This window comes from Aedes aegypti, chromosome 2 (genome assembly GCF_002204515.2).
Source record: "Aedes aegypti strain LVP_AGWG chromosome 2, AaegL5.0 Primary Assembly, whole genome shotgun sequence".
Lineage (NCBI taxonomy): Eukaryota > Metazoa > Arthropoda > Insecta > Diptera > Culicidae > Aedes > Aedes aegypti.
Genome location: NC_035108.1, coordinates 467099339 through 467171427, shown reverse-complemented (window position 1 = coordinate 467171427; position 72089 = coordinate 467099339).

Here is a 72089-nt window from a genome sequence, read left to right as displayed (position 1 = left end):
TTCGCTTCCGATTCGGCAGGTACAAGAAGGCGAGGAGCATAGCGGGCACGGTGAGCTAACCAGGTGCTGCAAGATCTGGCGAGTGTGGGCCACAGCCGAGGATGGAGGCCTCCCAGCTGCGAAGCGAGTTGTATTGCGTAGAAAAATTGACGCGGTTTTATTGTAATAACAATGTAATACCATTAAATGAACAAATGAGCAAGATGAAATTATCTCTTTATTTTCTGAATTCAATTACCTTGTTGTACCTTAATTGCTTTCAATCGGTTGTACACTCGGAAAGTGCGTCAGCCTATTAATGATAAGAGATCAACATTAGCCAAATATATGTTATTTGCCTTTTTGACAAACATTTAGATCCTCTGACGTGTTTTAATGTAGTGCAGTAATAAATTTGAATATACCTTCGTCAGTCTTATTCAGAGTTTGTTCTTGATCCAAGCTCTCCTCCCCCAATCAAGCTCATACAAGCTAGAAATATCCACCCAAGCAACAAATCAAAAAGTGGCTTTTCAAGACATAAAATCCTGCAACGAGTAGACCCATAACGACTGCCTATAAATCAAGTAAATCTCCGCCCGGAATAAACGCATGAATATTTCAAGATGCAATCCACACCAGAGCAAACCGACCTCAAAATGCCTCAGCTCCTGGTTCCCATCATTCCCATCGGGGCGTGATTCAAAATTTGGAAACAGAGGTCCCAGAGGGGAGGATATATCTGAAGTTATGCTGAACCAGTTGAAATAAAGTGTTGGAAAATTCAGCTTCAGCTTATCCTCACCAGAACATTTATTATCTTTTCCACCGGAAATAAATTGCGTTGCATAAACAAAACCCACATTCGGATTAAGACAAAGCAGCTCTAGAACCGGAACCAAGCTTGCATCCAGGCAGCCACCGACCAGGCAGTGGGAAAGGCGCTCTGTGTGGGCGTTAAGTGTCGACGAAATTTTGCGAAATTGCGATTGCGGGGGTTATTTTCAACCAATTAAATTTTTAAGTGCACACAACTCATACTTTCGGGGTGCGCCTCCGTGTCGAGTTTAGTCGAGTGGCGGTGAAGTAACTACGGCGAGAAATGGAACAAATGGCTTCAAGGATGCCATTAAGCTTTCGGTAACCCAGCGGCAGCACCACGGAAAAATGGTTCTCAATTTTTTTTTTCTTTGTTCTATTGCAGTAAAATAAAAATAAAAACAATTTTCCGATACACAAATGAAAACCAAATTTTGTACAACATTATGTAATTCTTTGTCCATGGCACCTTCCTAAGCCGAGTGATTAGAGTCCGCGGCTCCAAAGCACAGCCATGCTAAAGGTGTCTAGGTTCGATTCCTGATCGGTCCATTTATTTCCACAAGAGTTTGTATCTTTTGGCAGATATGCGTATTTCGACCTCAACTCCAACTTATTTCAAGGTATTCTATTTAACAGCTCTAGCGTAGTTATAGTACTTTTGGTTTGTATATCCATAGCCAGTATTAACAACAAAAATAATTCACAACAAATGTAATCGCAAGTAGTGATACTTTTCTGAATCAACATTACTTATGATGGCTGAGTTTTATCATTCTGAAATTACAAGCTGCAAAACCAGCATGGCTATCGAAACGAATGACGAGCTACTTAGCCTTAAGCGCTTTCTGAGCTACAGTAGCACCCCGCAAAAAGAAAGGACGACAGCAGGGCGGGATACATATGATATAATATATAATATATAATAATAATATATCATGGTTACGAGAATACTGTAAATATCATGTTCAAAGTACCATTTTACAATGATCTTTGAATGATCCAAATGTATGAAATTGATACGAATGTTTGTTGGGCCTGTTCGCTCATATTACAACAAGTAGTCCCAAAAGTGATAACCATCTGTTTTTCCCACTTCTGCATAAAACTTCATAAATCCGTTCATGATTGAGGCATAGCTTACTTGGTTTAAAAATTTCCTCTGACTAATATTATTGTCTTTCTCCTAGGGTATAGCACTAAATTTGGTTTCCATTGTTCCATGCAAAATTGATAGATTTTTAGATCACACACCGCGTTGATTTGTGTATTAAATGGCCTCTATCATAAGTGCTGACTTTGGGTATCCGAAGCTCAAATCACTGTCCATCAGATACTGCAGAACTGTTTTGCACGACCAAATTTTTATAGACCTTCACTGAAATAATTTCGAATATATGAATATATATGCTTGAACAGCCTTCGCTCCCATCATCTGATTATTCTTAAAACAAAGAACTTACCTTGTAGACATGTTTTAGTTTTGTTACCCCTGCAACGGCACTAACGCAAAGTACACGGCATTTCTCGCGAAAAGTTACAAAGCTGCTTATCTTCCCCGTTGCCACCGCTGGTTTACACCCGTCTAGTTTCTTTGCCCCATAGCAGCGAAGCCATCATCAACACCATCAACAACTGTCATAATCGAGCACGCAGCACAAAACATGGTTCCACCATATAAACTACTGCCGTGGGAATTACCTGGCCGGGCTTCTGGTTCTTTTTGGATCCACTATTGGCACTGCTGAGTTGGTTAATTTTGCTAAAAGACATGCTTTCGAATGGCAAAAGGAACAGTTAGCCTGTTTCCCAGTTGTTAATTAGGGTAAGGATCGACTGCGAACGTGAAGAGTTGTACTCAGTTTTTTTTAGTAATAAAGCTGAACTGGCATTCCAGGACACGAGATCCTGTTTTGGAGGAGGAAGGAGTAATTAAGCCCTTTGATACCCAACTCTGCCTTCAAACAGGGTACAAACATTATTATCACATTGATGCATCCTTAGCCCGATAACAATAAAGTGTAGATTGTCGAGGACATTGTCTTTACAATATTAATTGAGGCTGATAACTTCAGATTAGTTTTGTAATAAAACCCAAATGAAGTTTTCCAATACGTGGCTTGAATAGTTTCTATCGACTTCGGCGTCAGCATGAATTACAAAAAAAAACAAATTATAGGTATTCAAATCCACAAAAACCTTAATTATCTTTCAGACGCACCTCAGCCAAACAGTCCCTGAGTTTGAACATCGATTAATTAGATTTCCACTGGCCACCCTGAATGCTAATATAAATTTCATGACGTGATTGGCCCGGTTCAATTAATGGCAGCGATGCTACAGATTTCGAAACGCTATAATTTGCCTGAACCAAAATTGATTTATCGTTGCTCGACACTATTGTTCCACCTCGAAAACAACAGAGAAGAACGAAGCAATACGGCGCCGACCCATTCAAGGTGTGTTAATTGAATAAAAGCTTCACTCTGTTCGAATTACCATCTTTCGGTTTGAGACAGTGCTTTCAAGTCTTCTGCAAGATTCTGTTCCTAGGCAAGGAGAGTGGGCGTCCAAGGAAAGATCGGAGACGGTAATGAAAGGAGATTGGGTGGTTTTTCGGGCAACCGCCACATAATCAAAGATCGAAGCAGGAAAACACTTGCTACCGGGAAATGTTTTCCACTCCCACATTTTCACACAAACCTTACGGCCTGGGAAGCTTTGTAGCTATATGCTGTATTCCTACGCAGGCCAGAGACAAACATCTCCTAAGACATGGAAACACATCTCCTGGCATCGGAACGGGAGCATCGAACACGAGATGCTCTTCTTGGCAAGACAGAATTAATCTCATCTTGTCATTTCATGCCGCTATGAGAAAAGTCTTAATTGTCTTATAAATTGATAGATGTTGGGGCGATTATCGGATTACGGGTGGTTTTCTGCTAATTGAAACGAATGGGCGATGAAGCGATTATGTTTGGTGGTTTCTTCGTAGTATATTGCGGGTGGAGATGGACAAGAGAAGAAGCATAGTTATCTTGTACATTTGTTGTAATCTATTTTCAAAGTTTCACGAATATATTTAATACAAAAGAATATCATCGTTGTACTATATACTCAATTTTCAAGTTTTATTTTGTTTTTTTTTAATTATACCTTTTGAACCAGTTTTACCAATTCTCAATTTTTGAACGAAATGAAAGTTAAAAATAATAAACAAAAATTGTTTTTTACATGAAAAAAAAATAAAATCGAAAGTTTTCGTTTTTGTCGTGTCTTGAAGGCCTCGGGACGAAAGAGGCTGTTCTTATTTGTTTCACGTTTACTGTCAAATTTTGAGCGATGTATGTTTTTTAGTTTTTGAGATATATTTTTTTGAAAAAAAAAATAAGTCATTTTTATCGGCACATACTGAGGTCTCGGCGCATTAGATTTTTATGTTAAAAAAAATCATAATTTTTCGACAGCTCTACCGATTTCCAATCTTTTTTATGGAATGGATTTCAATTTTTCAGAAAAAATATAGAACTACGATTTTTTTTTTGTTACATGAAAAAAAATCTAATGGTCCCAATAAACTAGAAAATATAAATGTATTCTTTAAAAATAGTTTCTTTGCGATTCGGTTGCAAATCAATCAACTTTTCATTGAGATGTTGATGAACATAACGACCTACTTTTCCTACCGAAACAAACAGTGCTGAAAAGTGCTACTTTTCAGCACTCTTTTCGGTGCTGAAAAGCAGCTTTTTTCAGTACTGTTTTTGTAGGAGTCAATCGAATAACCCAGTCTCTTCATTTTATTTGTGCTTATTATGCGCGGCGTGTGAGTCGAGACGAGTCGTTCTCACCTCGGGTGACGTGAGGCAACTAATCAAATGGGAGCGAGTTGACACCTCACCGACTCGTCTCGCCTTATATGGCGCACAGAATAAGCTCACTTGCGTCTGATTGTAGGGTTTATTCTACGACTTGCGTATGTGAGAAATGTCGATGTTGGCTAGCGAGGTGACAATTATCGACTAGAATGAAGTAACTTTCCATTTGGTTTCCAGGACGAATCATTCCACTCGAGTCTATGTCCGTTGTGCGATCTGGTTCCTACGCAGGCTGGCGATTCTGATGTGGGATCGGATCATCCAGCATTTGTAGCCAGCTGTCTCACCTGTTTTTTTTTCTCCCATAGGGAACATAGAACTGCATGATATCGATGCGAGAGAGAAAATCTGTGACATTCTTGTGTACAACTGAATCACAGCCTTCGTGATTGAAAAATGCTGAATGCGTAGTTTCACGCATGGGTGTATGCCCATGTGGATTCTCTTGAAATGTTTGACTGTGCTTATAGAGTGCATCCAGCTGAAACGGATTTTTTCGAAAAAGCAAAAAATGTTGTATGCAACTCGTTGAAAAACTCGATTTTTCAGCAGTCGTTGTATTTATCCAACTAAGCGGGCCTGTTTGGATAAATGTACAACTCGTGCTGAAAAAAATCATCATTTTGCAACTTGTAGCATAAATAACTATTTTCAGAGTTTGAACTTTTTTCCTGGAAAACTGAAATCTGAAGCTTCCATTCCATTAAAAAGATTGGGAATCGGTTGAGCTGTTCAAAAGTTATAATTTTGTTAATAATAAACAAATCTGATACGTTGAGACTTACAGTATGCCGATAAAATATGACTGTCTTTTTATTTAAAAAAAACCTAAAAACATACATCGTTGAAAATTTGACAGTAAACGTGAAATTTTCTGAACTTTCAAGAAAAAATAAGAACAGAAACAGCCCATTTTGTCCCAAGGCCTTCAAAACACAACACAAAAAATAATATTTTTGATTTTTTTATGTATAATAAAAAATAAATAAAAAAAAATAAATAAAATTAAAATGAAAACAAATAAAGAAAATTAAAAAGTAAAGAAAATTGAAAATCGGTCAAGCGATTCAAAAGTTATGATTTTTAAAATATATAAAAATTGCAAAGTCGCGATTTATCTGGTTACCCTATTTTGGAAATGGTCACCCCAATGAACAAATCGAAAACACGTGTATTATTAATTCAGATAAGGAAAAAATAGCAAATTTTCACGGAATTCGGTGCCCAATGGATCGGTTTTTCATAGAATGGCTGATGTATCACAAGGACAGTTTCAAAGACACTTTCCCAGTCATTTGGGATCTATTAATTACATAAGACATTTTTTGCAGTTTTTATACCCCTTTCCCCCCTGATAAATTTTTTTATATGAGAACAAAAAATAAATTGTATGGCGCTTAAGAAATCCGAAAGCCCCCCTCCCCCCATGAACCCTTACGTAATAAATGGACGGCCTCTAACCGTTGGGAAAGGAATAATAGAGGACACAAGGAAAGTAAAATAGATGAGGTTCCTTTTTACAAGGGAGATATCAGTCATCAGACCCCTGGGAAGGTAACTCAGGTAGTGTGGAAATGCCGCACCACTGACGCCCCAGTGAGACCAGCCCATGCAGGTGAGCAATTTTCGCCTTATTACTCAAAAGCTGTACAGAATGCACAGACATTATCCTTGGCTTCAGACACTTTTCTTCCCGGAATCACTTTACTGTATTTCTTCAGTAATGCCTTGGAGATGATGTTAGAATCCGCAAGCGTCCTACATCCGGACAACATCGTGCAGAACATGTGCGAGCATGAAAGCACCTGGTATGAGGTGAACCGAGGGAAAACGCATATTATTCGCTGCAAAGGAGATGGCGGGGAACCAGAGAGCTCCGGGCCGCGATCGGAGTAGGCTCCGATCCTCCGTCGGGGACTAGTTCAAATAGAGCGGGCGTTTGCAAACCATTAGTCATCCTTCAACCGGAATTGCAGAACCGACCCTGACACTTGGCCAACCTAGCTGAGTAATTCGCGAAAAAGCACCGGCAAACGGTCGTTGGGGCGCCTGTGAACCGGAAGCCTCCCACCACCGGAATCGCAGGACCGACCTCGGCATCTACCCGGATAGTATCGGTTCGGGATATCTCCCGGAGTAGGATACATCCACCGCCTGGGACTACTCTGAGTAATACGTAGCATATCACTGGCTTGAGTCACCGGAGCGTCAGTGAACAGGAAGCCATCCTCTTCGGCGTCCAACTGGTCAACTAGGAGAGCTCGAACAGCAAAGAACGAGTCATCGTTGAGCAACGAAGTACACATGAGCGTCCAGTAGGAGTTCAACAGTGCTCTGGCGCGAAGCCAGTCAAAGGAAGGCATACGTCGTCGCACAGACATTTTTTTTAAAGTCCCGGCGAGATCTTCACAAAATGGTGAGTCGACAACCGGGAAGGAGCGTCCAACATAGCTCTGGTCATCACAAGTCCCTATCTTACGCTTCCATGGGTCAAACGATGACAAAGACCGCCTGCTAAGGAGTGTGTACATGCAACCTGGGCACTGTTGTCCTTCTGACATCAGCTAGAGTGAGGTGGTGCCAGGTGAGAGCTTGGGAATCTTGCGTTTTCCAAGCGAAGCTCATCCATCCAGCCGTATTGGAACATCCTCCGGGAGGTGGCCGAAATTCTAGTACATCTGACTAGGAGATCAACCATGGTCTACCTAGGATGTGGCGAAGACTCTGTTGAATCTCTGTAAGAATCCACATATCCACCAGTAGCCCTGAACAAGCGACCTGGTACCGCTTCCAAAGTGTCTAAGCCCTCGGCAGTTCTAACCGGCACATCAGGATGGATGCCAGAAAAATCCTGTATATCCTGTAAGTATTCAGTATACCATTACTGGCAGTGTACTCTACTGTTTCCTGAGTAAGGAAGGGTGACACCAACTTGAAACGGCGATTAGGACTATAAGGAGACTGCATCCGTCCTGGTAAAAACTTGAAAGGTCTTCAGGTACGTTCGGAACTTGTCACCAAACTAGATGAGTTGTAGGCTCAGATGTAACATTCTTGGCTTACGCCGATCCGACTCTGAACACAACCCCAATGGAGGATTGTGACAATCCTAGCATGGCCTCGCTATTTGCATGGGCAACCATGGGATCACGAGTGATAACTACATACACTGTGTGGAGATAGCGGACCGAAGGAGGAAACGAAGACGCTTTAATATTCGCAAGGAGCGAAAAGATGTTGAGATCACCAGTGATACCGCAGATGGTAGCAGCCAGCAATGACAGATGCAACACACCGATTGAGCCACCGGGTAACCAGCGGGCTACAGGCTTCCTGAGTCAAGTGTTCACACCAAAGTCGGGGAGTAGAACTGTTCGAGCTGCCGGTCAGAAGTAGGAGTTGTCGGAAATGAAATCTCGCGGAACATTACTAAAGGACCTATGTACAAATGAGAGATTCTCTCCTCTCTCGTTCTCTTTCGATTATAACAGTGGAATACTAAAGATTTTGGGAAGTTTTTCACTATAGATCGAAAGTCAATTTCCTTGACTAGCGTTTCATACAAAAAACGCAACAGAAGAGGTTAATGTGACTCAGTTATTAACGAAAGAGAAAGTAAACAAAGAGAGCCTCTCAATGTTAGATAGGTCCTTTAGTAATGTTCCGCGAGAAATTAGTGCGTCGGCGAGCAAAATAACGGCAGTGAATGGCGCACCGTGAAAATTCAGAAGGAGAAGAGAGAAAGATAAAAAGAAATGAACCGAAGGCGAAAGAAAAGCGACGGTCACCTCGTGAGAGGCTCAAGGGTGATGCTCTTGTCATCTTGATTCTTAGGAGAGTGAGGAAGAATCCAGAGCTGCTGGTGCACCCAGGAAGGAGATCACGGTGTCTCTGGTAGAAAACATTAATATAAAAAAAAAAAAACAGTATCGATGAAACACCCACCAAATGAAAGCTTAGGCTTTCCCCTTTCATTTGAGACCGGTTTGAAAATGTTCTATCGGGGGGTCCTTAACATTTTTTTTTTAATTTTAGTAAGAGATACGTACCATAGGTTATCTAGTATGACACAATGAATCGCTTGTACCATATGATGACAACTCAATAGAACCGTAGAAGGCCATGACAAATATTTCTGGACAAACATTTGAAAAGGGCTGGAGATGTCTTGAGCCTTTTTTCAGAAACAATGCTGTTGAGCCCTTCTTAGCTCGCCCATGCAAACAACACCACTATCAGAAAGATTAGTGTTAGCTCTTCCTGATAGTAGTATTGGTAAGCGTGATCGAGTTGGATTGGGCTCAACAGCGTCTTACAAAGAGATTGTTTACCTATGTCAATGTGCCCTTTTTAAATGTTTGCTCAGATTTCCATTGTAGCGTGTAAAATAGCATGGTTGCATATGGCCAGCAGTCCTGGCCTAGCAACAATATTCCTCATCGTCAAGGTCTCGCAACGTGGGCCAAAGCACTCAAGTTCGATAGCCCATGTTGCAACCGTCAACGATGCAATCCCAGGCACAAGTATAACCCATCTCAAATTACACCATTATCCGCAGTTCTCGACAGTTGTCAACTGCAATAAATATTTAATAATTTGGTTACCAGGTACCTCCGAATTCTCTCTTACACTCTCTCTCTCATTCTCTATCACCTTAGGCGGCGTCCATTTATTACGTAACGCTGAAATTGGAAATTTTTGATTCAGTTGTATGCTACCGTTTTAAAATTCAAATATATTTTTATAAGATACTGCTTTTTACGATAAGTAATAACCAAAGCGTTTGAAAACATTTACATTTCCAATGATTTCACTTTTTGCAAAAAACAACTTAATTGGCATCAATGGTAGGAAAATCGGCGCTGCGTTGTAACGCTTCATTGCTTAAGTTGTCGCGTTCTAAGGTGGCATAGCGAAAAATTGGTGCTTGTGTCGCGTGATAAATTTATAAATTCATTGTTTTGGGTCAACATTTTGGTTTGCCGATTAGAGGTATGCCTGTTAATAATTACAATAAATATATCCCAATTTCACAAACATGAAACCGTAAAGCCATGAAGACAATCTTTCGAAGATTTGCGTATTGTGTTTAAAGAATTTGTGTCTGCAACCGTTATCAGGAATAGTGGTTGATATTATTGAACAGCACATTCTTAACGACATCAGGATTACAGTCTGGTATTGTCCTACAAAAATATGTCGATCTTGCACGTTTATTCGTTCAGTAACCAGTTCAAACTTTTGAATATAGCACTGTATAAATATAAATACAATTTAGAACCTACCACTCGAAGTATGTAATGATGTGAGAATCTCACCAAAACTAAAGGGAAAACGTGGTAGACACAGTAATGCAAAAATTAAGTGCCAATTGAATTGGTTGGTTGTTGAATCTACACGGTTTACCACCCAACTGAGAATCTTATTCAACATCTGTGCAACCTAAAAAACCCATTTGTTCGCTGATGACTTGTTTTTGATTAAAAAAAATTGATTTGAGCACCAGATGGGGTCTATGGGGTTTAGATGTTGCAATCGCCCCAAACATCGCTTTCAAAATCAGCAGACCTAACCAATCAGTTCAGGGGTTTTTAGAGGTACAGTCGCCTCTCCACATCTCAATATTGAAGGAACCATCGAGATAGGGAGAGATCGAGACAAAGAACACATTTTTATTGAATACTAGATTGAAAAACACTACGTTGCCAAGAAAACAATAAACAATCAGACATCGTTGCGCGCTCCTTATTTGTTTTGAACCCCAAAAATTTGGTCTAGTAACCTTTGATATTGGTCATATCGACATACAGAGAGAAAATTGGGAACGATAAAGCAACAGGTACACATCGAGATACGGAGATATCGAGATAAGGAGGATATCGAGATGTGGAGAGAGAAATTGTATGCAGAATGAAGGGACCTAAGAAATCATCGACATAGGGAGAGATATCGAGATATAGAACATCGAGATGTGGAGAGTCGACTGTAATACATTTGCACTTTGATTTGAATGATAATGCAGAAACTGTAATAACGTAAATGTAAATGCATATAAATGCGTTCAGGGGCCTTTCTTAGCCGAGTGGTTAGAGTCCGCGGCTACAAAGCAAAGCCATGCTGAAGATGTCTGGGTTCGATTCCCGGTCGGTCCAGGATCTTTTCGTAAAGGAAAGTTCCTTGACTTCCCTGGGCATAGAGTATCATCGTACCTGTCACACGAGATACGAATGCGAAAATGGCAACATTGGCAAAGAAAGCTCTCAGTCAATAACTGTGGAAGTGCTCATAAGAACACTAAGCTGAGAAACAGGCTCTGTTCCAGTGAGGACGTTAAAGCCAAGAAGAAGAACGTTCAGGAGTTAGTTGATTATGTGACGTCCAAAAAGGGGGGTTGGCCTTTTTTTTTTTTTTTTTTTGTTTTTTACAAGGGGGAAATCTGCAAACAGATCCCCTGAGAAGATAACTCAGGGAATGCGGGGATGACGCACCAACGACGACCCGCTAAAACCAGCCTATGCACTGTGCATGAGCAATTCATTTAGAATTGCTCAAGTGGTGAACAGTGCATCGACATGACCCTTGGACTCAGACCCTCATCTCCCCGGAACCACCTTACGGTATTTCTTCGGGAAGGGACCAGTGCATATAGCACAACACTTGTAGCAGAAGTAGCCTAGGCAAACTGCTTCTCCTAGCCAACTTAAACAATGTTACAAGGGACCAGCCTCGGCAGGGCTAATCCTCTGCAGCCAACTCTTGGTCGGCGCGCCATAGACGCTGCAATTCTAACATAATGTGAGTGACAGCCGTAGTTACTGCATTCCAGCAATCGGCATCCGCACACATTCTCTCTATAATATTGTCGGGGGACGTGTCCCCTCCGCATGTAGTGAGCATGCGACCTCTCACAACAATGAAACGGGGGCAATCGAACACGACATGCTCCGCTGTTTCCTCTACACCAGCACAATTGGGGCACGCAGGAGATTCTGAGTGCCCGAACCTATGCAGGTACTGTCTATAGCAACCATGTCCTGACAGAAACTGCGTCAGGTGGAAGTTCACTTCCCCATGGCTTCTACCATACCAATCTGACACATTTGGTATTAGTCGATGGGTCCATCTACCCTTAGAGGAGTTATCCCATTCCTGCTGCCAGCTTCTGAGCGTTTTCTCTTTACACGTGTCGCGGACTCCTCTGGTACCCCTTTGGTTGAAGCATTGAACATCTTCCTTGATGATGAGCCCGATGGGCGTCATCCCGGCTATGATGCACACGGCCTCTTTAGATACCGTCCGGTATGCACTTGCTACTCTTAAGCACATTATCCTGTACGTGCTTTCCAACCGCTTTAGGTTTCTGTTCGTTCTAAGCGCTTTTGACCAGATTGGTCCTCCATACCTTAGTATGGATAGCGCCACGCTTGCCAGCAGCTTGCGTTTGCTGGCAATTACAGCAGAGCTGTTAGACATCATCCTCGAAAGCGCCGCTATAGCCGTAGATGCCCTTTTACAGGCATATTCAACGTGGCTAGCGAAGCTCAGCTTGTCATCGATCATTACCCCAAGATGCCTAAGGAATCGCTTGGACTCTATGGTGCAATCACCTACCGAGATAAGCGCCCGTTGCTCGGACTTGCGGTCGTTGACCACCACCACCTCAGTCAGGGGGGTTGGCCTGGGCAGTTCGATCTGCAATCGATGGAGAAGGGTCCTTTAATCATTTACCCTGTCGATTATCGAGCATAATTCCGACGTCATCGGGACTCAAGGCCGATGTAAGGATACTGGCGTAAAAATACTGTTGCTGTTTGCTGTTGCTTCTGGCGTTCCAGAAAAATATGGCAATATTGAGAAAATGTGGAAGACACTGTTGCTTTTGAATAATTTTAGGTGCTCCATTGCTGGAGATTTGAGAATCGTCAAACTGTTTTTCGTAATAATGGGAGGTAGTTCAACATTTCCTTGCCCATACTGTACCACACAAAAAAGATTTATCCAATTAAGCTGCTCATCCACGAATACTTTGTCACATACGCGTTCGCGAAATGGAAAAGTCTCGGCTCGGACCATAAACTGGCGGAGCAGTTCTTCAATTGTATTTACTATCCACTGCTCCCAGATGAAACTGTCAGAAGCTTTTGAAAAATCGGCATGTTTTGGAAGTGTAATGGGATCTAAGTTTGCTAGCAATTGTAATTTATCGTACTGTTCTGTAAATTATCTCTTTTAAATGAAAAAATGTATTACAGGCGCTTGATCATTCTGATCAGGCACATACAAGTTGTTTTCAAACGAGTTTGGATGATAATTTTGCAGAAAAGTTGAGAACTTTTCAAAAACGTGGATTACTTACCCAATAGGTCGAAGTTCCATATTTCTGCTATCATATCCCGGAGTTTTGTGAAATCAGAGGAAGTGGTTTGAGCAAATACGGGAAACAAGCCAGTGAAACCGTGCATTTCGATTTTCAAGTTGCTTGGAATCATGTTAAGGTTCCGGAGAACTCCGAAGCATATGATCGACAGCTTCTTTGCGCTGTAGTAATGTACAATAGTGAGCATTTGTAAGCCGTATTATCCGTATTTACTTTATCGATATGTCGTGTATATAATTGGTTTAAATAGAATAGTATAATGCTAAATCTGAATCCTTTTTATTAATTGGTTAACTATTCGTAGTATAATTTCTCATGGCTACCTAGATAAGCATGAAAGAAAATGACTGTGTGAACCATAATTAAGAAATCAGTACTGAAAAACGGCATTGTACTGTTTTGAAAAAAAAAAAAAAAAAAATGTTCAGGACCCCCCGATAGAACATTTCCAAACAGGTCTAAAATGAAAGGGGAAAGCCTAAGCTTTCATTTGGTGGATGTTTTAGCGATACTGATTTTTTTATATTAATGTTGTTCTACCAGAGACACCTTGAGATAATCGCTTTGAACTCAAAAGAGATCCGTCGATCAAAATTTTGGCCTACCGGGAGCTCGTCGCGAAGTTGCTGGGCAACGATGCAAGTGTGAGAGCCTCATCCCAGGAAGCAGTGATCGAATGTAGAGAACTGGACGAGATCACAACAGAAGACGACGTGAGTTGTCTCAATGCAACCTGGAAGAAGCACCGCAGTTCATCCAGCTGAGAAAAGCGTACAAGGGTATGCAAATAGCGACGTTCTGATTACCAGTTACCAGGGATGGAAAAAATTGGCTCTAGCGACAAACGACACAGTGTATGAACGGTCTAAGGAGGCCGTCGTTCTTGACGCAGCATGATTTCAACACCTCACTACGCGCGCGTATCACAGATATATGGAGCATCCGATGCACTGTTTGTCGTGGGACAAACAGTTTGTCAGATGTAGTTACATGTTGCGATTTACGTGAATCGTAACGCATTCACAGCAATATTTTTTGCTCTAACCATGCCTGACTGACTTTTAGAATAGTATAGGCACCCACGGGCAAATCGTGGAGTGAAAACGACGAAAATCCTCCGAAAAATATAACTTTGTATTACGAACTATTGATCGTTAGCGTACATGCCGAGCGATCCATTAATCGTCGAGCGTAGTTTGTTGTGATGGCTTGACGACAAAAGGTTTATCGTTGTTTCTATGTTTCCACAATAAAGAACAACCGCGATGCATCGTGGAATTTTTCATGATCACTAGATTTCCATCCTTGCCAGTTACCATTTTGATTCATATTACGGACAGCTTCAAATTCCGGACACTTTACTTTGTATGGGAAACATTTCACACGAAGTGTTTCAATTTTTGACATTCAAAAGCTGTCACTTTCGAGGCTCGTTTTAATAAGCTTTTACCATAAATATCTATGCAAATTTATAATGCCCAACTTTCTTAGATGTCTCTTTAGTGGTTTGAAAATTTTAATATATGATTCGACTGTTTTATTAATGATTGTCATGAGCTGTCCGAAATTCGAATCGAAGTGTCCGGAATATGAGGCAAAAGTAAGGAAGCGTCCGGAATAAGAATCATGAAAAGGCCACACATTTTGATTTATTTAAAATTATTCAAGTTACAGAAGCGTATTCTTTCCCCACTATTCGACAGTTAAAGGTTTCCGACGCTCGATAACGCTAAGGAATCATACAGAATTATTTATTTGGTATGCTCTATGCTGAGTTACACTTCACTGAGGCCTTAAATGTCCGTAATATGAATCAAAACGGTACATCAGCCAAAAAACTCGTCGAGGCGGGTAAGGTTAAGGTGGAATGGTCGGTAAACTCGCTGTAACTGTCCCTCGTGGAGATATGCTTCAGATGCATGGATTTCGGTCACCGGACAATTAACTGAAAAGTCCCGAACAGGTCAGAACATTGCAGGAAATGTGGTGAGAAAGGACCCGTTGCAGGGTCTGTCAAATGCTTCAAATGTGGCTTCAAATGCCTCAAATATGAGAAGGCGAAGGCAGATCAGTAATGGCGGTCCGTCGCTGATCAACAATATGAACTAGAGAGTTAGTGAAGAAAACACCAATAGTGACCATCAAGCGAACCACTATTGCGTTGGCCAGAGATGTTGTGTAGTATGACAGAGGAGGAATGGAGAACGTAGGTGGAATACAAAGGATTTCGACAAGGATCTTTTCAATGAAGCAGTCCGAGTAGTAAACTGTTATACAACAATTTAGTATCTAGGGTGACTCGGCCAGATGGGCCTTATCACCGGGGTACCCCTGACTTCTGGTCACGGCCACGGAAGTCGTCTGGGGCGGGTAACAACCACCTCTTTTCCCAGGGCCGGCTCTTCACTTTTTCACTGATCAGGGAACAAAGTAACACAATGACACTTTTAACTTTTATACAGATTTATTACCTTCGTTTCATGTGTCGTGTGTGAGGTGTAGTGTATGCTGGCCAGCTATGACGGGATCTTCGGGGCGATACGGATTGGTGGGCGGTTCGGCATGGGATGATGCTGTCGCGTGGCGGGTTGGGCAGCTATGCCTATTGGCTAACCGGCGGCTATGCCGATCTACTTGGTGGCTTTGGTTTGTAGAACTTCTAGCCGGGAATTAATGGGTCCTAATGGGGCACGGAGGAGGAATATCTGAGGGTTAGGTCTCTCTACTAAAGGTAGTTCGGAGATCATACCTGACTCAACTTTTCTTGCACAATATTCACTAATTCTCACTTGGCTTATTGGCACTTGACTTAACTTGTCTCTTTACGAGGTGATCACTTTGAAAGTTCAAGATGAAAAGAACGATCTTGTGCGCTGAACATATTAGCTGACCTCCCCAGATCTTCATCCTCTTCTCCGAGCCCCCACTGTACCACAAACCCTTTTCCCATATCCTTTTCTCAATTCCAACGCCCACCTAATCCTTATGTCATCCCGCTGTTAGTGTTGTCATGTAAAGTGTTAAATATGTGGGGTGTACTAATAATAATTACCTAGTGTTTGATTTGGCGGTTGACTTACTGGGAGTGGCTTACCTATATATTTGAAATTTATAACTGTTATACATATGTATCCTATATCGTATTCATTGCGAATTCTAGTATGGCAACACACATATTTTCTCTCCTACTGTTTCTCTAGCTCAGGATTGATGTTATAGGGTAAACGTACCAGAATGGTAACAAAACGACGCCCCAAACATGGATGCAGGAGAGCTGACAGAAGCATTGGGGAGAGCGTGTGACGCAACTACTCCGAAAACATTGGAGCCAAGGACACTGCGGTTTCCTGCATACTGGTGGAACGACAGACTCAGCACCATCCTTGCAGCCTGCTTAACAACCTGAAGACGCGTGCAGTGAGCTAGATCGGAAGCCAGCATGGAAGAGCGTAAGATATATCCTACCGACTAGCCAGAGCCGCGTTCGAACGGAAGATAGCGACGAGTAAATCAATCCCGTCCTTCATTGCCTGTGCTCTCAGCGCCATTCAGGTGTTCGTCGAAGTGCTGCTTCCACCTTTCGATCACTTCACGCTCAGCCGTTGAAATGCTCCCATCCTTATCTCTGCACATCTCGGCTCGCGGCACGAAGCCGTTGCGGGATGTGTTGAGCTTCTGATAGAAATTGCGTGTTTCTTGAGACCGGCACAGCTGTTCCCTTTCCATGCACTCCGTCTCCTCCAGGCCGCGTTTTTTTCTCCCGAAAGGGCGGGTCTGCTGTTGCCGTTTCCATCTATAACGTTCCACATTCTTCCGGATCCCTCGCTGCAGCATGATAAGATATTGGAATTCGGACGGAAGTTAAACATTCGACTTTAGAGAGTAAAGTTAACAACGTGTTTATTCACTAAATGTTCGTTAGAGAGTGAAAGAAAATCTCACATAGAAAGAGAACACTGGCTGCTGATGGCGCCAAGAACAAAACGTCAAACTGACAGTTCACCGACAGGGCTGTGCGAGTACCCGTTACTGAAATTGTCTCTCGTCACCCCTGCTCAATTTCTGGAACACCTTACGCCAATTTCCTCCAGGAGACGCTTGAAGGCCACGGATGGTAGCCCCTTCGTCATAACATCCGCTAACTGTTGCTCCGAAGGAATGTACTCGATTCTTATTTCGCCTCGTTGCACCAGTTCTCGAATAAAGTTGAACTTGATGTCGACGTGTTTCATACGACGACTATCCCTTGGCTCTTCTGCCAGTCGTATACAGGATTGGTTGTCTTCATAATACGCCACGGATTCTTTGACAACAACACCAAGATCTCCCAACAACCGTCGCATCCATATGCCTTCACAGACGGCCGTGCACAGTGCCACAAATTCGGCCTCCGTCGAAGACAATGACACTGTTTGCTGCTTTCGCGTTAGCCAAGCCACTGTGCCTCCGAAGACTCGCAGAATGTAGCCGCTCATCGATCGCCGATCGTTGATGTCGTTTCCCCAATCGGCATCAGAGAATACGACCAACGCTGCTTCAGCTTCACCACCTTGAAATTCCAGGCCGACATCAAGAGTTCCCTTCATATAGCGAAGAATGCGCTTCAGATAACACCAGTGTTCATTAGTCGGACAACTTTGCAACTGACTGAACACGTTCACTGCAGCACACAAGTCTGGACGCGAGGTGTGGGCTACGTATGCCAAGCACCCCACAAGCTCACGAAAAGGCTTATCCGTTCTCTCCGCTTCAGTTCCTTTCTTCAGCTTCAAATGGCACTCAACCGGTGTGGCGACCGGTTTGCAATCCTCCATTCCAAAGCGCCGAAGGAGACTCTCCAAGTATCCTCTCTGCGAAATCCTCATGAACCGCTTCTCGATATCCCTCTCGATACGCATACCGAGGAAGCAGCTCACCTCTCCAAGGTCCGACATGGCAAATTCCTTCTTCAAGCAGCTCTTGATCACCGAGATCGCCTTCACATCACGTCCAGCGATGAGAATGTCATCTACGTAGAGGACTAGGATCAACCGCTCGTCGTTCATCGTTCGCACATACAAGCACTGATCGTTCTCACTGCGCTTGAATCCCAACCTGGTGACGAACTGATGGAACCGTTCGTTCCATGCCCTAGAAGCCTGCTTAAGTCCGTACAAAGCGCGATTCAAACGGCAAACAAGCTTCTTCGATCCTTCCGTGAGACCCTCGGGTGGTACCATGTAAATCTCCTCATGAAGTTTTCCGTTAAGGAATGCCGTTTTCACGTCAAGCTGATGAATCTGTAGACGCTCCTGATTTGCTACCGCTAGCACAGTCCTCACTGTATCCATTTTGGCCACTGGAGCATACGTCTCAGCGTAATCGTAGCCATAACGCTGAGTAAAGCCGCGTGCCACCAGCCTGGCTTTGTACCTGTCGGGGTTTTTAGCATCACCCTTCTTAACTTTGAAGACCCACTTGCATGTGATGGGTTTCCTACCTTCCGGCAACTCGGACAAGGTCCAAGTGTTGTTCTGCTGGTGGGATTGCATCTCCTCCTGAACAGCCACTTTCCACAGATCCCAGTCCTCACGCTTCCTCATCTCCACTAGCGTGTCCGGATAGTTCTCCACATAGCTGACAGCATTCAAAGCCCACGCCGAATAGTTCATCTCGTAGTCTTTCTGCCAAACCGGAGGTACACGTTTCCGAACGCTACCTGCTATTTCCGGAACGGCTTGCTGGTTAACCCCTGCTGAACTCTCACCATCACTAACGCTGCCACCGCAGTCCACGTACTCGTCGACGGATTCGTTCATTTCAGGTAGTCCTTCCTCTTCTGCTTGCTCTTCTCCATCCAATTCACTGTCGGTCCCCGCTGAAGGCTTTATGCGGATCATCTCTTGAATCCCCGATTGCTGCTGCACGTTCCTCTGGTCTTCCACAATCTTGTGGGCGCCACCGTTCTCGTCGACGATGACATCTCTTGCGGCAATGACTTTGCCACGCTTCGGGTCCCAAATCCTGTAGCCGTTGCAATGATACCCCAGGAAAATTCCCTTCCACGCCTTCTTGTCTAGCTTCTTTCGGTGCTCTTTCGGTATGTGGCAGTACGCAGGGCTTCCCTAGACTCTCATCATCGAAACATCTGGTTTTCTACCCTCCCAAAGTTCATAGGGTGTCTTACCTTCAATGATCGCACTTGCCGGGCTTCTGTTCACCAGGTATGCTGCAGTCTCCACCGCCTCACACCAAAACTTCTTGTCTGCACCTGAACTGAACAGCATCGATCTGGCCTTTTCTTCCAGCGTGCGATTCATCCGTTCAGACACACCATTTTGTTCGGGTGTATATGGTATTGTGCACTGCATCTCGATACCCTTTTGCTTACAAAATTTGTCGAATTCAGCACTCCGATATTCTCCGCCATTGTCACACACCAACCGCGAAATGCCAACACCGAACTTGGCAGTAGCCATTGCTTCATATAGTTTGAAATATCCGAACACTTCGTCCTTCGACCGCATGGTGTACACAATGGTAAATCTGCTCCAGTCGTCGATGAAGCTTACATAGTACCGACTTCCATCGTGACCGACCGGTATCACGGGACCACACACGTCACTGTGTACAACCTCTAACACACGCGTCGCCCGCCTTTCCGACCGTTCACCGAAAGGTTTTCTCGTTTGCTTCCCATCAACACACGATTCACATATTGTTTCGGCTTTATCGTTAGTCGCGCACTTTTCCAATCCCTTCACCATGTTCTTCGACATAATCTTCCCCAAGTTTTTCTCACTAAGATGGCCGTAATGCCGATGCCACAGTTCGTGACATTTGAGGATTTTCCCACACGAATACAGCGCCGAACTGTTCGAATTCTTCGGATAAAAATCCATTTCGTACTGGAAACCACGCCGTTTACCGCACGCGAGCACTTCCGAATCTCGAAGAATTTTCACGCCACCGTTTTCAAACACGACTTTCATTCCGGCCATCTCGACTTTTCGAATCGAAAAAAGATTGCACCGAAGGTCGGGAGTAAACAGTACATCCTCCAAGATACACTCGCGTCGCTTGTTCCCATTTTCCGCAATATTTTGCGGACGCGGACTTTCCGTTTAACGCCACTGCTATTACAACCGGTTTCTTCAAAGGCACCAACTTTTCAAAAAGTTTTCTGTCATTTGCCATGTGCTCCGTGGCACCCGAATCTGCATACCACTGTAGTCTGCCATTTTCTTCGTCGCTGCCGGCGGCGATCATGCCGGCGACGAAACACACACTTTTCTCTGACACATTAGCACTGCCTTTGTTGTTTGCCTTTTTCACTTTCTTCTCCGGGCAATCCACCGCTTTATGCCCGGGTTTGTGGCAAACAAAACACTTCATCTTGTTCACACTTTCTTTCGACCAGGCTTTCGGCTTCCCAGCAAAAGCAGCTGACTCCCGTTTAGGGGTAACCATTTCCACACTTGATCCGTTGCACTTGATCTCCTCGTCGAGAAGCCGGCATTTGACGAACTCGAGCGTCAAATTCGCCTCCGGCATCGTCTCGATCGCTGTTACCACTGTCGCGTACCTTGCCCCCAAGGTCAGCAGCAGATGGCAAACGATATCGATATCTTCCATCACTGCCCCGGTGGCCTTATATTCACGCACAATCCGATCAAATGCAAGAAAATGATCCTGCAGACTGCCCCCCTCATGACGAAACATCAACAACTTTTTCTTCAGGTGCAGCCTACTCGCAATACTGCGCCGCTCGAACACTTTTTCCAAAGCGAGCCAAATTGCTCTCGGCGTCGCTGTATCCTGCACGTACTCCAGCATACTGTCATGTATTCGCGAAATCAGAACCGATTTGCACCGCCGATCCCTTTTCCGCCGCTTTTCCACCAACTTTTCTTTCGATTGGCGGACAGCGTCACTGTCTTCTTGTTTCACCTGCAGTTCTTCCACCTCCGCCATTTCGTTCTGGATACATTCAAGCAACTCATGCTCCTCGAGCACTACTTGAATCCGGAATTTCCACGACGCGAAGTTCGAACCGTCAAACAACGGAACGCGAACGACTTCCGGCTCGTTATTCATCTCGACGCGACACTTCCACCAGAATACACTTCCGTCACACGCGAAAACTGGGCCAATAACCTGATAAGATATTGGAATTCGGACGGAAGTTAAACATTCGACTTTAGAGAGTAAAGTTAACAACGTGTTTATTCACTAAATGTTCGTTAGAGAGTGAAAGAAAATCTCACATAGAAAGAGAACACTGGCTGCTGATGGCGCCAAGAACAAAACGTCAAACTGACAGTTCACCGACAGGGCTGTGCGAGTACCCGTTACTGAAATTGTCTCTCGTCACAGCATGCCCGCACGCGCTGCATTCTTCTCCTCCAGAATCTGCCTACATTCCTTCGCGAACCAATCGTTCCGTCGACTTCGTCCCACGTACCCGACGTTGCTCTCAGCTGCATCGTTGATGGCTGCGTTCACTGTTCTCCAGCAGTCCTCAAGAGGCCTGAAGCCTCGATGTGCTAAGCGTATGCAGTTGCGAAATCCGGTTGCTTAAGCCGCTCTAGGTCATACCGGGGTGGCCGTCGGTACCGTACGTTGTTAACAGAGAGTTTTGGGCGCTGTTTGACCATCACCAGTTAGTGGTCAGAAAAAGTTGTTAAAAGGTTGGTGTCTTGGGCATAGATGTTCAGCAGACCAAGGGCTATCTGGTATTAACAAAATGGATTGGAGGAGTTCAAAATTCAAGGTATTCTGAATGAAAATCCGGGAAAAAAATCCTTTGTGAACTTTGTGTAGGAGTCGCTCAACGAACTACTGAAGAAATCTTTGGATTATTAGCTGAAAGAAACATTGAGCAAAAACATGTATTTTTCTGTCAGGTAATCATTAAATACATTTGGAAATATTTGGCGTAACATCACGAGAAATCCTCATAGACATTTTAAGAAAGATCCTCTGAGAGATGATTGGTTGAATTCTTTAAGGAATATTATTTAAAACGTGATTCCTGATCAGTCACTTTTTGATCTCGTTTTCTAGGCCTGAGGTCTCAAGTTCATATTTTAAGATACTAAGCCGCTGTCAGCCCTGTTGACTAAGCACAGGTCAATTGTATGTTATACCATAACGCCTTTATTTTAAAGAGCCCCCGAATTTTACTACGCGCCAGGCCCCGAAAGCTCTAGCCAAGCCACTGCGTGCCACACGATATACGAATGCGTAAATCGCGTCTTTTGCATTGAAAGCTCTGTGGAAATGCTCATTGAATACTAAGCTGAGAAGCAACCTTTGTCCCAGTGAGGACTGAAACGAGCACTGCCCATAACTGCATATTTGTAACATACGACAATAGTAGGCATTGAGTAAATGGAATACCAAGTGTGAATTTTATGGTAGAATAGGACAAAACTAAAATTTCTAAAAATTACCAAGAATTCAAAAGTGCTTATTTGAGGCAGAAATTTTGTACAACTCATGTCGCATACTGGGTGAATATTCAGAAAATAATTCTGATAGAAATTTCATCACTACTTTATTATGGGACTCATGTATAATCTCAATGTGACTGTTATGCGGTATTAATTACCAATGTGACAAAATAACTTGGTATTTTTTTCGGATTTTCTAGAACAAACTCACTGATTTCAGTGAGTTGATCGAAAGTATTTATCATTTGATGACTCTCCCCGGTATTAACCCGAAATTGTCAAAAATGTCTAATGTGACAAATATGCAGTTATGGGCAGAGCTGATTTCTGAAAATCCACCGTTTCAAATAAGAAGCGTTTGCTATCATTGTGCCTGTTACATAGGCTGTCGGATAGCTTTTGGTCTGCTGAACAATTTTACTCAAAACACCATCCTTCTAGCTCATCAGGATCTTCAGATATGGAAGATTGAAGAAGATTTGTTACTAGTGACACCTAGCGGATAAATTCTCAATTAGTTTTGTTACCGCCAAATAGCCTTTGGTCTGCTGAACAACTTTGCTGAAGACACCAGCCATCTAGCTCATCAGGATCTTGAGGTATAGAAGATTGAAGAAAATTTGTCAATAGCGGACATTAGCCGCTAGATGCTAAATTCTGAATTAGAACTTTTACTGCTGGATAGCGCTTGATCTGCTGAAAAACTTTGCCAAATACACCAACTTTTTAGATCATCTGGGTCTTGAGATATTGTTATATAGATTATGTAGCCAATTTTGGTACCCCAAGACAATTCGGAATAATTCCGAAACCACTTGAACCATATTGCCAAGGTTCCTGGACCATAAACCAGAAGAGTTATTCGGGAAGTTCTGAAAATTTCACCAAAATGCATCGAAAAACAAAAAAAGGTTATTTTAGTGTGTTTTTTGCATGTGGAAAGTATGTTGCCTGGATGAAGGTTGAAGAGAAAGTAAAGAGAGTCACCCATTGTTAGATAGGTCCTTTTGAACAGTAACGCAAGAATTATCCATGTACAGGACGATTCATTATTAAACTGTGATGAAATGTAAGTTCACCTGAAATTTTTACTTTACTTTACTTTACTTAATCAAGTGTAACAAAATTTCAACAAGTTAATCTAGTGTGCAAAAATTGCATTTTGGCCACATGCATATCATCAAATTCAATGAACCATTTCAAAAATAACTTTCTTCGAAATCGTCCGAACATGCGTCGTTCGACGAAACTTTCTTAAGATTTTCGACCAAATTTCCATTCGATCAAATGTTCATTCGACGCTATATATTTTCAACCAAATGTCATTCGACACTTGCTGAGTAGGTAAGTTAAAATAAATTGTTATTCTTAAAGTTTTCAAAGTAATCGTTATTAGTGAAAAATGTGTTGGATGAGATATCAGTACATTCGATAAGAGCCTTCCCCGCTTCAAGAACCTACTTGTTCCAATCTCAAACAGTTTTGGTTCAAGAGGATTGTGGGTGGAACGATTTACTCGCTGAGAGACAAAAGCACATTTCAGTTGATTTTCTTTCGTGCAAATTCCAAAAGGCTATATGTAGGTGTAGGATGCTCGTTCAAGTACCGATAAAATATCTAATTTGTAGCTATGAGTGCTTATTAGCTCGGAACAAATAAGTCAAGTGGTGGAACATTATATATCACCACACTTAAACTAATTAATTCATAGTCATCCGAGGAGTATGACACCGCAGATTCATATATTATTTGCTGGAAGTTATTCCTGCTGTTATGCCAAGCCGCAAAAAGTAATCTCCAGCAGCAGAAGCAGCTCTACACAGACACAACATATATATTGTCGAACAATAATTGTTCATAAACTAGCTCTTGTCATGAGGACAGCGAACCGCAGACCATCATGACGACAGTCACGCGTGAGATGCATCCTAGGTTCCTCTTCTTTTCCAGTGTTGATTCCAGCGAATCGCCATCCATTTCAAAATCACGCTTTTATGTCGGACATTTTATTGCTCCCGGCAAAGTTCACGTCATGCCTCTGTCTCTTCCGAGGGCACAAGGGGGGGTGCAGGATGGATTCCCCCACAGAACGTAAATTAATAATTCCGCAATCGTTTTAGATGAGCTTGAGCTTCACCATTCGTAGTCCACAACGTGGCCGGTCGGTGGCTATATATGAGGATGACCGTCAGCATGTTTTCTGCGTGGATTGCATATGGGTCATTCCATACCAAGTGTTGTCGAAAGTACAAACATGTAATCAACCATCATTCAATTCGACCAAATTTTGATCAAACTATTATGCCTATCGGACCACCCCCTGTGATTACAAATTTGACAAAACCGATTATTCTGCTAACCATTTTAAAATAACCTCTTAGAAATTATTAGGCACAGGAAACAAAAAAAAAAGTTTTTTGTTTTGTTCCGATAAGCTTGAAAGTTGAGTTTTTTTGCATGTTTAAGTTCATAAACATTCAACCTAATTTTGTTTGAAATCGGTCGATTATACGTGCTGTGGATATTTGTGGAATGACTCATATATATAAACCATTTCGATTGAAATCCATGTCGTGTGTGGGGAAAACCAGGTTTGATAAATATTTTATCTCCGTTGGTTTTTGCCGTCAGGAGCGTCGCTCCGAACTGTTTGTGCAGTGATTGTTCACTGACCGGTAATGCTCTCCACCGAGATCAGGTGATGGGAAATTGAAAACGCGTGTCTGCATAAACAAACAGACCGGCGAATTTGCTTTCCCTGCCCTGGGGTTGTTGCTTTTGGATGGTGGAATATTCAAATTTAATTAATTTATTATTTTAGTAGATACAGTAATTGATTACGATAGAAATTGACCCGTATTGGTTGAATAAAACGGGCGTTTATCGCTGATCGGATGCATTTTTGTGTGACTTATGCAGGTTGGCATTGAGGTACGGGCAGTTGATTATTAAACGATCAACTGAAGGGCTACGTACCATTTTGATTCATATTTGGGACAGCTTCAAATTACAGACACTCTACTTTGTATGGGAACCATTTCAAACGAAATGTTTCAATTTTGTCGATCAAAAGTTGTCACTTTCGAGGCTCGATTTAATAAGATATTTAGGCAAATGTATAATGCCCAACTGCCATAGACGTCTCTCTAGTGGTTTGGCGATTTGAATAGATGATTCGACTGAATAAGAATTTTAGTGTCGTCCAGAATATATGACAAAAGGAAAAAAAAATCTGTTTCTTTATAACAGTCTTCTCAATTACACTCAAAAATTAGTTTACTCAAATACTATGAAAATCCCAATTTTGTACCTTAACTTGAAATCAAACTCTAATGCAATATGCGGTTTTTACATTGAATTGATTGTAAAAGCCAAATGAATATGTTCGAGTAGAAATAAAAGTTTTACTACACTCAAAATTTATTTCACTTTTAGCTGCGATAGCATAGTTTTTCAGTAAAACAATGTTTGTGTGTGGTCAAAAATTTCTTTTTTTTTTCTTAAACATGTTCATTTAACTGCTCTACAGAAATTTCCTTGAAAAAACTCAATGTCAATCGCTTTGAATTTCCATTTGCAGGCAAACAGTCTCATGAAATATTGTTGTTCGTAGTTTCATAGATTATATAAATTTTGAGTGTTTCAAAAATGTATATTTTTACTCAATAATGTCCGCTTGACTTCTACAATCAATTTGATGACAACAAAAAAACTATACATCGTCGCCTTAGAGTATGATTAAGAGGCATCAAGTTTGAAAAATAAAATCATGCATAGTTTTTTTATATATAATAAATTATGAGTGCAATCAAATATTTTATTCTAAACTCAAATATGTTAAAATACTTCTATTAGTAAATTTATAACGACAAAAATAAATGTCATCGCTTTGAAATATGGTTTACAGACAAAAAGACTCATGTTGGAGGGTTTTTCTTAGTTTCTTATGTGAAATAAATTTTGAGTCTTATAACAAATTTCCATTGCTTCCTAAACATATTTACTGAACTCCTACAATCAATTTGATGCAAACATAGTTATTGATTTGATAATTTCTTTACAAGCATAAATGTCTATTGAACTAGGTTTCACGTAGTTTGTTTTGGGAAAAATAATAATATTGAGAATAATCAGAATTTGTATAACTTCTCAAAACTACAATCTGTCGATTTGAGTTTAAATTTCCAAGCATGTATGTTCATTGAACTGGGTTTAACGTAGTCTCTTAGAGAAGATAAATTTTCAGTGTAATCAGAAATCTCTGTAATTTATTAGGTTAAATAAATTTGAAGTGCTATAAGAAAATATATATTTCTTCTCAAACAAATTCACTTTACTTTTATAAGAAATTTCGTGCCGAAAACAACACTAGTCATTGCCTAGAATTTCGATTTACACGCAAACAGACTAACGAAACAGGGGTTTTTGCTGTTTCCTAGGTAATATAAATTTTGAGTGTAATCACAAATTCTTATTACTACTCAATAATGTTCACTTGACTTCTACAATCGAATTAATGTAAAAAAAGCTACAAACCATTGCCTCAGATTTTGATTTAGAGACATATAATTTTAAAAATTGGATTTTTAAAGTACAGTCGACTCTCCACATCTCGATGTTCTACATCTCGATACCTCTCCCTATGTCGATGGTTTCATAAGTCCCTTCAGTCTGCATAAATTTTCACTCTTCATATCTCGATATCCTCCTTATCTCGATATCTCGATGTGTTTCTGTTGATTTTTCCTTCTCAATTTTCTCTCCGAATGTCGATATGACCAATATCGAAGGCTACTAGATCAAAGTTTTGGGATTCAAAACAAATTAGGAGCGCAAAACGACGTCTGTTTGTGTATTACTTTCATGGCAACGGAGTGTTTTTCAATCTAGTATTCATCAAAAAATAGTTCTTTGTCTCGATCTCTCCCTATCTCGATGGTCCCTTTGAAATCGAGATGAAGAGAGGCGACTGTATAATGAATTTGGAGTGCAATCATAACCTTTATTTCTAACCCAAACATGTCAACATAAGTTCTTCAAGTAAATTTGGAATGAACAAACTAGATGTGATCGCCTTCTATTATGATTAAAAGGCTAATAGGCTGATAGAGGATTTTTATTAGTTTCTAGGTTATGATTTAAAAAAAAATCCGTGTAACGCTGTTTTAGGGTCACCGTCGTCCACGAGGGTTTTTTTTTCTCACAGTATCGTGATAGTTAATTAATTTACAAGTGGTCCTCTCATCTTGCTGTTTTTCACTATTCATCAAAGATGGCGGTCCTCGCAACGCGCACTTACTCTGTTTCCTGATATCAGCGGTCCTCTCAACTCGCTATCAGTCAATCTACAAGCGGTCCTCTCAATTCGCTATTTTTCACTTCTCGTTAAAGAAGGCGGTCCTCACTACGCGCACTTACCCTATTTTCTCTCAGTGGTGCTCTCAACTCGCTCTTTGTTCGTTCACTAGCTGTAGCGATTCTCTCAACTCGCTCCAACATGAAGACACATACCTACCGGCCATCTTAGTTTGCTCCGTCTCGGTTGCACTAGATTTATTACACTACATAATGGGTGATTTCCGCAAGATGAAATAGTTCATTTTTTGGCTGCTATTTTGAGCAAGAATATCCATAGCAAAACCTGTCACGGTCGCCAATGTGTAACATCGGACTGTAGCTGGGAAATCACCCATCACGTAGGCCACCGCTTCGGAAAGGATGAACACACGTCTTCTTTTGTAATCCACTCTACTATGACTGATTGATCGGTGAGCAACGACTGGGTCGAGACGACACAGTTCGGTCCAGGATCTTTTCGTTATAGAGAGGGCATGGCGCCTTGTATGAGCTTGAGGGAGGAGAGTTAAGAACAAATTTGAATGAGTCAAGCGAAGGGCTATTGAAACATATTATTTCAAAACATTAAAACACATAAAAGGATCTAAGTGTATGTTCAAAAACGCAAAAACATTAATCTAGTCAATGTATCTACTCATTATGAAACGCTTCACACATTCTAAGTGCGAAACCGATTACAAACAATCACGCCCGGTATAATGAACAATCCTTTAACCTCAACATCAGATGAAGTTGGTCCGTGATTTGAGAGACTTCGATTCGCACCGTTTCGCTCAGATACGAAACAGGTCAGGGGTCAGTCGCTCACCATAATACCATCATATAGCCCAAAGTCATTGGTTTTTATGAACTTCGTAGAGCAGACGAACCACTTTCTGCCAACTCATTCGGGAGCGCACCGCTAAGAACCCAAAGGTACACGAGGCGACATGTCATTATCGTGTTCATCATCAACGTCATTCGCCAGTAACTAAGCGAGAGATGGACTTCGTCTCTGACGTTAGTTTTGCGGTCTGCGAATAGAGTTCGCTAGCCTGGGTGGTCCTTTTCCCCTCTCCCCAATGGTATCGTCCTTTATGGGCACGAGATGGACGAAAGGACGAGAGCAAATAAACGTTAAATTAAAGTCATAACAGTTAAAATTAAACAATAAAATTTAACGATAAGAGCATTACTCTGGGAAACCGACCGCCTGGCAAAAAGGGAACTCACGAGATTTCAGAGTTGTATATTTTCCTGTTCCCAAGTTGCTGCCGAGTCAATCCTACTGCTGAAGCGGATTACGGTTTCCAGGTGAGCTTACATCGTTCTCGTTCGTCATTTTTGGGGATGGTTTAGTTTTGGTACGGGGAGATTTCACTTTCGGAATGTAATTGCGTTCAGATAACGTATTTGACCCTTTGCCAAACAATTACCTTCAAAGTATAATTCGCCACATTATCTGGATAGTCATTGGTGTTTGGGGAAATGTAGCACATTTCCCAGTACAAGGTATGATAATGGAATTGATAGCTAGAAGTACCTCACAATTGATATTTCCAAACTTGTAATTCCACATGACACCAATTTAACCGAACATATTGTCATTCGTATTATGGCAAAACCTCAACAGTCACTGTTGCACAATATTATTCATTCCTTTCCGGAAACTTCTCAACACAATGCAACCCAAACATACGTACTGCAACACCGGTGCGGATCCACTCTTCCAACTTGCACCGATGATTATTGTTTTCAATTCAGCTTTTCTGTGTCATTGCATCCGGTGGAATAATATTTTGGAACATATTGAAAAATCAACTGGCCCTGTCCGGCAGTGACCATATGAGATGGATGAGGAAGGATACGTGCCACAAACCGACATAGTGTTATTCTATAATTTTTCCCTGGACGCTCCTGACTCTAGAGCAGAAACGGGGAAGGGGAATATTTTTCCTACTAACGAACTCGCTCATGCGGTCAAAATGAATGTGTGCTTTGAAATGATTGAATAAAAATATGGTTTGGGAAATGTTTTGAACTGAGCCACATGTTGGTCAGTGAAAAGTCATAGCATTTGAAATTGTCATTACTGTGCACTGCGTTACATTGGCGTAGTAACAGGGGGGGGAGCAGTATTTTCGCGAAACAGTTTTGATAAGAACTGTTAAACGTATTGCATATGAAACTCTGTAGGAATGTTTGATTTTTTTAATATTGTAAGGTGATCATTTTTGAAGAAACTTTCAAATATTCGAGAGAGTTTTGAAGGAACCCTAGGAGCAAAATTATATTTATGTTAGGAAAAATCTAAAGTGACCCTTGAAGTAAAAATAACTCATAATTTTCTTAAAAGTTTTTCTCAGAAAAGTTCTTCGCAAATCTATCTGCTTTTGTCATAAGAATTTTGCTTGTGCAAATTTTATGGAATATTAGGAAGAATCCGTGAAGTAACAGCATTTTTTGCAGGAAGTTCTTCATAATTTTTGCTGCAAATTTTTCAAGCAATCCTTGAAGCATTTCCGAGAGATTTTCTTTACAATTTGTTCAAGGAATCTGAAGATAAACTTTGGGAAGAACCTTGAAGGCAAAGTTGGGAAAACTGTTGGTGAGCTCTTTGAAGAATTTGGGGAAAGAATCCTTGCTTGGTGATTTTGAAGACCATTCCAATAAGTGACTCGAAGAATTTCATGCACTACGTTCTGGAGAAATCCTTAGTAATTGCTGAAAATCCTCAATAAATTATTAATGAACAAGTGGATGATATATTCAATTGAAAATTGGAATATATATATACAGCCATTCCATGTAAAACCGTGGGTCAACGAATTCCGTGGGAATTTGCTATTTTGTTCTTTATCCGAAATAAGGACACACGTGTTTTTGGATTTTTTATTAGGGTGACCATTTCCGAAATAGGGTGACCAGAAAAATCGTGACTTTGCAAAATTTTAAATTATAACTTTTGAATATTCTTGCATGGTGGATTTAGTGATATGAATTATTGACCATTATGGCCATTTCATGGTTCCGGAACTAACCCGGAACATCCGTAAAATTGGAAATACTGAAAAAAAAAAATGTTTTTATAGGGAAAGTGTACCAGTTATGGTCATAGTGGTTCCCTATTTGGTCATACGTGAAATTTCGATAAATTTTACATTTCCAATCTTTTTGAATGTTTAAACATCAAGATATAGCTTATATCGTACTACTAAAACAAACAAAACCTTTCAAAATGTGAAGACATTTAAGTAATCCCGTATGGCGAAATAGGGAACCACTATGTCCATAACTGGTACACCTACCCTAGTTCCTTTGTCTCTTGTTTGATAGAAAGAGGTATTTTTACAATTCGTATTTAGTAATCTGAATGTTTGACCATTATGACCATTTTATGGTCCCGGAACAAACCCGGAACATCCGTAAAATTGTAAAAATTAAAAAAAAATATGTTCTGATAGTTGCTTTGTCTCTTGTTTATTAGAAAGAAGTATTCTTACAATTCGTATTTAGTAATCTGAGTGTTTGACCATTACGGTTATTTTATGGTTCCGGAACTAACCCGGAACATCCGTAAAATTGGAAATACTGAAAAAAAAAATGGTTTTATAGTTCCTTTGTCTCTTGTTTGATAAAAAGAAGTATTCTTACAATTCGTATTTAGTAATCTGAATGTTTGACCATTTCGGCCATTTTATGGTTCCGGAACTAACCCGAAAAATGATACTTGAAACTGCGTGTCCAATTTTAAACAGCATGTCTCAACAATTCGAGGGAGACATTTATTTTTTTTGTGTATAAAATTTAGAATATCTTCTTGACATCGCCGAAAAATATAAATTTTTGAAATATCACCGTTTTGGATCATGATGACATGCGTTCACTTCTTGAATATGCGAGAACTTCTGATTATCAGTCGAGTATTTACGCAAAGCTATGGAAATCGCTTGCTTAGATCAAAACTATACCAGAAACTGGTAAAGACACACCACCAATTTTTCACATGTTAAGCTAGGTATGCTGTTCCGCTCAAGAAAAGTAAAAATTTCTGCGGAAGAAATGGTCAAAAAATTTTCTACAGTGAGCTCCATTTGAATTAACATTTTGACAAGATGGACAAGTTTGCTTTATGCAATTATTGTGTAACAGTTTTGAATTTTCGTCTTTAGGAAAATTGTTATTACTTTCAAACTCGTGATTGTAAAACTTATTCAAAACTGCATGTTGGAATAACGATATGTTTGATGTTATGTGAAAATTTCATTCAAAAAGGTCCATGAATAACTGAGATCTAGCTTACCAAAGTTGATATTTTTTTTCAATATTGCTAATTTTACGGATGTTCCGGGTTAATTACAGAATTATAAGATGATCAAAGTGATCAAACATTCAGGTTTTTTTTTTTCAATATGGAAAATTTTACAGCTGTTCCAGGTCAGTTCCGAAACCATAAAATGACCATAATGGTCAAACATTCAGATTACTAAATACGAAATGTAAGAATACTTCTTTCTAACAAACAAGAGACAAAGGAACTATCAGAACATTTTTTTTTCAATATTAACAATTTTACGGATGTTCCGGAATAGTTCCAGAAACCATAAAATGGCCGTAATGGTCAAACATTCAGATTACAAAATACGAATTGTAAGAATACCGTCAAACGGGGTAACTTGCAACAGGGGTGAAACTTGCAACACTCCGACATGTAACCGAATTTTCGTTTCGTTCAGCGTTGGCCTAAATAATTATAAATTATTCCGCCATTTATTGGTCTTAGGTATACAATAGAACATTTTGGCGAGGGTTTGGGTATTGTCTCATTTTTGGTTGGTTTGCTGGAGGTGGAAATCATATTACACGTAGGATTGTATGAAGTTTATGCTGAAAAACGTTCCCCGTACCACACAAACGGTACGAACATGTCATTTAAGGCATTTGCCCTCAGTTACAGTGCTAAATAGTGTACAAATTGACAATATAAAAGTTTTGATAATTTGATGCTTAATCACTATAAAAATTCAAAAACGTTTTTTAACTACCCTTGTGGGGTAACTTGCAACAGCAATTTTCATCTCAATTGTTTGATATTGCTTGCCGTTTGTTATCGAAAACACATGAAAAGGCAAAAATAAACATATATTTGTTCAGTGACATTAAAATGTTTGTACCTCAACCAATTTAATGCATGTTTGGTAATAAATATTGAAATATTAACATAAATTCATTATAATAAGATTTAGTTTTATTTTCTTCATGAAAATAATGAATAATTATAAATATTTACATAAAAATTAACATGCAGATCTTCCATTGGGAACTTTCTGCATGGAAGTTATGTCAAAACACCAACGTAGACCATTTTAAGGCATAATATCAATATGTCGCTTTGGTTTAAATATGTCTAAAAATAAGTTATGTGAAATAAAACCTAAAACACCATTGTATTTGCGAAAAATTGAATTAAAACATTTAATTGGCTTTCCAATAACTCTCAATACTCATGATATGCTAGAATTTCCCTGTTTGGACAACCTATGCAATACTAATGGAACGAAATTTCGATCGAATTAGTTTAATACTCATAATTCAATCAATAATTAGTTTTCTAAGAATAGAGTAGCCTGTTTCTGATTAGTGTCATGCTTTTGCTGCAGAAAATTTTTAAATGATCATGTTAACACGATATAGGATAAATTTTTAATAGTGTACTTTAGGTAGCACTGTGTGTTGCATGTTACCCCACATCAGGGGTAGTATTAAAAATGCATATTTTTCGTCTCTCCTGATCCCAAAAATCCTTTCTTCTACTTCTTTCTAATCAACAAGAGACAAAGGAACTATCAGAACATATTTTTTTAATACTTACAATTTTACGGATGTTCCGGGTTAGTTCCGGAACCGTAAAATGGCCATAATGGTCAAACATTCAGATTACTAAATCCGACTTGTAAGAATACTTCTCTCTTATCAACAAGACATAAAGGAACTATCGAACATTTGTTTTCTTTTCAATATTTCCAATTTTACGGATGTTCCGGGTTAGTTCCGGAACCATAAAATGGCCGTAATGGTCAAACATTCAGATTACTAAATACGAATTGTAAGAGTACTTCTTTCTAATCAACAAGAGACAAAGGAACCATCAGAACATTTTTTTTTTTCAATATTGCCAATTTTACGGATGTTCCGGGTTAGTTCCGGAACCATGAAATGGCCTTAATGGTCAATAATTCATATCACTAAATCCGCCATGCAAGAATATTGTCGTGTGCTGTTCCGCAGCAAAACGAAATCATGACAGTTTATATCAGTTCCAATAATTCTACTTGCCGTTAGGAACTCAGGATGGATCCAGGGCTCTAGGTGGCCAGGGCGAAGACTCCGGTCAATGGGACCGCCACCAATCGATTCAGCAGCCTTTTTCCGATCTAAAATGGTCAAAATCATTTCCTGAAACCATTACCCAGCTGAGATATTGCATTTAGTCGCGTTTTGGAACCCGATTTTCTCACTGTGCATTGTTTCGTGTTTTGAAGGCCATGGGGCCAAAGGGACTATTTATGTTCTTATTTTTTCTTTAAATTTCAGAAAATTTTACGTTTACTGACGAATTTTCAGCGATGTATGTTTTTTAGGTTTTGATATATATTTTTTTGAAAATAAAAAAACAGTCATTTTTTACCGGCACACACTGTAGGTCTCAGCGCATTGTTTTTGTTTAAAAAAATCATAACTTTTGAACAGCTTAATCCGTTCCCAATCTTTTTTCATGGAATAAAAGATTTGGATTTCAACTCTTCAGAAAAAAATTAAAACTTAAAAAAAAAAAAAAATTGCATGAAAATAATAAGAAGGCTATATATTTTTAAATCTCTTCATGTACATTTTTTTTTTCAGAGTTTTAATTTTTTTTTAAAGTTGAAATCTTAAGCTTTCATTCCACGAAAAAAATTTAGGAAATCGGTGAGGCTGTACAAAAGTTATGATATTTTAAAAATAATAATATCTAATGCGCTGAGACCTACAGTGTGTGCCGATAAAAATGTCTGAGTTTTTATTTTCAAAAAAATATATACAGCCCTGAAAATTTGACTGTATACTTAAAATTTTCTGAACTTTCAAGAAAAACTGAGAACAGAAAAAGACCCTTTTTTAAGGCCTTCAAAACACGAAAAAACGAATTTTTTTTCATGTTAAAAACAATTTTTGTGAAATTTTATATTTTTATGTATATATATATTATAAGCTTTCATTTCGTTCAAGAAAATTTAAAATTGGTCAAATGGTTCAAAAGTTTTGATTTTTTGAAAAATACAAATTTTGCAAAGTCGTGATTTTTTTGGTCACCCTAATAAAAAAACGTGTGTCCTTATTTCGAATGGAATTTCATGGAATAACTGTATAAGTACCTACATAGGGGACCATGGAGCAAATTTGTAAAGCATTCCCTGTCGGAAGGGTTCAAGAGATTTTTGTTAGCAATTTGATAGACTTGCTTCGAGAAATTATCTTGTGATCAGAAAGCAAAAAGAAACATCAGAAAAAATTTTTTTTTTGAATAAAAACTATAAATCCCGGGAATGATTTGAGTGTCCCAGTTTGTATGGCGAACTCGTCAAGAGTTAAATGTCACCTTAATAGAGATACACAATAAATTTGGGATCCCAGGAAAACTCAAGAACTCAGTGAAAACTTGTAGAAGAGTTCTTGGTGAAAGCACTGAAAAAGAACGGAAAAAAATCATGAATAAATCCCTGTGGGAATTCTTAGATAAACTTCCTTAATCCCTGAAAAGTTCGTGAAATGGGATATTTAAGAAGGATTCTCGAAGGAAATTTGTTCTGAACTAGACAAATAATGAGTATTTTTTGTGATGAAAATTGATGCTTACAGAACCATTAACAAATAACATCAATACAAATCCTGCATGGATGGAACTACGAAATTTGTGAAAATCATTTTTACTATTGAAAGACTAGAATTTGAGGGGGCCTTCCAGAAAAAAAATCCTAGCTACGCCAATGCTGCGTCATGACAATCACTTTGTTGTTTTATCCTTGGAATTCGAAATTTTTGAATCTATTAACGATTTCTGTAGAATATGTAAAAGACTTCACTCAAAATACAAGCAGGTTGCTGGACATACAAATTATGACTATGCAATTTATAGCTACTACTTCTTGACTGTCCTCAACACGTTGCCGGCGATATTATTGGCTTTCAAATGTTGTTTTCTCGATTTAGATGCGCTTGTTCAAACCCAAGCAAGCGAATTCGAGTATTTTTTTCATATCGCCAGAGCGACTTTAGCCAAGGGTGTATTACCTACTGGTGAGCTCGTTTCATATTGCAGCTATTCTTCGATTTATTTGTCCCATTTACTTCAAATAATCCTTGAATAGCTCGACATAAAATATCCTAACGCGTTTTTCAAATTGAGGCCACATAAATCACACCACTTACCAAGATGAATGCTGATCATGTAACCTCTGAACCTTTCCTCTAACAAAACTCCTTCCTGTGAAAACTATGGAGAGGTGATTTCGGTCTTTAATAGCAATGGACGTCACACTAACATTCCTTCCCTTCCTCGTTGACCGTAAGGACGTGTCCGGTGCCGTTATTGACATTACCATGTTTGAAGTTCTATATTGGAGATGATATGCTACTCCTAATCTGCATCTGTTGATGCACTGTACAATTTTGATAATTCCGGTCAACCTCGTAGTAGCAACTACGATGCGGTTATCTATGATCATGCTCTGGATTCTCTTTGATATATTTTGCAATTTTTGCATCCACAATTAAAATAGAAAATCAATGTGTCTAAGGCCTTTTTCGTTCGCAAGCTAATGAGGGCGGAACTTTCCTGTAACACTGCGGAACACATTTTTATCTCCAGCACCAAAATACCGCTGTTCACTTTATTAAGGGTTGCTGGATCCATTGTCGTTTTCTGAATATCATAGCACTTCTAGTTTTTGAGATACTGGCTGTTGAAAATGCAAAAATTGTCTATTTCAGCCAACTTGCATGCAAGTTTGCCAGCTTGTAAACAATTTATTTGCTTAATTTGCCACAGAATTCAAACTTTATGAGTATAACAATTCTTATCATCAAAGTTTATAATAATTTCGTTGCGGAAAAGTTGTTTTTCAATGGTTTTGGGAATCATTGTGTTTTGCTATAGAAGAAAAACGAATAATTTTGTATGGAGACTGCAAGCATGTTGAAAAAATCGGATAAATCACAATTTTATCGTGCTATTTCAATCACGACCTGCGCTGGAACATTTCTGAGAATGGCATCAGATTCAGCAACCCCAAATCTACTAGAGACATGTAATTTGATCCTTGAGACACGCGAAAATGTCATTTTTGTTACGCTGTGTAATCGGTCTGAATTCCTCCTCCTGGCCAACTTGAGCGATGAGACCTCAGATAACTATTTTGACGTCATGGTTTGGGCAGCGTCATTTCTGAAATTTTGTGAATTTCAGGTGAAATAACAGGACGATGATATAATATCCAACGTTAGTCAACGGATGCGGTAGGTGCATAGTAACGCTAGCAGATAGACAATCAGTTGGGGAGACTCGAAATGTTTGAAAATGTCATCTGGTTATGGCACTCTATCCACACAGGTGTGATCACTGCGGCACGGAATGCAGTTGGCACTGGTCGACGATGAAGACGAAACGAAAGGTTCGATGAAGAGTGCCAGAGAGTGACATACGTGAATAATGCCGCTAGGAGCCTTATGCTAGTGATCAATATATTGTAGAAAGATAAGGTAGCATAACACCTGAAGCCTAAGATTCCACAAAGCGGAAAGATATGCGGTTATTGTATGCAACGTTCATCACCGCGCCACACAATACTATACCAGTATCCGCCATGTACAATTTTCTAGAGGGAAAATTTCAGACTGATAAAACAGAGTTGGCTGCCAGGTGGAAGAAGCAATTTCAGCAATTGTTGAACGGTAAAAATGTAAATGCAAGACACATGGTGAGCCTAGATAATGAGAGTCGAGCTGTAAATGAACCGCTCATAGAAGAAGTTAAATAGGTCATAAGCAAGCTGAAGAACAATAAGGCTGCGGTGAAGGACGAGACTCTAGACGAGTTTTGCAAGCATGGAAGTGAGCAGCTTCACCCAACCGATCCATCGAGTGCTTCTAAAGGTGTGGAAGGATGAAAAAAATGCCCATCAGTTGGTTGGATAGTGGCATATGCCCAATCAAAAATAAAGTGTATAGACTGGTTACGCATTCCAGATGAATATCTCCACTGAATGCGGCGCACAGAACTTTGTCGTGCATCCTGAGACAACTCGAGGAATCTCCCGTCGGTGAATACCAGGTTCATTCTGAAACAGTTGGTCGACAACGGACCTTGCCAATAATCTCGGACCAATTTCTGGAACATAACTTGCGGACGAATTATCTGTATATACATTTTAAGGCAGCGTACAATTCAGTACAAGAAATGAAATGATAAAAAATGTCTGATCATGGTTTTCTGGCGAAACTTATTAGGCTGGTGCTGGCAGAATGTCAGAAGAAAAAAAATGCAACAGGAAACCAGATTTGAGACGGAGACTTTGTTGAAACCCACGAATACGCTGACTGTACACAGCGGAAGAAGTGGAGAAGTATTGCCAGAGACATATGAAAATACAGCACTTGAATTTGCTCGACTAAAGAATGTAGCTATAGCCATCATGGTATAACGTTGGTATTTCCACCAAAATTCAATCATTTTTAGGTTTCGAAGGCTAAAGTCTGGAACCAAACAATCATCTTTTGATTCACATGCAAGCAAAGGTGTACACATTTCAACTAGGCTACACATCTTAACATTGACACACGTCATCCGAACTTCACAGTCCGCACTGCCATCTGACAGTAATTGGCCTTCAACTGGAACTAACGGCATCGTTTAATGGCAATACATTTTCCACAATTGGCACGACGGCGACGAGCGGAATCTCATCCCGGTATTATCCCATTCCCGGCCCAGATGGCCGTAGCGGTAAACGCGCAGCTATTCAGCATGACCATGCTGAGGGTCGTGGGTTCGAATCCCGCTAGTCGAGGATCTTTTCGTAATGGAAATTTTCTCGATTCCCAGGGCATAGAGTATCTTCGTTCATGCCACACGATATACACATGCAAAAATGGTCAATCGGCATAGAAAGCTCTCAGTTAATAACTGTGGAAGTGCTCATAAGAACACTAATCTGAGAAGCAGGCTTTGTCCCAGTTGGGACGTTACGCCAGAAAGAAGAAGAAGATCATCCCATTCCAGAATTCCACCGTCCGTCCCTGTCCAGTTCGTCAGTCAGTCAATCAATATTTGCATCGACTAGCAATTTGTAAATTGAAAAGGCTGCCATCAAAATTTCATTTCCCGAATGTTTGCTCCGGTTGCGATCCACGGTGCGTTCCGGAAACCTATTTACTACCTTCCATCGGGAGTTGTAAGGGATGAAGAATATTCGTCATCGGTAAAATGCGCTGAAAGCTTTTCGTTATTTGATCACATCAAACGGCGATGAAAAAGGTTTCCAAATAAATCTCAGAATCAAGCAAGAGAATATAAATGACGCGAAATTCCGATGAAGATGGCGAAAGAAAATTTATTGTTTTATTTTTTACGTATACACCGTGTCTCCAAGACGAAAAGTTTCAATAACCGAAGCAGGAATCGAACCCACACTCTATGACACAACTACCTATTCATGATTACCTGACGACACTGGACCAATCGCTCGGTCATGACGCCCATAAAAGAGGAATACAACGTAGTAATTCCGTTCTTTTATGAATAAGTGCGCAATAATCTTGTATTAACTCTATGCTCCGGAATGAAGACGGCATCGAAAATATGTTCATGTACTCCGAGATAATCAGTATGTCATGATTTTGCGATGGTTGCATCTTTTGGGGGCCTTCCTTAGCCAAGTGGTTAGAGTCCGCGACTACTAAGCAAAGCCATGCTGCAGGTACTTGGGTGCGATTCCCGGTCGGTACAGGATCTTGTGGTAATGGAAATTACCTTGACTTCCTTGGGCATAGAATATCATCGTACCTGCCACACGATATACTAATGCGAAAATGAAAACTTTGGCAAAGAAAGCTCTCAGTTAATAACTGTGAAAGTGCTCATTAAAATACTAAGCTGTTAAGCCCATTGGGGACGTAATGTCAAAAAGAAACAGATGCGTTGCCCAGTAGTGAATTGATAACATTTTAACAAAAAAAGGCACAAACTTTTTTCTCAGTGGTAGTAGCAATCTTTGCTTCTATGAACTAGCTAACCTAGACGAAGTCTTTTAATGTCAGTATACATACGATTCTACTTTTAAAATCAATCCCTCCAAAAGAGTAGAAAGACTTAAACAGTTTCTCAGTTCAGAGGCCAGTGAGAGTGAACCATGGTTGATAATTTTTCGTTCACATTCCGAACACTGGAGAGCGTTGGTGTGCCTTTGCCAAAGAAAAAGTCATGCGCAGTTCCTATGAATGCTTTCGGGTGGTTTTCTGACTAGGGTTGAGATTCAGTAGGAATTCGACATCGACGATGGATGGCCGCAAATTTTGTGCGAGTCATGTTTTTTTATATTGGGATCATCGAAACTGGCAACGAGTTTTTTTTTCGGAAAGTAGTCAAGGAATGAAAGTATCTTTGGTAATGGCAACAGACAAGAATCAACATTCATGAACAGTATGGAATTTTTTCAGTGGCAATGAGAGAAGGTAGCAAATTTTTACAATATGACCTGAAAAAAGATTGAGCCTTGGGGTAGCTTTTACTCAGTGTGTAGCACGAAGCGTCGGAAACCATGCAACTCCATAATTTGACTATCCACAACTCTATGTAAAGTAAAGGCAGTAGAATTAATTGTATTTAGAGAATTCTTTTCATTAAATATGGAAGGTTCAAAAACATTATACTTAGAGGAAGAAGAAATGGATGTTTGAGTTATAAACACTGCAGTTCAAGGGACCATAGAAGTTACCATGAAAATCCACTTTTACTGTGGTTCATTAACACGATATTGCGATAAGAAAGTTATGAAGAAATGACTGGTAAAAAGGCGTTTCTCACAACCACATTACCAAAACAATTCTCTAAAAAATACAGAAGATAAAAGATACAGTATTGACATACATTTGAAAGTTTTTGTTTTCCTTAATTGATTACAAATCTCATATCTTCATAGCTTTTGAACTCGTGAAAAAATACCCAGCAGCTCGCCAAAGATTGCCAAAATCGAAAAAGTTGCAAATGCATTGACTAACACCGTAATCCAGAGTAACATTGATCAGTTTCTTGGATATTTCTTCAAATTTTCATTCGAAAATGGAATTTTTGCTAGTTTTTTTTTAATCCCGTGATAGAAAATCATCGGTAGTATTGAAAATACCTTAACTTACTAAATTTATGACCTCTGAAGCCGATTGTGAAAGCCATTATCTTGCATATTATTTATAATTCGAACTGTTCGATCCTAAAAAGCACCATAAATTGTGGAATTCACCTAAATGTAGGCAATTTCATAAGACAATTCTGTGTTATTCACAGTACCGTTATCTGGGGTAATGTTGATCAAGTTTTTATATTTTTCAAATATTTTTGAAAATAATAATAAATATTTGAAAATGCAAATATTGCAAGTTTTATATTTTAAAGCTAAGTAGACCCACTGCTCATGGTTATATATTGTATTTTCTTTTGTGAAATATTAACACATGTTTAAAAACATATTTAGGGCGATTTTTCTTATTTTGCTGGTATGGGGTAACATTGATCATCCATGTAAACAACGTTCAGTTATATCGAAAATTTCGTCAATTACTTAAATCATATACATATACTTTTTTCATTCGTTTATTTTAAAGGCACAAGCGCCCAAAGCAATACGGAGCCGAAGTTATTGAATGCGTGAATTCTTTTTGGGTGGTGAACGCACTTGCTCCTTCACCAAATGTGCCTGCCGTTGAAACGTTGCATCCCGTTTGTGTTTCTCCTGGCGACTTTTTCTTTCTGCTTCACATATCTCCCAGTGTTCCATTGGTTCTCATTCCATTGCTAGCCCTTCCTGATAACGTCACTTCATCGATTTTTCATTTCATCGATAATCTTCGGGGAACTGACGTTCGAGGAACCGACATTGGGGGAAACGATATTCGGAAGTTTGTATATAGATATACAGCCATTCCATGAAAAACCGATCTAGTGGTTCTCCGAATTCCGTGAAAATTTGCTATTTTGTTCCTTATCCGAAATAAGGATACACGTATTTTTGGATTTTTTGATTAGGGTGACCATTTCCGAAATAGGGTGACCAGAAAAATCGCGATTTTGCAAAATTTTTATTTAAAAAAAAATTATAACTTCTGAACCGTTTGACGGATTTTCAATCTTTTTGGACGAAATGAAGGCTAAAGATTTTGACTTTTCAGGAAAAATATAAAAATTTTACAAAAATTGTTTTTTTTTTTACATGAAAAAACTCAATAGTTTCCGTTTTTTCGTGTTTTGAAGGCCTCGGGACCAAAGGGGCTATCGCTGTTCTCATTTTTTCTTGAGAGTTAGGAAAATTTTACGTATACTGTCAAGTTTTCAGCGATGTTTGTTTTTTAGTTTTTGAGATATATTGTTTTGAAAATAAAAAATCAGTCATTTTTTATCGGCACACACTGTAGGTCTCGCATTAGATATGTAATGTTTCAAAAATATTATAACTTTTGAACAGCTTAACCGATTTCCAATCTTTTTGTATGGAATGAATGCTTAAAATTTCAACTATTCAGACAAAATTGAATATATTGTATGTATGTATATATGTATATGTATGCATGATTCTGTAAAAAAAGGTATGTTGGTATTTCTGTTAATAAATATTTAAGTATACTGGGCACACTGGGGGTTGGATATTAGTACGAGATTTGGTGCCTCTTTTTTTACAAATGCGAACGGTAGGGGGAGATCCCCCAGTACCGGACAGCACCCAATACCGGACAAAGTTTGAAAATTGAGAAATCATGATCCAATCAAGATGGTGTATTAGAAGAAAAGGAAGCTATAATGGAGAGTAATGTTTGCGTAGAATATCACATCCTTGAAATATGCTTGACTTTTTAAAAAAGTAGAGATGAATGAAAATTTTTAAAAATTTGACGTATCGCCCTAAATTTAAGCCTAATTAGTAATTATTTTTAACATGGCAAAATAATTTAAAACACGCAAGCATGATCGCATATAATCATAATTTGAAAGTGTGAATGTATTTTGTACCATATTTAAACTAAATATGATCAAACTACAATTTTGGTCTAGCACCTCCTGTCCCCCAGTTTCGGACAGTTTGATTTGTTACATGATATCTTTGTAATTTTCGCACCAGTGACTCAAAATACATTCGTTTTTCATGGATTTCATCGATCCTGGTATCGAACATGCAATAAAAATAAGAAGAATGAAAATTCAGAACATCATATAAAAAATGTTGTTTTTCGTCATATATGAAAGAGGTTTTTTGATGACCAACTTGCAGACTTAGTAAAGCTCAAATTATTCTTGTGAAAGTTGCAAATGCATTGAATTATTGATAAAATACTATTCCTGAAGTAAAAACATTCGATGATATACAATTTTTTAGAATTCGGGACATTTCCAGATCGTGTCCGGTATTGGGAGCCACCTTTTATGATACGTCAATTTGGTACTAAAATACATCATCAAAATACAATGTGAAAATTCATATTTATATTTCCATATTTATTTTTGTACGCTACAATAATGATAATATTTATCATAATTGGGCACCAAGACCACAAAAAATCAATAGTTTTTTAGTTATGATTTTAGAAGCTTAGGTGTCCGGTACTGGGGGATCTCCCCCTAATTCTATAAAATTAGTCTCCATCTACTATTATCCACCTATGGTAATACTAAATAAAGCAACTATTTCCAATAATAAAAAATCCAATAACCAGGATTTGTAATTTATTTGTATTTCAATTTATAAGAAATTCAATTCGTAAAGATTCCGGTTTTCGCCTGGTTATTATTTGCTATTTTACAGGCTTCACATTACAGGTAATGGTACCGTAAATTCTGGTTAAATTGATCAGTAGGGTGAAATTGATCAATGTATCACATGATTTTTTTTCTTCCTAATGGAGCACAAATATCAATGTTACCGGCAGTTAATGAGCGTTGTTTGTCGTAACTATTGTTGAATTGTGTGTTGTGAAGTTTTTTTTGCGTTAAAGATTGTTTATTACTATGAAAATAATGTGAAATATCAAAATCATGTACGGTACAGTATTGGCAAACATCCATAAACTTCTAGTTCTAAACAAAGATTTAAACATGGTATGGATCTGAAGTTTGTGAAGATACTTAAGATATGTCTCCAAACCAGATTTCATCATTAAAATTTGTACCAATTTGCTCATTTGGTTGATATAATTGAACTTCTGTTAGATATCAGGGAGTTCCTTAGGAAATTGCATACATTTGGGCGTTTTCCGCGTTAGTCTTGAAATTTACCTAAATATTGTATTGTTTAGAATTTAACTAGCGAATTCGGATTCAGGAAGCTCAAATTTATTATGTAGAGTTGTTTTGAAACCAACATTAATCGCATTGACAAGTGACATTCACCCCGAAATGAGATCCCCCGATTTTTATTTAAGAGATATTTTTTAGCACTGATTTGACATTTGTTAGAAAATTTTGGTACACGAGCCGATAAGGCTCACCTTTGTACTTGTTTTGCTGCAATTAGTTGTTTGACATTGACAATATTATAGAAAACAGATAAGAACAACCATGAAAAATGATCAATTTCACTCGAAATTACAGTAATATGATTTTCTGCAGAATTACAGTCGTACAGCACAAAACAGCAATGAATACAAATGTTCTTTCAGTATAAATGCGACAAATTTCTAATTCAGAAAGTGTACATCATTTGTTCTTACTCAAGCACAAAATGTAGACAATTTGTTAATTTTGTTCGTGACTTTCCGAATGATTTTTGAACTCGCGGTACAAAACAATGTTAGATTTTTTTTCACACTGAGCTTTGTGAAGAGTTATTCTAAATGAAGCATTGCTAATGTAAGCTATAACAAATGATCGATTTACTCTCTTTTTTTTCAACAAATATAGGGAATCAACGTTCACTGGATGTCCATGTTTAATTTAGTTTTGTACAAACATACCTTGCACCGGATCCTATTTTTTAAATACTAAACAAAACAAAAAATGACATTTGTTCTCCTGTGACATAGGATATTTTGCATATAACATATAAAACTAAATAATGGATGTTGGGACAAATAAATTGTTCTCTAACTTTGTCTAAAGCTCCTCTCCGTCTTAGCAACCATTGCTTTCGATTCACCAGTTTTGTTTTATTTTTTTTTTTTCAAGGCGACGATCATATTTTTCAAGCAGCTTTGTCTACACAAAAATCATCGTGAAAACTTCTATTTTCTCTTATATCGCAGCAACGGTATTTTCGTAGAATTCCGGAAGACTCGGTAGTATCTTCTTTTTCTGTGATTGCTGAGTTTTTTCTTATTCCATTTTGTGTTTATACCAATCATGCGCAAGACGTTCAAACTCTCACATGAACCTCTCAGCAAAAAATAATTGCGTTTGAATCACACCGAATCATAAATAGCTTTCTGAGTGAAATTCCATGCCAACAAACGCTGCAGATATTAGAAATAACTAATCTTGTGTTTAGATTTATCAGCAACTTTAGAAAAAACTGCTTCGCCGACTGAGGTTTTTAATAACAGTTTATTGTGAGTACAATACTTTTCTCTTTTGCAACCATAAAAACGGCGGGCTGCACATGACGTTGATATTTTTCCTCTTTGCGAGCCTCTCTGGGGTTCATAGCATTTGCTAAAACCAGAGACGGACAAAAAACCGTTTCCCTATGCTTCAATTCTTCTATCATTATAGCACGCTTTTCCTTGCGCCTGATACATAGGCAGCACGCTAACAAAAAAGAGAAGCCTCTCTGCCATAGAATTCCCCTACGCCTATATCTTCTTGCATGAACTGGCATAGATGCAGGGGTATACACGATCTACTTTGGGTCAGTTTTAAATGCAATATCAATTCCTCTTCCTTCCTCTTGTTGGTCCGCATTCTGACATGGCCGGCACCGCTGTTGCCCAAAAATAGAAGACAACCAGCACTTATATACAGAGGGTGTCTGTTAGTTCCAAGCAGTCCTCTGGTTGTTTCCTTGTGTAAGTGCAGGTGATCTTTTAACAATCCTTTATCAAATCTAACAGACTTTTAAAAAACCAGGTGGTTTTTGAAAAACGGGCAGGTATCCCATGAAGTTTTCAAGAGGTTCCCTAAGGGTTTCTGAAGCTTCCAAGTATTTCCGATACTCTACAAAGGACCTCAAGGAGTTTTTAGTAGATTTTCGGTGTTCTCAAAAGGGTGCCTGAGATTTCACAAGGATTCACAATGAGCCATAGAATTCCTATATATGTTTTAAAAGCTCTCTCAAAAGTTTTATGAGATTCCTGTCTTAAGGATTCAAGGGCTAGCGGGGTTTCGAAAGTGGTTTTCATTTCTCAATTGGCGGAATAATAGAAGATTCCGAAGGTTTTCTAGTAATCCCAAAAAGTTTTTGAGTGGTACCCAGCATATTGAAACCCCTGTTAACTACTGGAAAGCCCTTGAGATCACTTTATATCCAGGCTTGATGGAAACTCCTCTGCGAGGCAAAGAGGAGGTGATTTTGCAGTTTTTCTGAGGAGAAAAAACTGAACTCAAAATGTTCAACGCAGATCCTCTTTCTCTCTTGTTGCGATGCTCACCTTTACTCACACTTCAAAGGGACTCTTGAGCCTGCCGCCCGAACAAACCAGTCCTCGGGGAGTTGTGAGAGTTCCCTTTTTGAAGGAATTTTACTCTGTTGTGTTTTGTGCTGCATCTTCCTCGCTCTTTCTTCGTTGCCTCTCTGCTTATCTTGTTTTGCTCCCTCGCAAAGAGGCAAAGGCAGCACGCTGCTCTAGAGTATCTCACCGAACTCTAATGATGTTAAGGAGAATTAGCAAGCCTGTTTATATCCTTAACACTCGTTAGGAACTACTGAAAACGCTATGAGAATTGGGAAGCTCAAATAGAATAACTTTGGATGCTCTATGAAGTCCCGTAAAACGCAATTTATTGGATATTCTTGAAATCTTGAGTAAAACGCAGCTTGAAGAACTGGAGCTTTATTACAAACGTCTTTATTTGATGACGGTTAAGATTGAAATGAATAAATTACATTACAGTTTATAAGCCTATGGTTGCTGTGATGTAAATCCAGCAGTCAGCGAGTGCTAGATTTCTAACACCCCCTCTCAATCGATGACCCCGATCTTGCTCCTGAGGGATTGGAACCGGGTGACATCTAACGTCTTCGTGAAAAGGTCTGCTTGCTGCTCGGTGGTGCTGATCGGTTCGATCTTGATTGTCCCGGCAGCCACATGGTCCTTGATAAAGTGGTGCTTTATATCCACGTGCTTGATGCGCTTCGATTCAGCATTCTTGGCCAGCCCTATGCAGCCACGGTTGTCTTCGTATATTGGTACAGGGTCCGTCAGCTTCTTGCAGTTGAGGTCTTCTAAAATTCCGGACAACCAAGATAGCTTCCGATACGGCTGCACTCAGTGCGACGTATTCGGCCTCGTTGACTGCTTCCGACTAGCCCCGGATACCGTCGAGCCGTAGACTTTGAACAGGAAACCTGTTACCGACTTCCGATCTTCCGCATCGGATGCCCAGTCGGCGTCCACGTATCCGACGAGCGGTCTGCTGTCCTCGTTTCTCTTGTAGTGTAGTCCCAGGGTAGCCGTCCCTTTGAGGTATCTGAAAACTCGCATCAGCGCCTGCCAGTGATTGTCCGTTGGTGATTGCTGGAACCTTCCCAAGTAGCTGACCGGGTAGCACAAATCCGGGCGTACACACAGCATTTGATACATCAGCAACTCCCGGTATGGCTGGGAAGTGCGACATCCTTCACGATACAGCTGCAATCCTTTCTCCATCGGATTCTTGGCGGGGTTACATTCAGTCATACCAAACTTCTCCAAGATCTTCGTGGCAGCTGTTTCTTGGGTCAACTTCAGGTCACCATGCTCCGGATTATAAGCGAGCCGCATCCCCAAGAAAAATCAGAGGGGGTTGTGTACAAGACACGACCGCATGAAGTTAACTACGCCAAGTGATTTTTTGCATTTGAATTTTAGCCGATTTCCATAGTTGCAGCCTTCCTTTAGTTCAAACTCTTACATAATTTCGTGACGGTCGCAACATTTTAGATTTTCAATTGACACCCAGTATATTGCCGTAAGACGTAGTTAACGTCAAAAGAAGAATGCGCGAAGAAGCAGAAATTGGTCTGCTTTTATAGTGCACTAGCCAACCCAAAGGAATCGTGGAAGACAATATGAACGAGTTTGGTTGCGTAAGAAAGAGGTCGACATTTTCCCAATTTTCGACAGTCTATCGTCAAAAATCAAAAGTTTTCTCCATTTGAGTAAAATGTTGTATACATTTCCGACCGATTGGTGGGAAATAAATGGCTGAGTTATTACCACTCAAAATCTTACATAATTTCGTGACGGTCGCAACATTTTAGATTTTCAATTGACACCCAGTATATTGCCGTAAGACGTAGTTAACGTCAAAACCTTGCTTCGCCGCAATCGGTCATTTCGAACTCATCGGAAAGACGGCGCTTCAGCTTCTCAATTGTTCGAATGTTCCGTCCAGCTATCAGGAGGTCGTCGACGTACAGCACTAAGAAAACTTCATCGCCTTCAGTGTTGCACACGTAGAGACAGTAGTCACGGTGGGATCTGCTGAATCCCAGCTTCAGAAGCGCTGAGTTGAACCTTTCGTTCCAGCAACGTGGTGCTTGCTTCAACCCGTACAACGACCTCTGCAGCTTGCACACGCTGTCGGGCTTCGCCTTCACGCCTTGGGGTACTTCCGTGAACAAATCTTCCTTCAGCATACCGTGGAGGAACGCTGTCTTGACGTCCAGTGGCTAGCACCACTCGCACGGCAGACAGCTTAGCCACTGGTGCGAACGTGTCCTCGAAATCTATTCCAGGACGTTGAAGGAAACCCTTGACCACCAGTCGCGCCTTATGCCGAACCGATCGTCCAGCCTCGTCCTCCTTGAGTCGGAATACCCATTTCGTTTTGAGAAGCTTCACGCCGGCGGGGCACGCCACCATCTTCCAGACATCGTTGGCCTTCATTGAACGGAGCTCGTCCTGCACCGCCTGGTTCCAGAGGGCACGATCCTCACGGGTACGGATTTCATAGTATGTTTCGGGAACGTCTGAAGGGGAGGGAGGACCAACAGCACTAGCTCTAAATGCAGTAAGATAATCAAGCAACTTACCCGGAAAATGGCGCTCCCGTTCGCTGCGCCTCTCGGACTGCTCGCCTCTAGAGCCGGAGGACATGTCCAGATCTGATTGCGAAGGGAGCGCAGGGTTGGCTAGTTCCGTCGCAGCTTCGTCATCGGTATCATCCTTGGTTAGAAGTTCGCCTTCGTGGTCGGACGGGTCGAACGGACCGACCGCCGCATCATCAGGTTGGATGGCGTCCTCATCAATGGCTTCCTTGGCATGTTCTTCCCCCTCTTGCTCGTAGATCAAGGGTACCACCAGTCTTTCTTCCGCGCGATCTCTTGCATTGTTGGCCCACGGAAAGTAGTTTTCATTGAACTTGACGTCACGAGCAATCACGATTCTCCTTTCGTCCTTGTCCCACAGCCGGTAGCCGTTGGGCGCGTAACCAACCATGATCAGCTGTCGACTCTTCGCGTCGAGCTTCTTCCTCCGTTGACTCGGTATTCAGGCATATGCTTGACAACCAAAAACGCGCGCCTTCTCCAGACTTGGCTTCCGACCGTACCATAGTTCAGCAGGCGTAACGTTTCTTGGAACAGCCGAGGTTGGGCTCCGATTGATCAGGAACGCGGCCGACAGCACCGCTTCACACCAGAACGATTTTGGAGCATGAGATTCAATTAGCATGGTACGTACCTTCTCGATAAGGGTCCTGTTGAATCTCTCCGCCACTCCATTTTGTTGCGGAGAGTAGGCTACAGTTGGCTCGACCTGAATCCCCTTCGCTTTGTAGTAGTTCTTCTGGCTGGTTGAGAAGTACTCACGTCCCTGGTCCATGGTCAGTTTTGAAATCTTCGTGCCACAAGCCGCAGTCGCCATTGCTTCAAATTCCTTGAATTTTTCAAAAACTTCCGATTTTTTTCTGATCAGGTACACCACAGCGAAATGCGAGTAGTCATCGATGAACGAGACCAGATAGCGATGACCTTCCCAGGATGCAGGCTCAATCGGCCCACATACGTCCGAATGGATACGCTCCAACGGTCTGGTCGCCCGGTCTCTTGCACCATCGAAGGGGTCCCGGTTGTGTTTTCCCAGGACACACACGTCGCAGAACTTGATCTTCTCCGGCTTGAAACGCACACCAAGGGCCAGGTTCTCACGCACCAGAGTGGCCATTCCACTTTCACTGATGTGACCGAGACGACGATGCCAGAGGGTAGCACTATCCGCTTCAGCCAAACTAGCATTGGCCCGTTGCACTGTGATTTCCATAACGTAGAGGTTGCCCCGCATATGTGCCGTCGCAATCGTCTCACCATCCTTCTTCAGCGTTACGTATTTTTCGTTGAAAATGACTTCCACGCCGGCCTTCGTCAGCTTTTTCACGGACATGAGGTTATCCCTGAGAGAGGGAACAAAGAGAACATCCTTCGCATGCATCAGAACGCCACGGTTGCTCATTCCGCTGACAACACCTGATTCCTTGGCCACGAGAGATTCTCCATTCTTCGCTACATCAATGTGCACAGGTTTATCGAGGACTTCCATGGTCGAAAAATGCTGCTTCGTGTTCACCATATGGTCGCTGGCCCCCGAGTCCAGCAGGAATTTGATCTTCTCACTGCATCTCTCCTTGCTTTTACCGCCGCCCGCCATATAGACAACCGATCTTGGCTCACTGGCAACGTTGGCGTTCGTCTTCTTCCGGTAATCCTTCTTCATGTGGCCCCGTTTGCCACAGGCATGGCACTTCCCGTTGAACTTCTCGCTTCCTTGCTTCTTCCGTTGGTCACCGGCGAATGCAGTCGGTTTTTCGTCGTTGCTGTGTATCCGGTCCAAACGCTTCGACTCGTCGCTTAGCAACCGGGTTTTCATCAACTCGTCCTCCGGCAAATTTTCAAGGGCTGTCATCAGGAGATCGTAGGACTCCGGGAGGGTCAAACTGAGGGCCGCACAGACGTCGCTTTCTGCTTGTTTTGAACCTGCCACCCGGAGCTTCCGAACGAGGTCCTCAAACTTCAGCAGGTGGGCACGCAACGATGCCCCTTCCTTCAGCTGCAGACGAGCGATTTGCTTCCGTATAACCGTTTGCTTACCTGCCGACTTCTTGGCGAACGTATCTTCGAGAACCTTCTATATTTCCTTGGTTGTAGACTTCTCCCGGATACATCCCAGATACTCGTCGGAGATAAGGCTCACCAGCAGGGACTTCGCCTTACAGTCCATGTCCTTGAACTTGGCTGCTTCCCCGGCTTCTGCTGGAACATCCTTGACGACTGCATCCCACACCTTCGAGGCTTCGAGGTAGACTTGAACGCGGAACTTCCAGGTATCGTAGCCGGTTCCGGAAAACTGCTGGATCCCGTGAACGGCTACTTCCTTCTTGCTGTCGCCCATAACCTCTTGAAATCTTGAGTAAAACGCAGCTTGAAGAATTGGAGCTTTATTACAAACGTCTTTATTGGATGACGGTTAAGATTGGAATGAATAAATTACATTACAGTTTATAAGCCTATGGTTGCTGTGATGTAAATCCAGCAGTCAGCGAGTGCTAGATTTCTAACAGATATCCCTATGAGTTCATTTGCAAAACCTATTAAATACTCCTAGAGATACGCTGCCTCTTGGTTAACACTGAAAATTTCTTGAGAATATTTTAAGATCATAAGCGGAGCAGATTACTATAAATGCTTGGGAAGCCTCAGGGGACTTCAGAAAATGACTTGAACATCTTTAAGAACCCTATGTGAATTCTGTGTTCATTTTGTATTTATGTAAAACCTGCAGAAACGCTGTAGAACTCTCAGTATTTTGTAAAGTGCTTCTCTTTTCGAAGCTATGGCCCACTTTTTAGAGTACTGTGTGGTCTTTTGATTTCCTTGCATGCTCCTGTGGGGTGAGCGACTGAATCAAGATCAGTCATGATTGCCAACCGGGGAGCTAGTTTCATATTAATGATAGCACATTTTTATCGTGGCAATGTTACGTTTACGCATTTTTTTTACACGTTAATGCTTCCAGTGGGCTATTTGCCCTTTGAAGGAAGCACCACACTAGACAACGGACTAGCATGCAACGTCCAGTGGCACAGTCGGAAAACATTCCTCTAGAAAAGTTTTTCGGTCTGAGGCGGGAATCGAACCCACACTCCCTAGCACGATGCGGCTAAGTGCCTTGGTGTTTTAGTACAAAACCGCACCGCTACGAAGCCCACATCAATCAAGCTATTTTTTTTTTATACGTCAATTAGAGTGCCGACTTAAATCTTACCTGTATGTATATAATATTGATTACATGTACTTATTTTCCAGCATTATCAAAATAACCTTTAAATAATTTAATATTATTATTGTCGACATGCATTTTTAATATTTTACCAAAATCTGTACACCACGAGCCAAATATGCGATGCTAGCTTTGAGTAAGAGTCGTATTTATCCATCTTATCCATGCATCGCATCGCATCACCGACCAAAGGTGACTCCCAAATCTGTTTCCTCCCTCACTAATCAACATCTTTCCCGTGGTGATAGTGGAGATGCAGAGGTATTCTCCGTCACTAGAAGCAACAATCATTATACACTAACGTTCCTCCTCTATCACAGCTGACTGTAAGGACTTGGCCGGTGTCGTTATTGATCAATAATGTGAGAGCTACACTTTTGTGAGATGCTCGATTGAAAAATTAAAACATTGTTATTGTATGAATTATCTAAAAGAATATTTGACAGAAAAGTGTCAGACGATGAGAAGGAAAGCTAATTTCATTGAAATCCTTGTTGAGAGTCCATTAACTGCTTCTTTCCCTGACCAATACTGAACGCTCCAACATCGAACAACCAATATTGCTTTTCCCAATAATAATGATAAATAACACACATTATTGCCGTTCCTTGTTATGACGCATCGAAAAATCAAGCAAGTCACTACTTTCATAACATCAAGCCCCGAAAAAAAAGCTTAACCTTCCAGAGCAACAGCCCATCATAGTCATAGAAAATGTGACAAGCATCTATACGCTCCACCCGACAATGGTAAAGAAAATCAACCTCCCGATAGAAATGGAAAAAGCGACGAAAATGATAAAGATTTGACGTTGCAGGGCTTTTTCCATCTCATAAACATTCCTCCACGTCGTCGTATGGGTCGACAACAACGGAACGGAACGAACATCGCACGCATCAACGGACAAAAAGTGGCAAATAATGTCTCTTTATTTATGGCATGACTTTTTCTCTGCCAACTTTCCCACACACAAAACACCTTTTCCCGTCCTTTGGCCCTGTCGATGTGGTACAGTGCGGGACATAATCAAGCACACATCGGTTGTTTCGACCTTGACCGTCTTATATGAAAATCTACAAATGCGTTCTTTATTCTGTCCACTACTGTACTTACGTTGCGTTGGAGGCTGATGTTGTACGTTCGGTGGCGAACAATATCCTAGATTTATGGCTCTGTATGATCATACGCATTTCTGGCACTCATCAGCAGAACTGAACAGTGAGTTCACATACCATTGAGGGACAGCAGCATCAATAATGTTCTCGTTGTGAATATGTATACCAACCTTCCCTCGACGTCGTTGGTACCTATCTAATGCTGTTTTAGTACAAAAATGGTCTGCCTCTGAGCGATGATGCATTGTTTTGTGTTCCATGTGGAAAAATGGTGCCAACCAGACAGAGGGACGGGTAGGCTAAGGTATCCAATTTGGATAGTTTTATTTCAGGGGTTGTTTAGTAATATTCTCCTTCTCCTTCAAGGCGTAACGTCCAAACTGAGGCAGAACTTGGTTTTTTAATTATTAGCTGAGAGTTTGCTTAACAATTTGTTTACTAATTTTTCGTATTCATTTCAAATATTGAATTTATATCTTATGTTTTTACAGAAAATTGAGAATACCTACTTTTAAGGCAAAAACAATTCGTTTATCTAAACTAATTGTATGATACAAAGAGCTCATCGTGGCTATAGAAGGATTAAACGAGTTTGTCTAAAAGTATTGATGCTGTAATTAAGTATTTTTTAATGCCATATGGAAAATGTACTACAAGCCTAATATATATTTGTAAGTAAATAAAAACCAGATCTCTTCCTACAGGAATCCTTGTTGGATTACAAAATTTGTTTTCGAAAATTTTGATGGATTTCTGATGAGATTGTCAGAGTACATCTTCTAGGTATGATTAGCACAGGTAATTAGGGTCATCGTATAAAATACATTTATGAACAGTTTCCCTCAATGTATGAAAAACATTGCATATGTTTTTATACATTTTAAAGAACAATCACGCAAAACTTGTACTCAGAAAAATTACCCACGATCCCCACTACGTTTTTTTTCGTATCATGAAGTCATGAGACAACATCCATATACACACACACACTGCCCGAAGAGCTTTCTCTTCTGAGTTAGCCGCATCGCTATACGTAGCTGTCGGTCTTCATTTGCTGGGCTGTTTTCGTGTTGCCTTCCATTTCGGCTGAAACTCATTTTTCTTACTCCATCTCTGACATTGGCTCCCCTGAGAGACCTTTCTGTTACTTTTTTATCTGCAAAATACCTACCGTGGCACCGACCTTGGGCCATGACTTGGGGGAGGCTCCTTGGCGTGGAGCCCAAATCTAGAGCCATTATTTGCATTTCACTTGTTTTTGTCCCTGCTTTAAAAGCAGAAAAAACGGTGAACCAGTGGAAGAACCAAATCAGCAATTGCTCATCTCGTATACCAAGCCTTAATAGAATGTCATGTGTGTATGTGCGCACCGTTGTGTTCCCGTGAATGTGGGGGGCTAAGATTTATCAGCAACATAAGTTTCCAGTAAATTTACAGCTCCGTGAATAATGGATGCAAAAGTGCGGAACGGAACGGAACTTTTCCTGCCAGGTTCCGTCGCTCGTTTCCGACTGGTGGTTACCGAACACGTGTAGGTGTAGCACTATTGCTCGAAGCGCCTTCGGTAAAAGTTTCTTCCTCTGCATTTGCTGGAGAAGGGGAAATGGCTGCAAGAGATTAGTTCTCGCGGATTAACTTCAGCCAAGTATCCAATCATACGACGTTGTCTACCTGGTATTGTACGGCGACGATGACACCTAGCGTTTGTCGGTGGATTCGGGATGGAGGATATCGGTACACTGAAACCTCCATTTTCGTTATGGATGGTTATAAAACTGAGCCGAACATCGAGATTTCAAGTTCACTAGTCTAGAGAACCAAACAACGTTCTGAGCTGAAAATTTGATCGAGTGATCATCACCAGCATGCAACCGATCGATCAAACTTTCAACGCGAATGGCTGTCAGGTTCTCTAGATCTTTGAACTTGAAAAATCTAAGTTTTCGTTTGTAAATGAAATTTGTTTAACGTTAAAGTGAAGATAAATCGAAGCCAAACTTCAAATTTTCAAGAGCACAAATCTGGAGAACCGTACACCCGTTTGAGCTGAAAAGTTAATCGATTGGTCACCCCCAGCTAGTGACCAATCGATTAAGTTTTCAGCTCAAACGGACGTTTGATTCTTCAGATTTGTGCTCTTGAAAATTTGAGGTTTGGCTTCGATTTATCTTCTCCTTAAGTGAATTTTTGCCCCCGAGGCTCAGTTCTGGTGCGAAATTTGGTAAATAATCATTATCATCACCAAATAATTTTAAAATTTTAAGGCGAAGTAGGCCGACATTGACATTTGTTCGCGCCGTTGATGTTTGTTCCTGATCCATCTCACGATTTAAAATCAAAGAAAATCAGTTTGTTTTGCACTGACACAGCTGAAAATGTGTCAGCATACTTTATATATGTTGGCGCGTACAGTGATACTTTTTCAAGTCAATAGAAACTATCAAGAATGAGTTTTATCACTTTGAAATGCAAGCTGAAAAGTCATCATTGCACTATGGTCCAGGAATCAGTTTTACGCGGAAAGATGCATTTTGAGCTTTAGAATGAAACATTATACAAAAACGGTCTTCTACAAAGTTGTTTGTGTTAGTTGAGCCCTTTGTTTGGTTTTATTGAAAATTAGGGTGGACCACATTTTCATAGAAATTGTGTAACTAACTTTATTATTTCTAGAAATTATATTATACATGCTTCAGCAAAGTTGTAAACCATTCAATTTCAAGCAACTTTGTCAAAAAAGTTTTTTTGTATCTCTTAAATTGACCGATTTAGAGCTTTTTTCCTACGGTGACATAGGGTGGTCCGAACAAAACTGGTTTTCTGGCTCTAGAGTTTTCAATTCAAATTTCTTATCAAAATAGTCTATGAAACACTTTTAGAGCTTTGAAAAATGCGTATTTTGAAGAGTGAAGAAACTCGCTAACTCCTTCCGTTTAGGAGTAATTGTTGTTTTTCTCTCAAAAACATGCCTTTTTTGATTGTGAATATCTCTTAATGGGGCAAACATAAAAAATATCTTTTGACGGCGTTTAAAAGACAAAATAAAATTGTATATTAAATCAAAAAATTACAGATGTATTATTTTTGTAACTCTAATAAAACGTCTTGAAATTCAAATATTTTTTATCACAAAAACTTTAATAACTTTTGAACTAAAAGAGATATCATCAATATTTTTGCATGAAAATTTGCGTTTTGTTAAGTTCTAAAAGTCGTTCATAGACGACTTTGACAAGAAAATAATATATAAAAAACTAGAATTGAAAAACTCATTTTGTTGGACCACCCTGCTATGATTAGGAAAAAATGCTCTAGATTGGTCAAATTTTGAGCTACAGAAAAACTTTTTTGGCAAAGTTGATCAAAATTTCAAGTTCTACCGCTTTGCCTAAGAGCATATACCAGTATTGTTGCATATAAAAAATTTGATTATATGTTATGTGTGATATTGTGGACCACCCTAGTTTCAAATGACACAGTATGAAAGCTTACACTTTTAGAAACAATTTTATAGAAGATCATTTTTGTCTAAAATTTCATTTTCATGCTCGAAATGCAAAATAATAAAGAAATACATACAATGAAAATCTTCAAAATAGTTTTAGAGCCCTATCTTTCTTATTTCAGATTCCTCGTCAAAGCGGTCTATGAACGACTTTAAGAACTTAACAAAACGCAAATTTTCATGCAAAAATATTGATGATATCTATTTTAGTTCAAAAGTTATTAAACTTTTTCTGCTTCAAATCCTTTGTTTTTCATGGCATTTTATTAGAGTTACAAGAATAACACATCTGTAATTTTTTGATATAATATACAATTTTATTTTGTCTTTTGAACGCCGTCAAAAGATATTTTTTATGTTTGCCCCATTAAGAGATATTCACAATCAAAAAAGGCATGTTTTTGAGAGAAAAACAACAATTACTCCTAAACGGAAGGAGTTAGCGAGTTTCTTCACTCTTCAAAATACGCATTTTTTATGTTTGCCCCAATCAAAGATATTCACAATCAAAGTAGGCATGTTTTTGAGAGAAAAACAACAATAACTCCTAAACGGAAGGAGATAGCGAGTTTCTTCACTCACCAAATTACGCATTTTTCAAAGCTCTAAAAGTGTTTCATAGACTACTTTGATGAGAAATTTGAATTGAAAACTCTAGAGCCAGAAAACCAGTTTTGTTCGGACCACTCTATGTCACTGCAGGAAAAAAGCTTAAAATCGGTCAATTTAAGAGATACAAAAAAACTTTTTTGACAAAGTTGCTTGAAATTGAATGGTCTACAACTTTGCTGAAGCATGTATAATATAATTTCTACAAATAAGAAAGTTAGTTACACAATTTCTATGAAAATGTGGTCCACCCTAATTTTCAATAACACCAAACAAAGGGCTTAACTAATATAAACAACTTTGTAGCAGACCGTTTATGTCTAATTTTTCATTCTAAAGCTTAAAATTCATCTTTCCGCGTAAAACTGATTCCTGGACCACTGTGCATTGTTGCCAAAACGAATGACGGGCTACTTCGCCTTAATTTGTCTTGGACTCTAGTTCAACAAAGAACAGAAAAAACGCAGTAGGCCGCACTGCGAGAAATTGTGTTTTCAACTGTCTGTCACGTTTTTTTTTTCGTGTTATGCGTGATGGGTCTTACGCGATTCTGATGTTGGTTCGGCCGGTGCTACGCCACCCGGATATTTTTTTTTGTGATAAATGTGGTTCTGATATAGTCTGATATAGCGATATAGTTGTTACGTTTGATTTAATGCTTTTTTTTCTGTCGAATAGAATACATTTTGAATTGTGGAAACCGTTTCGCGTTTGATCAGGTCCGTCGCACTCGGGCTGAAATTGGGTACCACTTCTAGTACTGCATTTGGTCCCTCGGCAATGCAAAAGGTACCCAAGTTTGACAGATCGCAGTACACTTTTCACGGCATTCTAGATTACCTTATGAGCCATAAAATTTTGAGCAACTGCAAGGGACATGGAGGTCTTTAATTTGTCTTTGGTTTGATCGTTGTGCTCGATGTAGGAGTTATTATTTTTATCAAGAATCGACTGTCCAGTTCTGATAATTCCATCCAAAGTAATTGAAAATCATTGTGGGAACTGTACCTTTATTCGACAGTTTCAATGGTCGCGCTGTTCCAGTTCTTATAACATATGTGGGAAAAACCTCTTGGAAAACAACGTTTTTCATACACAGCATCAGCGCGCAATATTAGAGCAATATTGAAAGCTATTAATAAAAATTAATAACCTACATTTTTTGTTTGATTTCATATTTAATTTGATGAATACAATCAGAGTGTCCGGATATTGGTACCGTCCGGATTTGATTCACCACGGTATTCATTTTCAATGAAACCAGAGCTATTTCAGAGGGTTATCTCGTTTCAGAGTGTGCTTCAATTTTTCAAATTGTTTGCTTGTGACGGATTCCATGTCAAATCGGTCAATCACAGAACTCGACCATCTTCGATTGGATTAAATTTTGCACATGTTTTTGGTATGGTAGAATAAGTGTTTTCCATAGAAAAATTGATCATTTTGACTCAAGTGTAACTTTTGAAAATTGCCTATAAATTTTTGCAAGCAACTTATTTGAAAAATTCTAACTCCGAAACTGTTGATTTTAGAGAAAAGTGTTCTATGAAGAAGTTGTAGTGAACCGTTTGGACTATAAGAAAAACATATACACTGAAAAATGAATTTATGCAGTCTTGGTGCCCATTTATGACAAATATTACCTTTTTTATAGCGTACAAAATTATTTTGAAAATATAAATATGAATTTTGATATTGCATTTTGATTATGTGTTTTAGTACCAAATTGACCTGTCATTAAAGGTGGCTCCCAATCTGAAAATGCCTCGAAGTCTGTAAATTTGTAAATCGTTGAATTGCCAGTTCAATGCATTTGCAACATTCACAAGAGTGATTTAAGTTTTACTTAGTTACACGGTGGATAAAATCGTCAGATTGATAAGTTTCCTCGCATAAAACGCCTTTTATCTGAGTTCATTGGTAAATTTTAGTTTGTCTCGTACACTCGTACAAAGTAAGTCGAATCAATCCGTAGCAGCTGTCAAATCAACATTTGTTATCATAAGTTAAGTCGCATAATATTACAGGTTAGTTCGGTAGAAAATTCATACATTCGCATTGTATGGTATTATTCATTACATGATATATGCACGTATATTGCCTCCACTTTGGTACGTAGAAGGCCTTTTCGCGACATCTTATAAGTGAAATGTTGCACGTGCAAAGCCTCCAGATGATTTAGTTATACGTATATTTTGGTTGTCTATAGTTATTTGTAACTTCTGGAAGCAGATTTGAATGATAAGATCGAAATAAATGGAGTAACGCCCTTTTGGGAGTGTAATCGTTTGAAACACGAATTTTATACAGAATAATTAGGTATTCTTATGCCGCCGACCATGTTCAAATGTTTTCAACAACACATTACACTTACATGCCGCAAAAGTCTTTCACAATCAGCTGATTTTTCATAGGCTCAAGTGATTTAAGTCATTACGGAGCTAATTTCATCATTGAACCGAATTAGTGCTTGAAGTACAATATTCCGGCCAGTTTTGTGAATCCATGTACTCACGAATCATATTATTTTACATGCAACTAATTGCTACCAGTTGAGTTCAAAAAATAAATAAATTTCCGCAAATGCAACACTTGTCCATTTTTGATCATATCTAAGGCTTCAAAAAACGACATGCTGTGTCGATAAAGGACTTATTGTTTTTTTTTTTTTGAATCTTACTTCCAGTGCTGGGAATGGTAATACACTGAGCGAAACAAGAATAGCACCACCATGTTTTTTCACTATATTTTCGGAAATTTCATACCAATAGTGCTATTTTCAGTTTAGAATGTTATTATGCTGAAAAACCGTGTTCGTGAATACTGGGAGCAGATCGGGTAGGATACGCTGGAAAAATTGGTTTTGTCCATGAAATCACGGCTTATTGAAGTAATTCGCAACAATGGCTCGTACACTCACTACTAAGATCCTGAAAATGTATTTTAATTTGTTTTTTTTTTAGTTTAGAATGTTATTATAATTTGTTCCGCAACTTTTGAGTTCATCACGTTAATTTTTTTGTGGACTATTTACATTTAAGCCAAACAATTCATGAAAAAAGAGCGAAATAAGAATAGCACCACCGTGTAGAAAAAGTGCCCTGTGAATTTTTGACAGATGTTTGTTTTGGTTTTGAGTCAGCTGCATTCAGTTCACGCGAGAGGTGAAGATTTATTCAAAAAGTGGTGAAACAATCGTTTTTATCGGTAATCTAGCAGCAATGGGCCGAGCGCAGCATCTTACCTTCGTAGAAAAGGTAAAAATCAAAACTTACCATGATGCAGGTTTGGCGACGGACCTGGTGTAGTGGTTAGAACACTCGCCTCTCACGCCGAGGACCTGGGATCGAATCCCATCCCCGACATAGTCACTTATGACGTTAAAAGTTATAGTGACGACTTCCTTCGGAAGGGAAGTAAAGCCGTTGGTCCCGAGATGAACTAGCCCAGGGCTAAAAATCTCGTTAATAAAGTCAAATCAACCAACCAACCATGATGCAGGCCTCTCTTTAAGAGCAATCGGTCGAAAAATCTTCCGATCACATACCGTAGTCGGACGTTTCTTGAAAAAAGGCCAAAAATGGCGGCCGCACAGACAAACGTGGGAAGAAAAGCAAGCTCACGGTGCAAACTAAGCGAAGAATTTATAAAGAAGCAGTGAACCAGAAAAGAACAGCATCACAAATCCGTGCAGAATTACAGCTTCCGGTGACAACAAGACGTGTGCAGCAAATCCTGTCAAGCAACGAAAACTTGAAATGACACAAAAGGCTCGGCAAGCCCAACTTGACAGAGCGGCATAAGCTGAATCGGTTCAATTTCGCTGAAAAGTATATTTCTAGGAGGAACGAATGGAAAAATGTCCAGATGGTTGGCAATACTATTGGCACGATCTACGAAAAGAATCGAATGTTAAGATGAGCCGGAACTTTGGTGGTGGTACACTGATGGTTTGGCGAGCTTTTTCATTTCGAGAAAAGGTTCCATTGGCGTGGATCTCTACGATGATGAAGTCGGTGGACTACATTGAAATGCTGGAAATAAGCTTAATCGAACACGGTGAGTCATTGATGGGCCCAGACTTCATTTTTCAGCAGGATAATGCCGCGATTCACAACTCTAAGCTGACTAAAGCCTGGTTTTCTGACAAAAACATAGAGGTTCTCGAGTGACCAGCATGTTCTCCGGATCTGAATCCGATAGAGAACCTTTGGTCCATTCTTGCTCGTCGCGTTTATGAAAACGGCAAACAGTTCGACAACGTTAACATGCTGAAAAACCGTGTTCGTGAATGCTGGGAGCAGATCGGGTAGGATACGCTGGAAAAATTGGTTTTGTCCATGAAATCACGGCTTATTGAAGTAATTCGCAACAATGGCTCGTACACTCACTACTAAGATCCTGAAAATGTATTTTAATTTGTTTTTTTTTAATGAAATCGAATGTTGATCAAAAACTAAAGTGGTGCTATTTTTATTTTGCTCCTTTTTTCAGGAATTATTCAGCTTAAATGTACATGGTTCGTAAAAACACCAATACAATGGCCCAGAAAGCTGAGAAATATCTTGTAATAATATTCTAGACTGAAAATAAAACAATGGGTATGGAAACTCCGAAAATATTGTAAAAAAACATGGTGGTGCTATTCTTATTTCGCTCAGTGTAGTAGTAGGCTTGAGTTTTTGCGAAAATCACGTGGCTCTCCTAATACAGTAGTTCAAAATTGTGAATCTCATCAAGTAGCTTTTGTTGGATACATGAATTTTCTAAATCAGTAGTGTAATTGAAGGCTGAAAATGCGGGAAATGCAACGGGAAATAGAACATTTTTCTCAGTAGTTTTCGGTTGCACTTAGCAACGGGTGTTTTGCTATTTTCAAGGCATTTTGCCCACAGCTCCTTACGCGTGAGTTTCACTGGCTCCGGTGAGTGTGATTCGTTACGCTTGCCTACTATAGTGTGAATCTCAGAACTTTTCCCAACTCTGCTTACTTCGTCTTCCCTCAATAGTACGTTTAGGGTGATGATGCTCGGGTTAATGAAGTTCTGGGAAATGAAATTCTGAGTTAAGGTACAGAATCTTCTCAAAAGAGTTTTGATTTTTAAGGAAGACATGTAATATTAAGCTCTGCAAGTGTTATGATTTTAAATTCATTGAAACCAAATAATAACGTGTGTTTCTTTTCTTAAGCGTGTTTAAATAACTGAGGCTTTCTCTTCACGAGTTACCTCAAGAATGGGTAGATTGATTTATACAATTCTCTCACTATTGTATTTATTCAGGGTTCTTACGTGTTTGTGTAATCGAAAAGACCGGGAAACCCAAATGTTAAATTGAAGATTTGTGAAACCTAAATGTAGTAATGTATGCACAAATGGTCACAAAAGTATTGACAGTCTAGAATTCAATAATTTGGCCAATAGTGAATAACTCAGCAATTAAAGTTCAAGTTCAGGAGCAGTACAAATTTAGCCGGAATAGCCAAGCGAATGAACAAAATAATACCTTACAGCACTTTAAGTGTAATGTATCATTTCAAACATTCGAACATGCTGAACGATATAAGAATGCCTAAGTAATCTATTTAAAATAAGTGCTTTCAATGGTTGCACCTCGAAAAGGACGTAACTCCAAATTTCGTCTATTTTCTCATTAAAGCTCCACCACTAGGATACATACAACCCAACTTTTAGCTTAATTTAAATGGTATATTTCTTCTGATAATCACGGCCAATGGGCCAATGGAAACCCGTTTTAATATCTCTGATTTTATTTGAATATGTGGACTTACATATTCAAAAGAGCGTAGCTTCAGAATGGGCCCTACATTTATTTATTATTTTTTTGTTTTTTTTTTAAATTTCACCCAGTCATGCAGCTTAAAAAGTGTCCACGATTAAATTGTCACACTATAAAATTGCTCTAACTTTTTAACCGTTGGGTAGAATTTAATGAAAATTTGGGTTGATTTAGTTTATAGTGCATTATTTACATCCTGCAAGTTTTAAAGTCCTGTGATCAAGACTCGAAAGAACAGCTCGTGCGTGATAAAAACTTGTGCATTCATCACGAGAACAAGGATCTCTCGCATCGTACCATCGCTAAAACATTGGGAATCGCGAATTCCACGGTGCCGCGAGTGATTAAGCGGTTCGAGGAACGATTGACCTCCAATCGGAAGCCCATAAATGAAGGAAAAAGTATTCCGTACAACACCAAAAATCACAACCGCGTAGTTGGGGCCTTCAACCGAAACCCGAACGCCTCCGTTCGGGATGTGGCAAAGAACCTGCACCTAAGCCGGAGTTTTGTCAAGAAGGCCAAAACTAAGGCTGGGCTTCGAACGTTTAAGGTACAAAAGGCCCCTAATCGCGACGAGAAGCAGAACAAGTCCGCCAAAACCCATGCCAGGAAGTTGTACCTCAACATGCTGACAAAAGTTAAATGCTGCATCATGGACGACGGAACATCTGTGAAGGCCGACTTCAAATAGATCCCCGGCAACCTGTTTTTCACGGCCAAGGATAAGTTCAGCGTTCCGGAGCATGTCCGCACTCAGAAGATGTCCAAATTTACGAAGAAATTCCTGGTTTGGCAAGCCATCTGCACGTGCGGGAAGCGGAATGCACCTTTCGTGACCCAGGACACGATGAATGGACAGGTGTACATGAAAGAGTGCCTCCAGAAGCGGCTGCTTCCTCTCCTGAAGGCCCACCACGTCCCAGCAATCTTCTGGCCGGAGTTGGCCTCATGCCACTACTCCAAGGACGTGCTGAAGCGGTATGCGGACAATAAGGTCAATTTCGTGCCGAAAATGTTCAACCCTCCCAACACTTCGGAGCTCCGCCCCATCGAGAAGTACTGAGCGATTATAAAGCAGCACCTTCTTAACCCCTCTACCGGCAGCTTAATTTTTACCGCTTAAAAAATATTCAAATCGCTATAACTTTTTTTGTTTCTCGATATTTTCTCACCATTTTTTCACAAGATCTCAAAAAACTCCTCTAGTTTGAGCATTCATGTCGATATTAATCATTGGTGAGCTAGTTTTGAAGATATTCCGATGTTCCTTGGGGGACCGACATTCTCCATATAAAATGTATTTGGCGGCCATTTTGTTTTTGATTAATTTATCAAAAAATAAAATGAAATGTGCATTTTACAATGCGAGGTAATAAGGAGCTACTCTGAAAAAATCATACAAATCGGTACAGTATTCTTGGAGAAATCTAAAAATTACGATATGAGGTTCTTTAGAGTTTTCAAGATCTTTATTTGTCCAGCGTGGTACCAGAAACATAAATGCCCATTACTCATGAACGGCTGCATCAGATTGCTTCATTTTTTCACAATATACTCGCATTCATGTATCATTCAAAGGAATGAATATCCGAATATGATAAAAATTCTGTAGGCTAAGATATTTACGTGGGTCGTGACTTACGCGTCGGTCCCCCAAGGAATTTTAGAATATCTCCGGATCCAGATGACCAATGATCAATATCGATGAAGATTCCTGAACAAGAAGAGTTTTTTGAGAGCCTGTGTAAACATGGTGCAAACATATCGAGAAACAAAAAAGTTATTACGATTTGAATATTTTTTTAGCAGTAAAAAATCAAGCTGCCGGTAGAGGGGTTAAACGACCAAAGGTAGTGAGGAATTGAAGAAAGTATGGGTTTACATGCAAAAAAGCGATTGATTCACAGGTTGTGCAGAATCTTAAGGCCGAGGTTAAGGCCAAGGTGCGGGCATTTGCGTATGGACTGTAAAATTAGGGTGGACCACATTTTCATAGAAATTGTGTAACTAACTTTCTTATTTGTAGAAATTATATTATACATGCTTCAGCAAAGTTGTAAACCGTTCAATTTCAAGTAACTTTGCCAAAAAAAGTTTTTTTGTATCTCTTAAATCAGTGGTTCTCAACCTTTTTGGATCCGCGACCCCCTTTAAACTTTTACATACGTCTCGTGGACCCCTATATATGGATGTCCTTAAAATCAATGTTTATGAAAGGACCGAAACATTCAAAATGATTTACCCTTCCGGTTGTAATGCGGTTGACCATCGCCAGATGCACCACTCTGTTCTCAACTGTGTTGTACAAAATACACAAGGTGAATATTTAAGTATTATTTGATGTCCTGGGCAGGCATTCATACAAATCATGTCTGTAATGTTAAGAAATCGTCAATGCAAGAATTCTGCTGTGATCTTTTGGAGGAGTCCACTAAGAATTGAGTCAAAAATCTACCTAATGTTTTTCCAATAATACAACTAGGAACTTCCATAAAGATTCTTGACAAAATTCAACAATTAATGCAAAGCAAGTAGAAACAGCAGTTATTTATGTACGGTTTAGAATAAAATAAAGAACTTTGGCATTTCCCGGATCCACTTTGACGGGATGAATTTTTTTGGCCGAATTGCCTGAATCTAAGTAACAAAAAGCGCTTGAAAACAACGAATAGTGTGGCCAAATAGAACCTCAGCAGTTAAAAAAAACCTTGTCGAAGTGAATCAGAAAAATAAAATACTTCACATGCAAACATTTCGAATTCCGCTAATAAATCATCAAAAATGTTCCCGAAAATCAATTGCAAATTTCGTGGGTTCCTTTAAAGCAAACTATCTTTCTTTTGAAGAATTATCAAAAAACAAAAATTCAGTAGGCTGTCAAAATCTACCAAGAATTAAGTCACAAATATTGCAGAAATTTCTTATGGATACATCCAGGAACTATCATTGTTTTTAATTTTCAAGATCTCACCGGATAAAATTTGAATGGATGTAGAGTAATCATAGCTGACATGCAAGCTTTAACCTTCCAGTCGTCGCCCGGTTCAGCACCGTTAAAACCACCACTCTGTTATTGTGAACGACAAGCGAGGTTTTATCAATAGTGTTGTACAAAACACAACAGCGCGATGACTGAAGTGTTAACTGACAGTATCAAAGTATTTTCACAGTTGAAAGAAGCAACACAGGTTTCAATTTGATAATACACAGATAAAGAATTTGCAACTCGGTCATAATGTTCTCTTGAAACCAAATTGGATTCAAGAGTCCTCCCATTTATTCACCAATCTGGAGAAACGACACTTGTTCTCGATGGCTTCGCGGACCCCCTGAGAATGCTTCACGGCCCCCTAGGGGTCCGCGGACCACCGGTTGAGGGGTGGTCCGAACAAAACTGGTTTTCTGGCTCTAGAGTTTTCAATTCAAATTTCTCATCAAAGTAGTCTATGAAACACTTTTAGAGCTCTAAAAAATGCGTTATTTGGTGAGTGAAGAAACTCGCTATCTCTTTCCGTTTGGGAGTTATTGTTGTTTTTCTCACAAAAACATGCCTACTTTAATTGAGAATATCTCTGATTGGGGCAAACATAAAAAATATCTTTTGACAGCATTCAAAAGACAAAATAAAATTGTATGTTATATCAAAAAATAACAGATGTATTATTTTTGTAACTCTTATAAAATGTCTTTGAAAACAAATATTTTTTATCACAAAAACTTTAATAACTTTGACGAGAAACTAATATTAAAAAAACTAAAGTTGAAAAACTTATTTTTGTTGGACCACCCTGCGATGATTAGGAAAAAATGCTTTAGATTGGACAAATTTCGAGCTACAGAAAAACTTTTTTAGGCAAAGTTGGTCAAAATTTCAAGTTCTACCGCTTTGCCTAAGAGTATATACCAGTATTTTTGCAAACAAAAAAGTTGAATGTATGATTTGTGTGATATTGTGGGCCACCCTAGTTTTAAATGACACAGTATGAAAGCTAATATTTTTAGAAACAATTTTGTAGAAGATCATTTTTGTCTAAAATTTTATTTTCATGCTCAAAACGCAAAACAATAAAGAAATACATACCATGAAAATCATTTCTCGTCAAAGTGGTCTATGAACGACTTTAAGAACTTAACAAAACGCAAATTTTCATGCAATCATGTTATCTATTTTAGTTCAAAAGTTATTAAAGTTTTTCTGCTTAAAATCCTTCGTTTTTCAGGGCATTTTATTAGTGTTACAAAAAAAACACATCTTTAATTTTTTGACATAATATACAATTTAATTTTGCCTTTTTAATGCCGTCAAAAGATATTCTTTATGTTTGCCCCAATCAGAGATATTCACAATCAAAGTAGGCATGTTTTTGTGAGAAAAACGACAATAACTCCCAAACGGAAGGAGATAGCGAGTTTCTTCACTCAACAAATAACGCATTTTTTAGAGCTCTAAAAGTGTTTCATAGACTACTTTGATGAGAAATTTGAATTGAAAACTCTAGAGCCAGAAAACCAGTTTTGTTCGGACCACCCTATGTCACCGTAGGAAAATAGCTCTAAATCGGTCAATTTAAGAGAAACAAAAAAACTTTTTTTGGCAAAGTTGCTTGAAATTGAATGGTCTACAACTTTGCTGAAGCATGTATAATATAATTTCTACAAATAAGAAAGTTAGTTACACAATTTCTATGAAAAAGTGGTCCACCCTAATTTTCAATAACACCAAACAAACGACCTTACTAACACAAACAACTTTGTAGAAAACCGTTTTTGTCTAATGTTTCATTCTAAAGCTCAAAATGCATCTTTTCGCGTAAAACTGATTCCTGGACCACTGTGCACTGGGCGTTGGGGGGTTAATCTGAAGACCTATATTCTAAGGGGTTCTTGAGTTCAATAGGACACCCAGACAACCAGAAATTGCATAAAAGTTCACGTAATAACTCGTTAATTCATACAAATTACATCAAACCCGCAAAACACGGTGGATAAAATCGTCAGATTGATTTTTGTTTCAATCCGTACACTTGTACCAAGTAAGTCGAATCAATCCGTAGCAGCTGTCAAATCAACATTTGTTATCATTAGTTAAGTCGCATAAGATCACACGTTACTTCGGTAGAAAATTTAGATGCTCGCATTGTATGCTATTTTTATCACATAATATGTGTACGTAAATCGCCCCCACTCTTGTACGTAGAAGGCCTTTTCGCGACATCTTATAAGTGAAATTTTGCACATGCAAACCCCTCCAGGTTATACGTACATTTTGGTTGTTTGGGCATACTATACAAAGGGCACAATCACGAAGGCCCCAGCATTACAGTTTTGAATCTAGTAAAGATTAATAAATATGTGCTGGCCGAATGATGCGTAGCCCGAAATGCACAAAAATTCCATTTATGTTATGTAACGTAAATGGAATCTACACAGATATATGTGAATGGAGGTTATAGTGTAAACATTTTCTGGCGTAGAATATAGTACGAAAAGAGCTGTGCCACGATAGGAACTTCATTCCTTTGCGCTGTAACAACAGGATCAGCTAAACAAACTGGAGTAAATCCACATCCTTTCGAACAGCGGCAGCTACCGGAGATATGGTAAATTTTGTTGTAGAAAAAAACTTCTTTACGAAATTTATGATCCAGATTGATTGACGATAGATTTTAGGAGATCGTCTAATCCAGAAAGGAACACTGAAGTATCCCATCGGAACCGGTCCTAGTTATACCTATGGTAGCAAACCTACAACAGGCAGATAGGAAAGGCAACTGGAAGGAACGTATCGTTATATGAAGTGTGTTGTTATGTGTATCTTTTGCATGCTCAGGGGAGCCGCGAGATATAAATGCAAATGTCTTTCCAGTCACTTTTTCCTTTCTCGTAGCCAGCTTCTGTTTATCCAGAGACTCGATATACCTACATTGCTACACAGCCGGAATGGAAGCAAGAAGAGCAACATCGTATTCCTTTGAACGGAAAAGCTCAGCCCTGGAGGCTGAATTGTCGTGTGTCGTCTAGCCTCATAGCCTCATATCAGAGGGGAACGGGGCGTAAAATGCTCCGTCCTTTATTTAATACTATATTTCCATCAATGTTCCTCTAATGGCAAAACTTTACCCAGTTTCCACATCAAATAAATTGAAACATTCACAACCGATTTTGGCAACCTAGGAAATAAAAAGCTTGAGGCAAAATGAGCCATACTTAAGGTGAAACAGCTTGGAATCATAATTCAATAATGTACCAACACTTTGAAGGCTCAAATCTCGCGAAAGTGGCATCAAACTACAGTGCAATTACTATTTTAGCTTTGTGCACTAGCAGAAAGCTTAAAATAAGAAGGTTGACCTTGTACGTTCATTATTTCAACTGATTAGTGCCTTTGAAGTCATGAGTAGGGGCACAAGCCGGCCATTGTACCTGCCATGTTTGGATTCCGAGATGTGTCACCTTAATGGTTGCTCAGAAATCAAATTTGAATTTCAAATTATGGAGTTATGATCCAATATCAAACGAGACATAGATTGGCATTGTATAAATAATAGGTAAATAACTGGATTTTGGCACAACAATGAAAACCGTTCAGAACTGGGTGATTCGTTATACCCTGGTGTTTTGAATGTTTTTAGCTATGGTTACATTTCTCATAAATTCAATTCTTTAGATATTATTACTTCACCCAAAGTTTGTCATTGCAAACCTATGTATGCGACTTCCCTGTAAAACCAATTAGAATAATGTTTTCGACAAAACTCACAGTTTCAATTGTGTTTTCCCTTAAAAGGTGCATATTACTCCGTCTTCCCTCGAGAGACACAATGCTCGTTGTAGTTTAGTTTTTCTTGTTTGATCATTTCCGCTTTTATTCAGCTCGGATAGGTAAGGACTCCGTAGACAACGCCCGCCGGAAAAACGCCGGAAAGCAAGCTTCGATTCAAAGAGGAAACTCAATCGTTTAATCAATTATTCACTGAGGCTTGTTTTGTTAGTGCCGGAATGACTTCTGCCATGCCTGGGAGCTGACGTAAACTTGCCTCTCATTCCGAATGATTGAGCGCGTGTTGTTTGAGATTATCTTTGGTCTAGGTTGGCACTATGAAGAAGAGGCCCCGTGAATAATCCATCCATAATCACTAGCATGGCCGTAAGCGAAGTCGATGTCCTAGTTATTACCGGCTTTTCTCGCCTGTTAATGGTAGTGATCTGTCTTTCCGGGCGGACAGATCACAAGATAATTTTCTGACGTTTGGGAGTCGCTAAAAAAGATGCCCAAAAGCAAAGTGGAACAAAAGCCTTCGTAATATGATAAATGGATTGGGTTCGTGATGTCAGAATTAATTGGAATTTCAGATACTTGCAGTTATGAGCTACGTGGTCTCTTGTAGAAGAGAAATTCTAGCCTTAAACAAAAAATCAGAAACGATAATTTCAACCACGGGGCGGATAGATGATTGATCCCCATGCCGGCTGTTCTAGAAAACGTCAAACAGTGATTGTTCGCAACTATAACTGCGAAAATGAAAAAGCCCAATTCCAATCTAGCATCCTGGAAAATAACTTCCACGTGAAAAACTGTTGACACTAAATGAAATTAATTCACACTTCATACTTGTCTGATGAGGTCCTACCATCCTAACAGCTGTCACCACATGGCTGAGCAATTATCACATTTTTATCGCCGGGGAGTTTAAAAAACTCGTGCGTATATGTGAATAATTTGTGGCTTCACACGTTTCCTGTCATGCCTCAAAGGGACAGTTAATTCTGTGGTTGAGGGAGTTGACTGTTGAATCCGCACACTCCCATGGAAACCCTCATTTCGTTATATTCCATTAGTATTCAGCTTGGAGATTACCAAATATACTACAATTACCCAACTAAAATCCAATTTCTTCTCGCATTAGACCACGATTAACACATTCAAGGCAGCTCTTTCGCCTTTCACTATACAAGTGGCAATTTTCCCTGTCTGCCTTTGCTATGAAAGGTATTTTCCGTTGGCTGAGTCTGCTTGGGTACAAATTAGCTCATAAAAAGCAATAGTTATGGCACGTCCAGCCCGATGACCTTCGACCGGTTGAGCTTAAACCAGAAAAAGAAACAAAAAGCATCCTATAACTAGACTCCAGCAAAGTGACCCGTTTTCATCCGAGCAACGAACGGTTGCTAATGACAACACTTCCGTTTCTGGGTATACATTAGCCCGCCTTCTTGGATTAGGTGTGTAACCTTCGCTCTGACTCTATCCTTAAGCCGTTTCCCGCCGTTTTCATGAAATTTAAGAGTAACTCGTTCAATAATTTGCTATTATTATTCAAGTCCTCACCGGCGCTTCTTCCTTCCACCCACATCCTGTAAGAAGAATCTTCTCCGGCAATCGAGCAATAAAAATCAATAACACTTTATTAGCACCCATTAACGGGAAAACGAGCGTGCGATCCCAAAAAAGTCAAAAGTAAACCGGAAGCCGTTCAACGTGGCTCAAAAGTTAGCTTATTCCCTACCCCCTGGTGCTAGTAAACG